The sequence below is a fragment of the Phodopus roborovskii genome, unplaced genomic scaffold (assembly GCF_943737965.1).
Source record: "Phodopus roborovskii unplaced genomic scaffold, PHOROB, whole genome shotgun sequence".
Classification (NCBI taxonomy): Eukaryota; Metazoa; Chordata; class Mammalia; order Rodentia; family Cricetidae; genus Phodopus; species Phodopus roborovskii.
The window spans coordinates 27,813,915-27,885,184 of record NW_026126433.1 but is presented as its reverse complement, the minus strand read 5'-3'; the positions used below and the strand labels follow the sequence as shown (position 1 = coordinate 27,885,184).

The window sequence follows — 71,270 nt, the reverse complement described above, 5'->3', positions numbered from 1 at the left end:
CTCATCTCTGGATCCTACTAGAATGCCTTCCATATCCTACTCTTCAAGTCTTATTTTGGTGGATGCTGGTCAACTTTAAAATATATATGCATTTTTTTCAGGCAGTGCTAGAAAGATATTGGAATCACAGGCAGGAATGGGAGGAAGGGGCTGATGTATGGCCAAACTACAGTAACAGGAACAGGGCTCAGACACAAACCCAGGGATGTTGGTTATGAAGCCAGTACACCAGTTCAGCCTGAACTGGCACGGGGAACAGAAGATCGAAGTACATCAAAAGAATTGAGATATTTCAGTCAGAGCACCTGGGCATATCCTATAATCTGACCAAAATAATCTGCCAGCAAATCACCCAAGAACTTATTAAAATGCAAACTGTTGCTCCTCGGGTCCTTTGTAGGCAGGAGAGACTTTGTAGCTAGCGCATGCCCACACTGCTGACCCACAGACCGGCCAGTAGCAGCAAGGCTTCTTCCTCTAAATGAAGTAGAAGTGGACTTTCTAGGAGTGCCTGGTGGGCAAGTGGTACCTTTGGGTGAAGGGATGGGTACCCTTCATCCAGGTGAGCACACAGGATGTGCATCCATCTGGAAAGCAAAATAATGCCTTCATCCTGTATATATCGAGCTTGAAATAGCAGTGGGACATCTAAGAATAATGTCCAGATGAAAATGGGTAGAGATTAGGTACCTTTTTTCGGGAGTAACATTCTTTTCCCAATATCTCTGTCCTTTTTGTTGTCTTACAGGTCATCGTTCCCTTCACTGAGTGTAAGTCCATGATGTCCTCCCTCCATCCTCCAGCTATCAAGCCCCCACTGTCCTGCAGGGGTGGGGATGAGGGCCCCATATGCCTAGGAGGCTCAGAAACCACCACATACTGGCCTGCCAAAGGCCTGGATGGCCTCACCCAGAATTTGTTTCATTTGGCCCAAGGACCAGGACCAGTGTCCCTAGTCTGACCACGGCCTTCTGGGAGCCAGGATGCTGCCTGCCAGCTCACTCCAGGCTCATGTCTCCAAAAGTTCAGAAGCCATTGATATTTGTGCCCAAGAGAGAAGTGATAGGCAGCTTGACTTTTAAGGGGAGCCAGGCTAGGTGGAATTCCAGGCTTCAGTTCAGTGCCTCGTGTGAGGGCATGGATAATGAGTAGCTGTCTCAAAAAATTAAAATTAAAGTGAGGATTCCTGAGCCATTTCAGGGTAGGGAGAAAACTTAGCATAATGCCTCACAGATAAAGCCCTGCTAGTATTCCCTATTGGTGCCATAAGAACAGGAGGCAAGAGGAATTGTTCAGTCAGCACAGGGCTTGTCTTGCAAGCATGAGGACTCAAGTTCAGTCCCCAAAGAGAACCTGAGTTTGATCCTTAGGACCCACATTTTAAGTCAGGTGTGATGGCGGTCATTTGTAAGCCAAGTGAGTCAGAAATGGGTAAGTTCCTGGACTCCATGGCCTAACCTACTCTACTAGACAAGTTCCAGGCCAGTGAGAGACTGTCTCAAAAAGAATGGCACCTGAGGAACAATACCTAATGTCCTCTGGGCTCTACAAGCACAGGCACACACACACACACTCACACACACTCACAGACCACACACAGACATGCATATATAAATAATAATAATAATAGGAGTAGGGAAAGAGAAAGACAAAAAGACTAAAGGAGAAACAGAGCAGCCAGCATTGTGCCTGCCTTTTTCTCCAGCAGCCGCGGCCCCCACCCCACCCACTCTGGGTTAACCATAGCAAGTCCTCTGCCTTCAGGAAGTGCATGTGGGTCCAGGTCCACTCAGTTCCTGTCCTCCTACCTACTTCTGTGCAGAGAATGTGGATCAAATATTCCTTACTTACCAGCATGCGTCTTTGCAGAGTTTGATGGGGCGCCGGGCGGATGACAGCGGGAACAGTTGTGATCACTGGCGGAATCCTAGCTACAGTGATCCTCCTCTGCATCATTGCTGTCCTGTGCTACTGTAGGCTCCAGGTTAGTCCCATTCCCATGGGCCTATAGTCAGAGGCTGAGAAGCCACCAGCAAACCACTTCTCCATGATTGGTGGCAGGAACTGGAGGTCCACTTTGGAGGCAATAAAACCCAAAGCCATAAAATATAAGAAGCACAAGACAAAGACACTGAAAATCGAGCGTCTTCAGAAGAGAGCTGTGTACCTAACCTCCCCCGCGCCCAAACACACACACACACATACACACACACTCGTTCCTGCACTCTACAGAGGAACCAGAGTGTCCTAGAAAGATGCAGGGCTCTCACATTCACCTCTCTGGTTAATAGGGATTGGTGGGAAAGTCACCGTCCTGGGAAACTCTGGAAGCTACTACAGCAGCCTCCAGCCTTGCCTTTGCATTCGTGTATGTGCCTCCCTCTCTGCTTCCTTGCCCACCAGGATACACTGAGAAAAAGGGAGAAGTATTGGCCTGATAGAGATGGGAGTAAATGGGATGTGAGCCTCTAGTGCCAGAGTATATTTCCCTTCACCAACCAAGTGACTGGTACAAGGTATTCAGTGGAAGGCGGAGGGAGGATTATTCTCACTAGTGATGGAAGGCCGGAGCTAGACTGCTTCTCAAGCATCCCTCTCTCTTCTCCCCAGTATTACTGCTGCAAGAAGAACACAGATGACGAGGATGCTGAGGAGGAGGAGGAAGAGGAGGAACACAACCTTCCCATCCATCCCCGAGCCCCCACCTGCAATGCCTGCAGTTCCCAAGTCCTGGACGGCAGAGGCAGCCTGGTACCTCTCACCAGCGAGCCCTGCAGCCAGCCGTGTGGGGTGGCCAGCCACTGCACCACTTGCTCCCCATATGGCTCCCCCTTTTACATACGGACAGCTGACATGGTGCCCAATGGGGGTGGAGGTGAGAGGCTCTCCTTTGCCCCTACACATTACAAAGAGGGGGGAACCCCTTCCCTCAAACTGGCAGCACCCCAGAGTTACCCGGTGACCTGGCCAAGTTCTGGGCATGAGGCCTTCACTAATCCAAGGGCTATTAGTACAGATGTGTAATCCTTTCACCCCAATTCGCACATACCCAACACTGTCCCAGCAGGAGCAATGGAGTGGAGGGGACCCTCCAGTAGCTCCACAGGGAACCATATCAGATTCTCTGGCTTCCATAGCAGAGGGGTCAATAGTGTGTGAGCTATAAAATGCATCGAGGACCAGGGCAGGAACTATGGCCCAGAAGTGATGCCTGATAAGTCTGCAGTGTCACCATGTTCTTTCTGGAGATTACCCTGTAACAGTTGAGCTCTACCACAACCCCTTCCAATCAGCCCAAACCCTTTGCTTTGCTGGGCTGTGCAAAGGAACACCAAGGAAGGCTAAGCAAGACTCTGGAGGGTTCCAGAGACCTTGGGAAATGAAGTGGGCATGCCTTGAAGAAATGGACACAAAGGAAAAGGTGATAATTTGACATTCCAGAATTTGAGAGGAGAGAGAAAAAAAACATGTTAAAGGAACGCTCTCAGCTCTGCTTGTTGGAATGCACCCATGGGCTAATGTATATTTTATTTTTCTAACTTTGTTTGCCTGCTCTGACAGATACATGAATTCTGGAAACACTATATCTGCTTTCTCGACCCTCCCCACGAAAGAAACACATCAAACTGACACTAAGTGCCATGGCACACAGCTGTTTATGGGGACCATAGCAAGAGTCTATACAACCTTGCCTCTCCTTCAAGTCCTTTCTTTTGCCTGCTGCTAGAGAGCCTTCCTCAGATTTTAATCACTGCAGTTCTAGAAGCCTGGTGAGGGGATCTCACTGATTACCTCCATGCTTAGCCACTGATGTAGATTCAGCCGTGTGAGGGTGTGTGTATGCCTGTTCCTGATAGAGGGGTACCCTCTCATTTACTCATCACCAGCAGCACCTCCTTTAAGAGCTGCAGCAGAAAGGTCCAGGGTTCCAATAAGAAAGGAAATTCTGGCCCCCTAGCAGCTGGACCAAAAGGCAATGAAAGTGGCCAGTCTCCATGGCAATCAGGAGGAGGGACCTGAGCCAGGTGCTGCAGCAGCATGCACCTGCACAAGTTCTACTAGAGGCTGGTGTACCCCCTGACTATCCATCTGTGATGTGATTTTATGAACAGGACCATTTTATCCAATCAATGGATATAGCCTTCTCTTCCCTGAGTTCTGGAGCGGGTCCTCCTGAAGGTTGGCTATGTCTTAGTAATTAGACTTCATGCTTACAGACCTTCCCTTGGCCCCCTAACTCTCCAGTCTCATGATGATGAGCTGTTTTTCCATCTTTCTCTAGTCCCAAATCCCCATACCTCCCACACCTAGCAGTGGCCTTACAGGTTTTTGTTTTGTTTGTTTTGCTTAGATATTTTTGTTTTGTTTTAGTAAGTATGCCTGATAAGTTCTCCAGTTATCTCTGTGGCTCAAGGGTCACTGTCCTCACTTCTAAGGGTGTAGTTAATGCCTGTGCATTCCTGACTCATAGAACTCTGGGAGGGTGGGCCAGGAGAAGGCCTGGTCTTTCTCTTGAACTCTTGGTTGGTTGGTTGTTTGGTTTGACAAAGAGTAGGCTACACCTCACATCTCCAACTGTAAATAATTAACACTTGGTTAAGAAGCAGAAGACAATCTCTGGCCATAATTTGTTCACTCCTTAGGCCTGTGACCAGTCAGGTATTTTCACTGAGACTTCCATTTCTCTTCAGGTAAAAAATGCCTAGATGGACTTGCCTAGAATTGCCTAGACGAACTCTAAAATGTCCCTTAATGTGCCACATATCCAAGACATCTTAAAAAAGATCTGCTAGTCATCTCTTTCCTTTCGCCCTCACCCTAGCAGGGGCTGGATGGACACTTCAGCTGTCTGTTCCTGGATACAGGGTTATTTGTTGTGGGCTGGAAACCACAAAAGGGATGGGAGAAAGCCCACAGGGTTAGAAGGGAGCATTATTTCAATTGCTGGTGAAAGGCAAACAAGTCAGGCTGTAGCTCAGCTGGTTGAGTTCTTGACCAGTCTGCACAAAGCCCAGGTCCCCAGCTCCAGTGCCATAGAAACCCAGCACGGTGGGGCATGCCTCTAAGTCCATCAATCAGGAGGTAGAGGAAGGAAGGTGGTTGTTGTTCAAGTTCAACCTGTCTCAAAAACAACAAAATGTTTGTTCAACCCCTTACCAAACCTCAGCTAGCAAGCACTGCTGCAGGAAGGCACAGCAGGAATGTTGATGAAAATTGTCTCCGGGTGCAAAGGGGTGGCTCCAAAGCTCCAGTGCAATCGATCCTGACATCGCCAGCCTGGGCCATGTGCAACCCCAGGCCTAGCAGCTTCCCTGCTTCCTCACCACCAGCCCAGTGCCCTGGTCTCCTGTGGTTCACAGCTATCATTTCCTTCACCCCAAGTCACAATGCCATCATCGTACCGATGCCTGTGGGTAAAGCAGGACAACACAGCCAACTGTGACCCACTTTTGTACTCAGGGTCTCTGGGTACAAAGCACCCGTTGCCTTTGTGTCTGCGGTAGCTTTCTCAGCTTTACCCACAAGTCAAAAGGGGAGGAGAAACACACCCTTTCCTTCAGGTCACATCATTCAAAGCACAGGCTCCACTGTGGGCTGCGGGTCACCTGCCCACCTGTCTCTTCAGGTTGCATCCTGGGATCCATCCTGGGGCACCCAACTCAGCTGTGCTGCCCTTTTAGCTGTGGAGTCTGTCCCATGAGACACAATTTGTACACTCCAAACAGAACCCTAAACAGGAAGAGAAGGAGGAGGGGCCGGGGAATAGCCAGTCTTCCCCAACCTTCTCCACATCACTCCACTACTACTCCTGCTGCAGATTTCTTGTCTTGCATCTTTGATAACTTGGAACACAACCAAGTGAATGTCAAAATAAAGGACACATTTTAAATAGAAAAATCCCAGAGGGTCTTCCATTCTTCACCTGTGGAGGGCCAGCTTATTTGAACACCCAAATGAATACTCAGATGAAACCCAAAAAAGATCCATTTTCAACACTTCAATCTACTGGCTTCCTCTCTTCAGCTCACACATTAGCAAAGCACACACTTTCTTTCGAGGTAACCTTCTGCTGAGTCAGCATCCACAACCAGCAAGGATTTCCTGTTTCTTGGAGAAGGGGCCTTAAATGAGTTAGAGATAAGTTGTGGATTGCAAAGAAAAAGACCGCAGTTTCAGCTGAAGTGCCAGGACATGGCAACCTTTATTACTGATCAAAACTTTACTACACCTGTTGTACCTACCTGGAATCTTCTCAACCTCCAAGGAAGTGACTCCAGACTGCAAAAGCAAAAGGTTTTTATTGCCAAAAATCAAACCAGGTGGGACCTTTACAATTGCGAAGCATTTTTAAAGGGAGGCTTGAGACTGCTAGTGTCAGCTCACAAGATTTCCAAGGTTATAGAGATTTCATAGAGTAAAAGGTTTTTACAAGGCAGGATTGTTTAGCACACTTGTAGGGTGGGGTTTTTTGTTTGTTTGTTTGTTTTGTTTTTTGCTGGCTTTTGGTTTTGTTTTTGTTTTTCTCTAGGACTGGCAGGCTCAGTGGCCTTGCCTCAAGATAATGGGGTAAAGGAGGTTGTTTGCACAGTTGGTGGTGAGCTCCTGCTTTCTTCTTTATCTCCTGAGAACAGCGTGTGGGCTCTGTACTCTGCAGTCAGGAAGTTATCTACTGTCAGAAATTCTTGTTCTCTCTAGTTTTCCCTTCCTGCCAAATGCCCTAATTTTATATCTTTTAATTATTAATTTTTCCATCATAACCGAAGAGCGAACACACATGGACGGGAAGTGTTTGTTTTCATCCTCACTCTTTTCCCCATTGCCTGGGGTCCTCACAGACGAATTAACGCTCAGTTCCTGAGCGAGGAAGGGGAGGGCCATTGATCCAAGGTGTCAGGGGTCACTGTTCCAGGCCATCAAGTTCCCATACACAGCAGGGCCTCTATGTAAACAAATATTTTACTGGGTGGAAAGATTATTAAAATGTTTGCATAAAAGTCTTGCTTGGTGGGGGAGGTAAAAAGTTGTGAATTTCTTGTCCTGAAAACAAGTTTTACAGTATTTATTTGACAGTTCTTACAGGTGCCTTAGCCAGGATGACGAATTCACTAGGGGGCAGTACAGACTCCTGCCCCCCTCACTTTCCAGGCCTGCAGCTTCCCCACCTTTTGGGTCAAATCGTTTCTCAAAAGACTTAACAGTGTTATGCCCTGTGCGGTATGGGAAGGGAGAGATGGGAGAGAGACAGATGTACAGCGACTGCAAAAACAAGAGAAACGGAATGGAGGTTAGAGACAACCATGTATGTGAAGGGGAAAGACCAAGGATGAAGCTGGGAGAGGTACGTGTCTTTAGTCCCAGCACAGGGAACCAGATCTCTGAGTTCAAAGGTAGCTTGGTCTACAGAACGACTTCTACACAGGAAAAACAAACAAAAAAACCCCAGCAACAACAAAAGGTGAGGGATGAAGTCAGTGTGTCTGTATTTGTGTTACGCAGGAGAATAAGAGAGTAGCTCCTCCCCCCACCACCTCAAAGGCCATGACTATAGCTGGATGGGCTGCAGCTGGGTGGCCAAGACAATCCTGTGCTAAGACCTCTGGCCCAGGCAAGGCTGAAGTGCAGCTTCGCCTCAGGGAGCAGCTGGCCGATGTTCTGCTAACGTGGTTCACTTCTGAGAGCCAAAGAGCCTGAAGCACATTTCTATGGCGCCTTACCACCCCTTCACACCCCGCCCCCCATCATCCTGGGATGCCCTGAAAGGCAGAACTGCCTTTAGTTTATCAATTTGGCCTCAGGCTTATGGTAAAGCCACCATCTGGGTTCAGCCCTTTTCCATGATAGCCTTTGACCTTTGGAAGAGTCAGGCCACTGCTCAATCCAGACCCAGGTGGGAGGACAGTGTGGGAGGGCAGGGAGCCTCTGAGAACAGATACCCACAGTAAATGCTAGATTTCTGAGGCAGCTTAGAGACAGGAGGAAAAGAGAGGCCTGTCTGACCTGAGGGAGAGGGGGTGTTTGCCAAAGGGGAAGGAGAAACTTGAGGTTTATATAGAAAGTTTGGGAAATGGGAAGTTAAATGCAATTTACAGGACTACGTGCAGCCTGCAGTTTCTCCCTCCTGGAGTTGTTTATCCAGACGCAGCTGTTTTATCTTTAGAATCTCACTTTTCCACTTTTCCAGCCTATCAGGATGCGGGTGATACTGGGAGACAGTTTGCAGTGAGGGGGTAAAGGGCTGGAGTTTCAACACAGGGGCAGGGGATTTAAACAAGTGCCGCACCTGGGTGACCAGAGTACCAAGCTTGGCGGAGGGTGTTGGGATTGAAACACATAACAGACCACCACGATAAGTTAAGAAGCTGCTGTTGTTTATTACAGAGAGTAATGGGCTTATGTACCCAAGCCAGGGGATGGGCTAAGCATAGGAGAAAAGTCATGCACCACCCACACCTGGGGTCAAGGTATAGGCACTGCATACCAGAAAGTTCTGAAAACAACCTTGTTTGCTCAACCTTGAGAGCACGGAAGTTCTACAGCTGTGTGGGGAGAAGAGCTCTGTGAGGGACAAGTACTTACATTTCCCAACAAACAAGCTTTAGGCCCTAAGGCTTAGGGGAACTGAGAGTTACTTGGTTAGAGTCTGGCAATTTGTTCCAGGTTTATTCCAACCCTGCAGAGTGCCCTTGCCTCTGTAGATCTGTGGCATCATTGTTCAGGAAGCATCTTGATGTATTTAGGACCAAAAAAAAAAAAAAAAAAAAATCTGATGATTAAGGAGGATAGTTTCTCACGAACTCTTCTTTTTAGTAGCCCTGAGCTGTTCCAGAAATGTAAGCAATGAATATATCCTGCTAGGATCCTTGCCCCAACCAACGAGGAAGTCACATCTCCTTCCTTAAGACTCCACCCCACAATCCCAGGTGTACCAGCTCCCAAAAGGGCCCTTACCAAACACAAGCAGTCCCAGAGGGATACTTGATCCAGGCCTCGGAAACATTTGGCCACCACACTCCTCTCTGCCTTATCACTGTCCCACATACCAGCCACATCAAAGTGGGAAATGAAGAGCACCATCTTGGAAAGTCCAAATAGGTGTGATAGTTCCCATCCCCACAGGGATGGACATCAGATGCTTGGTGGCTGAGTTCCCTTTTGGGTTTGATCATAAAGTGACACATGCCTGAGTAGGGGGGAATCTTACACTCCTGCTGAGGCCCTTTGGCATAAACTACACCTGTGTCCACTCCTGCCCATCCACATAGGGGCAACTCAGGGCTTCTGCCTTGACCCGAGGTTCTTTGATCTATTGAGAATTGTATTCTTGCTCCTAAAACCAACAAAAGACCTCTCCCCTTGAGACAGTCAAATAAACATTTTAAAACTAAACTAGAACACACACCTTCTCTTAAGGTCCTCCAAACTCCATCCCCAAACCAAAAGAGCGATTAATAAGACCCAAGTCTCAGCCCACTGGCTACTGAGACTCTCAATGCCCTATTCCTTGCCCTGAATCGCTCTTTCTGTCCTCTCTGCCCTACCCCTAAGGAGAAGGAGTCAAGGACTGGGAACAGTGGGGGAGGAGCCTAAAAGGAAAACAATTAAAAAATTTTAAAATATATGAAATTTATAACATAAAACATGCCTGAGATAAAATTCCAAGGTTGCACACTCCAATACAAACACAGTCTCCTGTTGTGGACTGCAGAGATATTCAGGGGTTAAGATGGCTGTTGCAGAGAACCCACATTCAATTTTCAGCACACATATGGGGGTTCACCATTGTCTATAACTTCAGTTCTAGGGGATCTAATGATCTCTTCTGACCTTTGTAGACGCTGTACAAACATGGTACAAAGATATATTCAAAGGCACAATGTTCACACTCAAAAATAAAATAAAAATAAACCATTTTATAGAGTCTTCTGTGGGGGCCTGGAGAAATGGCTCAGCAGGTAAGAATGCTTGTTGTGCAAGCATGAGGACCTGAGTTCAAATTCCCAACAACCATGTAAAAAGCGTCATGTGGCTGTACATGCACTTGTAACCTTAGCACTCAAGGGGCAGAGTTAGAAGTTGCTGAGGGAGAGTGATAAAGCAATATAACCAACATCCTCCTCCATAAAACAGAGAGAGGAGGGAAAGAGAAAGAGAGGGAGAGAGAGATTGAGAAAGAATAAGGAATGACAAGGGGACAGAAATGAAACTTTTCCAATTTATTCCTTAGTATGTCATTTTGATTTTGGTGCTGATGTTTTGAGACAGGGTCAAATGTAGCCCAGGTGGCCAGGCTGGATGGTACACACCTTTAATCTCAGCACTTGGGAGGCAAAGGCAGGTGGATCTCTGTGAGTTCAAAGCCAGTCTGGTCTACATATCTAAGTTTCAGGACAGCCAGGACTACATAGAAAGACTGTCCCCCAAACAAACAAAGACAACCCTTGTAACTAAACATAACCTTTGAACTCCTGACCCCTTGCCAAGTGCTAGAATTGCAGAAATACACATTCATGTTCTGCTGTTTGGGTTTTGTTTTTGTTGTTGTCAATTTACATTCCAAAAGATTTTTCCAAGTAAACTTATATGGAACCCATCCCTGAAAAGTGGGAGTGTGTGCTGGGTCATCTGACACAGACCCATGTGGGAAAGTCTGGTGTGTAGAGTGAGCCAAGTATGGCCACGTGGGCACATTAGTGGTGTCTGAGAAACTGCTTCACCGCTTCAAATCCAGAGCAGGAGCTTGGCTGATACTAAGACTCTGTGTCACCTCTAAACAAGGAAAGGTAATTTTCTCACCCACAGGGCTAAGAGCAGAAGACAAGGCTGAAAAAAAAAAAAAAAAAAAATGGGGTCAAACAGCACAGGTCTGTACTGTATGAATTTGAAAGTATTTCTTGTAGCAGCAAAAGAAAATCACACAAAACATGGATACTGAGCCATTTTGAAGTGTACATAGGATTCCACACCATGGATTTACTCAAATATTGAGTGGCCATCACCACTACCCTTCCAAAGCTACTTACGACTCCCAAACCTCTCAAGCCATTCGTGTTAGAATTACCTTACTTATGGGTTGCAGAGATGGCTCAGAGGTTAAGAGAATTGGCTGCTCTTCCAGAGGCCCTGCGTTCAATTTCCAGCAACCACATGGTGGCTCATAACCATCTACAGTGAGATCTGAGATCTGATGCTCTCTTCTGGTGGGAAGAAATACATGTAAACAGAAGACTGCATACATATAAATAAGTATACCTTTTTTTAAAAAAAAGGAATTACCTTATTTAGATCTACTTTCCTAGTTTACAAAAGTTTTAAGCTTGGCTCATTCTGCCTGTCGTGGCAGAATGGGACTCTACTGGGCATTTATCTCTACTACCCAATGAAATCTGGTTTCAAGTACAGAAGGAAGGGCTCGGAAGAGTTCTACAGCCTACCTAGAGGGACATAGTGGGGAGACCCTGAGCAGGCAGCATTTTGAAGATGAAACAGGAGGGGGGGGGTTAAAAATGGAAAGACTCAGCTATAGATAGAGGATGGAGAAGTGCCCAGAAGACAAGCTGGAGTGCAAGGCTCAGTTTGCCAGGCAGTGGTGGGATGTGACCTTCCTCCTAGCTTGTGGGTACCTGAGGTCCTGGGCTGTGGGGTGGATGACAAGAGGACTCAGGCAGGACAGAACTTATGGATCCCCAGGAAAAGCCACCCATTAATGTCCATATACCACCACTTCCCACTACCTCCACAGCCTTCTCTCCAGAAATCTGTCCCAGACCCCCTCCTTATAGTTCCTAGATTGACAGTGGACAGCTAACCACATGTGTGCTGGGAAGCAAACCTAGGTCCTCTGCAAGATCAGCAAGTGCTCCTAGGCCCCGAGCTTTTTGTTGTTGCAGATTTGGTATCAACCCAAATGAGAACCTGAAATTACATTTCAGGAAATAATCTCATAGTATTATTATATTGACAGTTCATCTGTGTTTCCAAAATTATTGGTGTGTGTGTGTGTGTGTGTGTGTGTGTGTGTGTGTGTGTGTGTACGTGCACGCACATGAGGTTATCAGGTCCCCTGCAGCTAGAGTTAAGATGGCTGTGAGATACCAGATGCAGTTGCTAGGAATTGAACTCCCATCCTCTATAAGAGCAGAAAGTGGTCTTAACCACTGCAACCTTGACAGTTCACGCCTCCACCAGGGCTGTCTGAATAGGGCTTAGTTTTGCTTTGTTTTAAAAGTTTTCAATCCTCTCAGTTTTGAATATATTGCCTAGGAACTCGACTACTACCCAGTTTGTTTGGGGTAGATATGTAATTTTCTAGCCTTCTAACCTGAACACTTAAAAATAAAACCACCATCATGCTACACATTCACTGGACCACGTTTAAGAAGCCCCATTCTCAGAGGCAGGAGGATTTCTGGGAGTTTGGGGCCAGGCTGGTTTACACAGTGGGTTCCAGGACAGGCTCTAAAGTTACAGAGACTAAAAAAAGAAGGCCCATTCTCTTCAAGCAAGCTCATCTGTACTCTGATTAGCCAAACATTCTTAAGATAGGCTAGCTCCTGGGAAAACATATTTTCCTAAACTGCAAGAATCAAATAAGAAATTAGTCAAGAAATGCCTTGGTCTGAGCTGAGGGTAGATAGCAGGGTCCAGCACCAGCAGGGAGGGGCCAGAAGCATGGAACCCGGGGCTTCTAGTCATTAATTCTGGTTTGGCAACATTCTCAGAATGAATTTTTCTTTTTTTCTGGTGTGTGTGTGTCCTTCCTCAGGCTCAGTCCATCTTGTTATCTGAGACAGGCCTGGAGAGTGACAAGTAGACTAGACTGGCTGCCTCTCGAGCCCCAGGGATTTGGGCCTGTTGCTTCTCCAAGCCTGTGCCACTACATCCAGCCTTTCCTTTCTTTTCTTTTAAACAGGTGTTGTTTTAAACCGGAGGTCATTGTGTTTCCAAGGCAAGCATTTTACCAACTGAGCTACCATTCCAGCCCCTAGGTTGGAGTGTGTATGTTTGTATCAGAGATGGATGTTGAATGTCTTCCTCATTTGCACTCCCTTTTTTGAGAAGGTCTCTCATTTAATCTAGAATTTACAGATTCAGCTGGGCTGGTTGGTCAGGGAGTCCCAGAAGTTTCTACCTTCCCAAGAGCTAGATCTACAGATATGTGCTGCCACGCAGGTTTTTGCTTTAGATTTACATGTGTGTATGTTAGTGTATGCCTGTGTCCAAGCATACTGCAGATGCCAGGTGTCAGATCCCATGGTGTCAAGAATCAGTCATCTGCAGGAAGCCCAATTTGTCACGTGTGCTGGGATCCAAACTCTGGGCCTCATGTTTGCACAGCAAGCACTTTTACTCAACCATCTTCCCCTGGCCTCTAAGTTTGAATTTTTGACATAACCCACCTTCCTACTTCCAACATATAATATGTTTCACGTGCACGTACACACACACACTTACTACATCCCCAGTTGGCACACCCCACATTTGGAACACCTCCCAAGGCTGTGTTTACTATTTCACTCTTCCCCAGGTCAAGAGAGTGCCAGGTACAGAGGGAATGAAATGCAATATAAGCACTGCTAAGTGTTTCAGGCATGCTGCCTGCACTGTACCTTGTCACTGACAGCCACCAACACCACTTGATGTTTCCAGAATACTTTTGACCCTTCCCACCACTGATGACCACATGTCCATTTCTGTAACTCTTTTGGAAATTTTAGTAAAAAATAAGTCAAGTAAGAAAAATTAAGGTTTATTTGTATATTAATCAGCAATTGATCTGAATAAGGCACATTCAATGTCATCAATATGGAAACAAATGCAAATAGCAGTCATGGTGACATGAGCAAGTCAGATATCAATACTGTCAAAGCCATTAAATTTGTAAATACATAAAGGAAAATTGGTGGTTACGGAATTTTGATTAAATAGAAAAGGAAGGTGTTGGTGAAAACCATCTGGCTACATTTGTCTGTCACATACTAACAGTGGCGCTCACAGTGCTCCTGTCTTCTAACAAGGACAAGCCAAAGGCTAAGAGAAAATGCTCTATCACCAGCCAGCTGTCAGAGTAGGCCACAGGCTGAGCTCACTACCCTAAGCCTGATGGCTTCCAGGTGAAATTTACTAGAGTTATTTCAGTGTTAAAATATCTCTAGAACTCCTTTGCTGATCTTCTGAAAGTTAATTTAAAAATCTGAATTTTACCTAAAATTCTGAATTTTACCTCGAAGGGAAAAACCTAAGTCCAAAGACAGTTTCTAATTCCCTTGCTTTCTTCTTGGTATTACTCAAAAAACTATATATATATATATATATATATATATATATATATATATATATCTGTTCTCTGGTATTAATTAAACTGTGATGTTCAAATATGATGTTCGTTATCATGTAGCCACAAATAACTTTTCTAAGTCAAGAAAATTATCACAAATAAAGAATTACTATACACATAAAAGGCTGAAAAACTGCCGGGTGGTGGTGGTGCACACCTTTAATCCCAGCACTCGGGAGGCAGAAGCAGGCAAATCTCTGTGAGTTTGAGGCCAGCCTGGTCTACAGAGCAAGTTCCAGGTCAGGCTCCAAAGCTACAGAAAAAGCCTGTCTTGAAAAATCTGAAAAATGTGAAAAATAATGGACAACACATCAGATAATTTTAATTATGTGTACATTTTAAAATATATTTTTGTTTAAAAAGTAATTGCATTAAGCTGGTGTAGTAATAATCCTATAATCCCACTACATAGAAGTTGAAGGCCTGAGAATCACTAGTTTGGGTTATGTGACTCTGCATCAAAAACAGAAAATAATTTGTTCTGACCCCAAACTGATATATGCTTCTTTTCACAATGATTTTTAAGAAGTCTGGGGATGTAGCTTAGTGGTAGGGCACTTTCCTAAAGTGTCAAGGCCCAGCATTCGATCCCCAGTACTAAAAACCAAAATTAAATTAAAAAAAGGTTTTTGAAATAGTGGATAGAAAACTATTCTCAGTTGACTACACTTATGTATAGAAGGAAAAGTGTATTTTAACAAAATCAACAGTAAAAAAAAAATGAAAGTTAATTTTAGAAATGTATTATACCCTAAATTTATGTGATAGCAATTATGTAAAATTATATTCAACTGAATGAAGAAACTTGTTTCACCCATGATCTGAGCCTCTGACATAGACTGTGTTCAATTACTTCAGGCCAGTTCCTCTGCAGTATGAGGTAGCACAGGCTGAAGGCCAACCCAACAGCTCTGCAAGGCACCTTTGGTTTTATGTGATGTGATGCTAGTAGCTAAGAAAGCTGGGTGTGATGGTATATACCTAAACCCCCCGCACTCCAGGAACTGAAGCAGGAGAAACTACTGTAAGTTCAAAGCCAGCCTTGGCTACAGAGTGAGGACCAGGGCTATGTGACAAGCCACTAACATTCAAAACAAATGAATAGAAGTCTAGAAAAAAAATAAAATAAAAAATCAAATATGGCATACAGATTTTTCTTCAGTATCTCTGTTTTACATTGAGTTGACACTCAAATGCCATTCACTATGCTTAAACTTTGTGTTTAGGGTCTTCTCTCAAATCTGTTGCAGGATTCCCTCAAAATCCCAAATGCAGACTGCTTCTTCCTGTGTACTTCCGTAACTGAGCACATCACAGGCTCTGGCCAAAGACAACCTGTGTCCTTTCTGTGGCAAATGTTTTCAGATCACTCCCCACCCCAGGACTTTGTGACCCCTCTTAACTACCAATAGAGATCTTCTTAGTGTTCCCTAAAATCCCTACAGACTCATATAACTTACCTTCTTAATTATATACATGATCTCATTTATATACATGATCTCATAGCAGCAGACCCTGCAAACCCAAGTGCAAAAGTCTAGGGCTATTCCCATCCATCCACTCAACGGAAGATACCTTTTGTGGGTCAGGGTCATTTAACTAGAGTTTTATGTTAGAGTTCATGTGCTATTGGCTCCAGTCTAACAAGCACAGGTTGTAGCTTAACTGATGTTGGCCATGATTCCTCTTTCTCTTTCCTATGTAGAAAGAACATCCTCTTGCGTTTCTCCAATTCCTTTCCTAATGGCATTGCTAACTAGCTGTCAAGAAACAAATGTAATGTCCCATATTGCACAGCAAATCCCATTTGGTAAAGTTATGCCGGCTGCTAATACCGGGTCTTGTCTGAAATGGCATTCTCACCACAGATTATGACATGCCAGCCAGCAAGGTCAGAAGTGATTAACAAAAAATGAGCAAAAGTCAGAGGCCATGCCCAGCCCATCTGCAGGCCACTATCACCCTGTCCAACAGACCTCACTTCACCTCCTAAGCTTTAACACTTTCATCTCTTCCTACCTGAGTTCGCACCTTCTAGAATGTGCTTTCACTTCATCAATGACTTTCAAACTTCCTTCTCAGTTAAACTTTGTTCTACTGAAATCTTAACAGAGAATCCCAAACACAGCAGGCAAGAGCACAGATATCCTCACATGAGGAGGGGCTACTGGTAGGCACAAAGAAATAATACAGCCAGTTGGGATTTCTTCATTTCCAGTGATTACTAATAATTTCTACATTGATTCCAATACTTGGGAACATTTTTTAAAAAATGATTTATCTGTATTTTTATGTGCATTGGTATTTTGCCTGCACCACACACCTGTGTGAGGGTGTCAGATCTTGGAGTTAGACAGTTGTTATCTACCATGTAGGTGCTGGGAATTAGACCCTGATCCTTTGGAAAAGCAGCCAGTGCTCTTAACCACTGAGCCATTTCTCTAGTCACCAACATTTTTTTTTTTTTTTTTAAATGAAGCAGTTTTTACCTCAACTCATTAGTGGAATAAAAGCATACATGCACCAAGTTCTTAGGTAGGATTTGCAGGAATGAATTCTAGTTTCCTGTTTTCATCTGCTCAAAGTGCAAATCCATGTAAGACACAACCCCACAACTGCATTATTAAAGTAAGTCTTAAAACACTCAGTATGGCTGGGCGTTGGTGGTGCATGCCTTTAATCCCAGCACTTGGGAGGCAGAGGCAGAGGCAGGCGGATCTCTGTGAGTTCAAGACCAGCCTGGTCTACTGTGTGAGTTCCAGAACAGCCTCCAAAGCCACAGAGAAACCCTGTCTTGAAAAAACCAAAACTAAACCAAACAAAGCAACAAAAAACCCACTTAGAATGGTAGAAGAGTTCCCTGAAATCACTAGAATTATTAGTCTGAGCCCAAACACTGCCCACGAGGCCCTGTGGGGTCCTGGAAAGGCAGCATTTCCTCTGAAATCAGATCTTCCTGTGCAATGATTCTGCCCATGTACTGGAGATTTAAACAATCCCTCAGTTTTATGTATCATGCTGTATTTTAAAAACCTGATCTCCTTAAAAAGACAAAGAAAACCATCCCATCAGGCCAATTGCTAGCTTCATCGACGTTTAGACTAGAAAGGTTTTACAAAAAAAAAAAAAAAAAAAAAGAAAGCAAGCAAGCTTCTTTTCTAAAATAAGACCCTGTGCCTTTCAGCTGTTTCCTCCCGCCTGCTAACTAACCACCTTCTCCCGGGGGCATGGAGCCCTCAGACCTGGCTTTAACATCACCTCTGTGCCTGGCTTCACAAAAGGCAGCCTCGCTCTTCTATGTTCTTGACAGGCTGGACGGGCAGCACCAGGTGTGAAATGCGGCTCCACAGCCCACTCAGTTTGTCTGAGTCCATGTGGCTGAAGGAGCTGGGAGCCTTAGAGTTGGTGAATTTAGCCCAGAGTAAATCCCTCACTTTTTCTTCTGTCTCCCTGGGGCCTACGTTTGCTTCTAGCGATTTTTCCTCCAGCAGGACAGTCAGGAAGAAGGCCACATCTTTAAAGGCAGCATTCTCGTGATCACAATACTTGTAGAAGATCAGGGTGGAACCTGCAGGAAGGGATTCGAAGTGGTGGACTACAGCAGCCTTACTGCCATTCTCGAATCCACTGCTGAGCTCCAAGTCAACCCACAGCTTGACCGTGTCACTGTCCTGCAGGGATCTTTTGGCTCCGTCTATGGAGACGGCCGACACTTTCTGGGAAGAGGTGTAGGCATTGGCTACATGGTGGCTCAAGCACTTGAGGGTCTCCTTTCCCTCTCGGGCAGCTGTAAAGATGATGGTGGCAGGCTCGGTGGGGTTTGAGACATTAAGGTGCTTCTGGAGAAACTTACGACCTCGCTGCCACAGAAAGGAACTCTGACCTGGAAATTTATCCTTCAGTTGGCTAAACTGAGCCAGGAAAGCCTCCAAAGCTGGGTTCTGTGGCACTTGCTGGGCTGGGGAGGAATAGTAGCTATTGACGGAAGTTAGCACAAGAGCTACAATCAGGCAGCCAAGGAGCACAGGACCTGCCAAAAGAGAAGATAACAGAAGATGAGAAGGGCAAGAGTCAAACACAAAGCTTGTGAGAAACATAGGAAACACAGGTTTCTATTAAGTCTTCTGCTTGACTCTCCTATATGTTCACACTTGGTGTCTAACAGAAACTGAGGCAGGAGGATCACCATGAATTTGAGACCAGTGTAGTTCACACAGAGAGAAATAAAACAAAAAGTCTGACAGAAATACCTTCTTTAATCTCTTGAAGCTATTTGAAGATATACTATCTATGTCAACGTTGTTCATATTCTTTGTTACAGTCAGTGATGCTTTTGAAAGGTAGTCATGACAACTCTCTTCCATTTTCCAAAAGTACACACTGGCTAAAGCAGACCACCCTGCAATCAAAACTTAAAAATGATCCAGACTGGGTGGCACAGCTTGTATATCTCAGCACGTGGGAGGACTGTGGTTCCTGTGCTATACATCCTCAAAGGGGAGCGCAAACAATTCAGGGTGCAATCTGAGATGTTAGCAGCCTCTGACTGAAGAGGCAGCTTCTGGAGGCTGAGGCAGAATACTGCCATGTGTCTGAGGCTAGCCCAGGCTGCACATTTGTCCCAGGCAGGACTACATGGCAAAGCCCTTCCTCAATAAAACAAAAGAAAAGAAAAGGAAGTTTTAGTTTCTTGTATTCTATACAGTGTTTTCTGTCTCTAGCAGGTAGCTCAGTGGTAGGGCATTCGCCAAGCATACACAAGACCCTAATTCAGTCCTCCACTGGGGATCAGGGGTAGGGGTGCGGGAGGAGCAGCAGATGCTCTGACTGTGAGGATTTCTATTTGTTAAAGGAGGAAAAAAACTTTACGTTATTGCTCTGTTTTATTGAATTTATCAATAACTAAAGTTAACATTGCTAAGTACAATGTTTTCTAGGCTTTTTCCCTGAGGACCTGTGAATGTAAACCAACTGTAGCAAAATCAGGTTTGTTCTCACCATAGCTCCAGAGATTCTTTGTATCAACCTTTCTCAGTGACTCCTGTGCAGTTGCTTCCTTTCCCTTCACTAACTTCGTCTCTTCCTCAGGACTTCCAGCCCCTAGGGTTACAAGGAACATTGTTTGTAGACAGCATACCCTAAGAGTGGGTAGTATCTTTTACCTCTTACCCAGTTACATGACAGAATTCTTACACTTTGCAAATTTTCCTTTTATGCAAGCCCAAATTGCCATTTAGTTCATTTTACTGCATTAGGTTCTCATCCCCCCACACACACACACTACATTCAAAACACTATTTTATTTTTCTACTCATGGTGAAGCTCTACATGGTAAAATTGTAACTGTAGATAATGGTCTATTCAATAGCATTCATCATTCATTCATTCATTTTCTCACTCAAAAACTACTCATAAAGTTGTACCTATGTATTGGATGTCAGAGAAATACAATGAAAGAAGTAAGGGAGGATATTCTGATGGAAATGCATGAGACATGTTAGGTATCAGGGATTGTAGTGGGCCAGTCTAGTCCTTGATGAACGCCACACATTGGTACTAGAACATGGGCATTTCAATGAGCTCTCCAGAGGACTCCTGAAAGTACTAGACACGGTGTTGCATGTCTGCAATCCTGGATCACAGAAGTGAGTGAGGCCAGTGTGGGCTACAGAGCGAGATACTATCTCAAACAAAGAGTAACAAAAACCAACCAAACGTCTACATGTGTGTTTTTGTGTTGATTTATACACATTCACCTGATGATTCAAACAATATTTTCTTTTTCAAAGGACAAGAAAACTGAAAGTTTAAAATTAAATATCCTCGTAAGAAATAAAGTAAGAATTTTTAAAAATTGTGTTCCTTTTTGTCATACTGCATGAATATAAACAGTAAATAAAAACAATATTTAAAGATGTAGTTTATGGGGCTGGAGAGATGGCTCAGTTGTTAAGAGCACTTGCTGCTCTTCCTTCCAGAGGACCAGGTTCAATTCCTACATGGTGACTCACAACTGTCTGTAATTGCAGTTTCAGGGGAATGGACATCCTCTTCTGACACCTTGAATACATGGCATGCACATGGTATACAAACATACTTGCAGGTCAAACAGCTATATCCATTAAAAAAAAAAAAAAGCAATTTTGCACCATCAAGATAGCTCAGTGGGTAATGATGACAAGGCTGGTGATCTGAGTTCAATTTCTAGGACCCACATGGTAAAAGAACTGAAATGATTCATGCAAGTTGTCCTAGAAACTAGAGAAGATATAAATGTATAGGTAGCAAGTAAATACAGTGACTAAGCTAGTCTGGGAGACTAGAAACCTCACTCCAGCACCCTACTGGTTTGAATGACTCCCATCACATTCCCAGGGAAACCCAAGGCAGGCTGATGGCAGTTCAGAGGGGGTCTCTCACCTGATGCAGGCGCAGGCAGTCGTCTCCTCAGTAAATCCTGGCTTCCTTGCGCTGCACTGGAATGACTGGGACTTGGGGCATCGGTGGAGTCTGCAACAAGTGGCTCCTGAGCAGCCTCACATCTGTCACCTGCTCCCTCTGAGGGATCTGCAGAACTGCTCCCCAGAGGCTCCTGAGCAACCTCACATCTGTCACCTGCTCCCTCTGGGGGATCTGTGGAACTGCTCCCCAGATGCACAACTGCTTCTCCTCCCTTGCTGCTTTGAGAGCAGTTAGGATCCAGATGCAGAGTCTCTCCACCCACATGTTCCAAGGGAAGGAGATGCCCCTGCTCTGTGTCCTGAGAAATGGGGCTGCTCTGGTGTTCAGCTTTATCCACGAGATGCTTCCCTAAAGCCGTTTCCTCAGAACTTTCTGGCTTGTCACCTGTGTCTGCATGCTCTTGATCTTTGGCCCCTACCTCATGATGGTCATCCTTGAGATCTGACGCAGGAGGTGGGGTCTGGACTTCTTCAGTGTGACTAGGGGTGACCGTGGTGCCCTGTGCTTGAGAGTTGACTGAGGAATCATTTTCTAAATCCTTTTGAGAGTCTAGTGAGATAAAAATGTTTTATTTTAAATGTTTCACCCATAGTTTTGTACTCTAACAAGGCCTGCAATTACATACATACATACATACAAACATACTTACATACAAACAACTCAGGTTTGATCCCTGAGGCCTACATGGTAGAAGCTAATCAACCTGCAAACCGTCCTCTGACCTTCACATGCACTCACACACAGACATAAATGAGATATAAAAAAACAAAACAAAACTGATGTCCTTTTTCTCTTCTGAAAAAGCTATTTCACACTTGCCACACACACACACACACACACACACGCGCGCAGCAGAAGCAGGATAAAGACTTCATTTTATGCACGTTCCCCTCTAAATCACAGGTTGTTTTCATTAAATAAACAGAATTCTAAAGATGAATCTACCATCTTCTTAAAAGATGTATAGCATTTTGCCAAAATGACCATCCTCTATTACTGGAATCTAAAACATTTAACTTTCTTATAATCAGATTTGATATTATGTAAACATCAGTAAATATGAAAAAAGTAAAAATAATAAATTAACCCACTGAATTATAAGCTTTTACTTCAGAACTGGATGTTTTGGTTATCGGAGGTTCTTTAACACAGCTCATTTCCTACAGCACACACTCAGTGCTGTGAGGACTAGTCTCACCTCCTACGGGGTCACTGCTGCCACTGTCCATCATGTTCATGTCCTGGCTCTCCAGAATCTGGGACATCTTTTTAGTATCTGGGTTTTGTTGTAGAGATATCTTGTTTTCTTCTTGTCCCAAGTTCCAATAGACTCATGCTTCCCATGGAAGGGAGAAGCAAGGAATATATATAGTGACTAAAATAAAACAAAAAACAAACAAATGACTTCATTCAGGGGCAAAACATTAATTTCAGCTCTGAATAAAATCTCTTTCTTAAACCCTTAAGAAAGGCTGCTTTCTGGCTTTCAGAAGCATCATACCCCAAGCCCAGCCTGGGCTACATAGCAAGTTCTAGACTGGACGTGACCTTGCAGCAGTCCTCAGCTGAGAGCTGAGATCACAGGCGTGTGCTACCATGCCCAGCCTCCTAGTAATAAATACAATGGCATAATTACAAACTTCAGAGAAGACAATCATCTAGTATATTAATTATAACTGAAAAACCAAAAAGAGTATTTGTTAAGGCTATAGGTGTAGCTCAGTGGTAGACTTCTTTAGCATGTGCACGACCCTGGTTTGTTTAATCATCAGTACATTACAAAATTATAACAAAAATATGTCAAATGACTCCATTTACAGGAAATTTCAGACTAGGCAAATGATTAAAATCGACAGTGAAAGAAAAACAAGTTAGTGGTTGCTAAAGGGTATGGACTAGCAAACAGCCTTTGGAAAACAGGGGTAATGGACATGCTCCATTCGTAGTCAAATTTAAAGCCTGAGTGTTTACTGAATGTCTTTTATTCTTAACACTATGACAAATAGGATGCCCTAAAATGTGTCATCTAGCCACAGTGCAGTAAAAAGCAGTGGCAAAGGAACTCCAAACACTCAACATACACTTCCCTCATGTACACGTCAGCCCGGCAGCTACTCTCTAACCCTGTGTAAGCCCTCACCTCTGTACAGGGTTCAAACAGCATTCCCTCAAAAAAAACAAGTGGGACAAACATGTTTTTACCTTAACTCACAAAGTCACATGGTCTGGTATCTGAGCCATCTGGAGGCTGCTGTTTTATCAGGCAAATGTTTTGAGCAGTGACTAGTCCATATTAGGAAGCGATGTCATTTGGAACCTCACAAAGAAAGTGCAGCAGAAGCTGTGTATTGTGGTGAGCCTGCAATCCCAGCACTTGGGAGGCGGGGCAGGAAGATCATGAGTTTAATGTCATCTAGGCTACATGGCAAGTTCCAGATCAGTCTAAGCTACATAAAAAAAGAAAAAAGTGAGGCCATGCCTCATAGTGATTTAAAAAAAAAAAAAAAAAAAAAAAAATACAACAAAAAAACAAGTACTGTTGGAGACTTTCTGTAACCAGAAAAACTGATCCTTAGCTGTTTAAAAAAGGTATTTGATGGTTAACTTCCCCACAAGGCATAGAAATGTGTCTCAAATGACACAAACACATTTTCTTTCAGTCAATCTCTTCCAAATTCAACTGTGAAATGTTGGTTTTCAGTGTCCCATAGTAACTCATTTTCTACTTAAATAAAACAGCTTAATTCTCCCTGGCTCATATCCTCTTTAACCCTAACCCTGTAACCCTGAAACCTGTAGCAAACCTTGACCATTCTGCTCTATCTTTTTCAAGGGCTTGGAACTGGTTGTTAAAGTTCTAAGATTTAGTCTTCATCATGGAGACTACACTAAATGGTAGCTTACATTTTTCTGACAAATGTGCTAAATGTCTTTTAGATCAGGTGAAAATGTTTGTTACGTCTTGCAGTTTTCTCCCTGTTTAAGATGATTAGTAACTTTTTAAAAATGATTAACGAGCCAGGTGTGGTGGCTCATGCCTTTAATCCCAACACTTAGTAGGCAGAGGCAGGTGGATCTGAGTTTGAGACCAGCCTGGATTATGGAGTGAGTTTTGGGACAGTCAGGGCTACATAGCAAAACTGTCTTGAAAAAAACAAAACAAACAAACAAAAACAAAACAAAATAATAAGATGCTGTAAGGGGCAAGAACATCTGATTTACAAACATCAAGACCTGAGTTTGACTCTTTAAGGTTGAGTGGCAGAGATAGGTGAACCTTGGAAGAATGCTGGTTAGCCAGTTTAGCCAAAATAGTAGGAATAGAGTTGAAGACCGATAGAGGAAAACTGTTATGTCCTCTGCTGGCTTCTATATATGCATGTTTGGGTACAAACACATACAAACTCACATGCAATGGCCACACACCCACACATACCACAAGAAGAAAAACAAAAACAAAAAACAAAAAGAGTAACAAAATATATTTGCCTTTGTACAGAAAGTACAAAGGACCTATAATGACAACCAGGAGTGCACATGAAACTTCAACCACAGCCTCCTACACGTTTTATATCAATCTGGAAAGACAGGACAAGGAAAAGCTGCGCACGCATGGAGAAAACTCAGGGCTGGCAGGGCAGCAGGACCTTGCTTATCCTTCTTGTCCTGAAAGCCTCAAGTGTGGTCAAAGGGACACATGGGAAACAAGGAAACACAGCAATCTGGGTAAGACAAAAACGAAAGGCTAGGTATCGGGAAGCAAAGGGGAGGAGCAAGTGGGATAAAGTTCAGTACAAACAGAGCAAAGGACCATCAGTGTCTCCAGGGCAGAAGTCTAGACACAAAGGACGTCATGACAGTAGGGTCTGATATGTTTAAGCATACCTTTTTAAGTAAACTATGCCATTTTAGGCTCTCAGAACAAAAAGAACAGGTATCTTAGACATAAGCAATTTTCCATCCTTCTCTGGCACCCAAGACCACAGCATACCTAATATGATTAACACTTATTAAATGCTGTTCTCCATCATTTATAGAGTGCCTTCAAGGTGCCAGGCAGCCAAACGTATTAGCTCAATCTTTGCAACACTGCACAAAGTAGAAACTAATATTCTTACTACTTTCCAAACCAAGATATGGGTTAAGAACCTTACTCAAGAATACATAACTCAAGGAAAAGTCAGGATCCAAACTGACCCCCAGTGTTTTAACTGAGACCCTAAAAAAAGGCTTAAACACTGCACACATCTTTGATTCTGCCACAGTTGAATGAGGTTTGATCTAGTATACACAGCTTGAGTTAATCTGCAGATTCTTCAATACTCCATTCCCAAGGTGACTGGCTGGCCTGGAGCTCACTATGTAGGTCAGGCTGGCCTTGAAGGCACAGAGATCTGCCTGCCTCCCTGGTGCCAGGATTAAAGGCCTTCACCACCATGCCCAACTCAGATCCATAACATTTTTTCAAAATGTTTATTTCAATGCTGTAGAAAGTCTCTAGTAACACCAATTTATATCACATTGATATCAACTAGTTAAGATACAAAACACATTACATCCATCTTAGGTCATTGGTCCCTCATGGCCTCACAACCTTCATACCTGAGACCACGTGACTCCCAACTTCCGCTCACATCCCAATTATGTCCTCCCATCAGATTTAAGTTTTTGATCAAGTTCTAACTGGCTCTACTTGTTACTACGATTTTGTCCTTTTCCCTAATTCTAGTTTCTGCTTCATTGTCCCTTAAACATTTCTGTTTGGTAAAGTGCGTAACAGTCTAAGGCAGGTACTATCACAGCCTCCCACAGGAAGAAACTAGTTAGTGTCCAAGGCCCTTTAATAGAATTAGAATATAAACCCAGAAGCTGTAAAGCTATTATTTTTCTCTCATAAAAAGCAGTTTTTACTTGGCTTGGTGGTACACACCTGTAATCCCAGCAGAGGCGGGCAGATCTCTATGAGTTTGAGACCAGACTGGTCTTGAATAAGACTTTGTCTCAAAACAAAATAAAAAAGGCAGTTTTCAAGCTGTCATCAAAAGTTCAAGGAGACTCAAGGGTGAACTGGGGGACCAGACTCAAAAGAGGTGGATGACCTCACTTTTTCAGACTGTCACATTCTTTGGATGCCATAGCCTTGGACATGATTTGGCTGAGGCTTTCCCTGTAACTTGGGAGACTACAACCTGTCACCACATTCCATAAAAGCAGTCTCTCTGGTGACTATTTTTCTTCCAGTCTACCCCAATGTTTCTAGTCCCAAACCTTACAGAAAAAAAATGGGAAGTCATGATGATCATATTAAAAATATTATTATATATATTATCAACTCTTCCACACTATGAAAAGACTGTAGCATACACAAAACTATCTCAGGTCATTTTGATTTTAATCATTAGAATTTAACCAAATCATATATTGGTAAAATCCACTATTCATATATTTTTCGCCAAGTAGTGGTAGTGTAAGCCTTTTATCCTAGAACTTGGTAGGCAGAGGCAGGTGTGTCTGAGTTTGAGGCCAGCAGGGACTATAGAGCAAGTTCCAGGACAGGCCCCAAAGCTACAGAGAAACTGTCTTGAAGCACAAAAACCTAAGCTAAAAAAGGCTTCTCTGCTCAATTTTAGTTCTGACTTCTGGAAGCTTCTTTTATCTGGGCACTTTTTGTTCCATGTGAAGGCAGTGACTATAGTCCTTTCTCTGGACCTTATGGATACTGATGTTGTTTTACAATGTCATCCCCAGAGCTGCTGGTGAAGTGCAGAACAGTTCTGATTAACTGCTCAACTTGTACTTGCAGTGTTGAAAGCTCACCAACTTTCCCTTTTAAGCCAAGTACATACTATGGAGGTATCAGTGCAGTTTGCAATGTGTGATTGGTCCACAGACCTCACAATAGTTTACAGACTAAGAAATTTTTAGTTTAAAAGCTCTCTCAGTTACTGCTCGTTTAAGAAAATTCAATGGTATAAATTCTCTGTATGTTGATAGTACTAATTAAAAAAAAGTTGGTTCAAACAAAATATTTGTATCTTTCCAATGTTTAAATCTGACATGTAGAATATGTCCTTGGGGTACAGGCACTCTTAACTAAAGAAATGAAGAGGCAATAATAGCCTCTAAAACTGCTGTCATGAGAAGAGCTTTAGAGTAAATAGTGAGGGGGTGAGTGCCTCATTGCACTACTAAGTCTTCAAGTTAGCAGTCCACAGTTTCATTCAGCGGTGTATCAGGAGAGAGCCTCCACCATGATGATGGACATAGGCAGACACAGCAGTGGCTCACTAAAATAGTCTTTATAGAAACAAAAAAAAACCAGGTTTTATAACACATGGAAAGCAAGATTTGTTGCATATCAATAGCTATTCATTCTTCCACTTCCACACTTTAAAAGATCAGCTTTATCAGCAGAGGCAGTGTGCCATATCTGGGCAGGGCCAATCTTCTCCTTTGCCAAGTTTGCCTCAAGACTACTGTGTGAACCAGTACCTGCTAATGAGATATATTAAAAAAAAAAATCTGCCGGAGACAGTTCAGAAAGATTTTATTTCCAAATTAAGACTTGTAAAAAGGAAAGCCATGTGCCCCCTGCCGTCTGGCACAATAAACCATACTGAAGTCATTTAACAACTATGAGAACAAAAGGCAACCATAAGGATGGAAGATGGGGGAACCTGGGTCTCTGACAACATTCCCTCAGCTACATAAGCTCTGGATCACCTAGAATCTCAAGCGAGATTTTAAGAATTATTCAGTAGCTTTTCAGATATTCCTGGGAGCTTTTTCTAAGTTGCTTAACTCCAAATCCGATTCCATGATTTCCATGAACTGGAGAACCCCAGAATGTGGCCAACGCTCAGTAACACATTCTTATGTCTATTAGACCAGCCTTAAAAATTTTATGGAGCCAAGTATTATCATTTGTTATAAATTTTACAGTGTGCAGGTACTTTTCCACTTCCATGGGAGGACATTAAATTCAGTCACCACAAGACAGAAAGTCTTTGGTTGCGTAGAAGACAATTAAGTAAGTGTAAACTGGCAGCATTCTCAACCCTTTTGTGTTAACCTATGTAGGTATTGACAATTAGAATGTGAAAATGTGAAAAGACCAGTTATCAACACTGTAGCTGAGGATAAAGTGTCAAAAATGGTTATATATATATATATATATATATATGTGAAAAAAATTTTGTATATATATATACACCTCACTATTGATCTGTATATAAGGAAAAATTTAGAACGATCACTATTGATCTGTATATAAGGAAAAATTTAGAACAATGTAGTGTATTAAAATTTACTATAATAATCTAGAATCCAGCTACAAGAATGTGTCCTCATAAAAGTTACTGTTAGAAAAGTTAATGGGGAATACAGCATGGGGCATCCCTCCAGATTGCATTATCAATACTTAGGAGGGGCAATCTAGTTCTAAAGCATTTGTAGGTTAGTCTGGTTTTAGGTAAATAGTCTGCAATACTGACTAAGTTTATGCTTAAAAAAAAAAAATAATAATAAAATGCATAGATCACAGAAGCAGGCCCAACAAGTTAAGCAGTTGGCAAAGTAATGACAGTGAGTCAGATTTAGAAAGGAGGGCCTTGGGTCAAACTCAGTGGAAGAGCACTTGCCTAGCATGCACAAGGGCACCCAGATTCAATCCCTAGCACCTTAAAAAAAAAGAGGAGAAAAAAAAAAAAAAAAGAGAGAGAGAGGAAGAAAACAGAAACAAGTTACTATTCATCTCCCCCAGGCTATGAACACAGCCCTACAGAGTCTTCATGATTCTGTTACAGAAGTCATTTGCTTTGACCAAGCTTTTTGTTTAAGGTTTTATCTGTTCTGGTCAAGATTAATTGTAATGCAGGATTAAAACCAGCTACTCTGGAGTCATGTATCCTTTTTCTAACCAGTGGAGGACCCAGAAGAAATGGATGACAAGCTTTCTCAAAGGTCCACCTGGTGAGATTTTGAGGTGCCCACTCAAGTGGGAAAGACCAAGGCAGAACAAGGCTTCTATTAGCAGGATTGTCAGGATAACATTCAGGGCAATAGTCAGCTCTGTTAATTCGGTCTAAGAACACTTGGTAACATTCATTTTCAACAAGTTCAGTTTGGTATAACCAATGCCCTAGCTCTAAACTAGGGAACCACTGCTGCCCACAATCAGGGCAGTGTGAATTATCGGAGAACATCTGGGCTGAGAAAGACAACACAAGCAATGTAACAGCAAAAGGCAACAATGACAGAGAGAGGGAGAGAGAAAGGCAGTAAGCAACAAGCAATCCTATTACAGGCTTCCTTTAGCAACTTCTCAGTTCAACCACACTTGAGTGGTAACTCTGGCTTGCACCTCAATGCAGTTCTTCAAGATCTTGTAGTCTACTTTTCACTTAATTGCAACTCAGTCTCTGTACTCAGGGACCAGTCCAGTCTAGAATACTATCAGTCACTTACTAGCAGCACAGATCATAGAATAGCGCCTTCAAATCCCAGCGTCTCAAGGAAAGCCAGACCTCTAGTCTGAACTGTTTCAGCAGTATCAGCTGGTGATGGTATCACACAGAGTACTCTGCTCTGCTGATAAGATTATAATGCTTAGTGAAACAGGCGCTGATAGATCCAGTGAGTCTTCTGTTGGTTGATGCTGGCACTCTTGCCTGATGGCTCTTTACGGTGCTGTAGTAGGATCAGGAAAACCTGGTGGAGTCCCCTTCAGTGGATCCAATGAAGTCAGTCTTGAAAGGACCTTTATCTGATCCAGTCACAGAGGAGTAGCTGATGTTGATCGTGCAGGATGGTCTGGGAATGCGTCACACACCTGCAAATGATAAAACTTCAGACGACTCATATGGGCTTTGCAGTTGCTCACAATACTAGAAACATGCATCTGAGAATTATTTGCATCAGTCAAGGGAGATGACAACAGTCTCGTGGGTTACCCCACAATTTAATTTCTGTCAAACCAACCCAACCATTTGGGAGCTACTTTTCTGGGCACAGGGATGGGTTTTGAATCACTTAGGATTTATACACGGATTGGATTGGTGTGGTTCCCCCCCCCCCTCTTTTGGCTACATTTGTTGTTTTTTCTTCTTCTACTTCTTTTGTATTTTAAAACCAAAGATCCCTATACCAAGTCTGCGAAACAGATACCATCTGGCATTCCCTTAACATGTGGGTACCAATAACTAAAACAACCTTTTCAAAATAGGCTTCAATCTAATCATGAAAAATCTTAAACTATTGACTTTTTTTTTTTTTTTTGAGACAGGATTTCTTTGTGTAACAGCCCTGGATGTCCTGGAATTCACTCTGTAGGCCAGGCTGGCCTTGAACTTACAGATATCCGCCTGCCTCTGTCTCCCTAGTGTTGGGATTAAAGAAAGACGTGCACCACACCACCCAACTAGACAATATTCTTAAGCAGCTAACCATAAAGTTAAAAACTCTTTTTGAAAGCTGAAAAACGATAAAGTGGAGAGCGTCTCACTGTCTTGTTTTTCTGTACAGGTTGACACATACTGTCTGTCAGTTTGAGATTACATGTAGAATACTGCCATGAGCAACAACCAAGCTACTCTCATGACCCTGAATGTAACACACACAAGGTAGGGAAGCAGGACACATAGCTCAAGACAGCTGCGTAGAAAGCAGCAGTTTATCAGATTACAGTGTGTGCCCTGCCATCCTCCAGTAGTTTTCATAAATCCCGGGGCTCAATCATGTGAGAACAGGGACACTGAAAAACAATATAACAGAAGTCTCAAAGGGAGGAGAACTACAGGGCTGGCCTGTAGGGCCCTGCATGGACCTGGAGGCACCTTGAGCAAGCCTGAAGCTGTTGGCTGGAACATCTTGACCCCCCCCTCCCCCGCCCAAGAGTTGTTATTGGTACTTTTCCTGTTTTCTTGCCCCAGAGTTGTTGTTGGTACTCTTGCTGTTTTGCTAACACACATCTGCTGGGGAGGAGCTAAGCCTGAAAACTTGTTCTCTTGACCCTGTTGTTTTCCACTGTGCTGTGAGTCAGTATATAAGCCCACTCCGACCCTCAATAAGAGGCTCGATTCTGGCCCTACTCAGAGAAGCTCTTGAATGATTTTACGATGACAAAGGGAAAGGCAAGCGAGCCCCTGACAGTATAAAAGCAGGGCCACATTCTGGTTTTTGTTTTTTTTTTTGCTTTTTTTATTTTTCAAGACAGGATTTCTCTGTATTGCTTTGGAGCCTGTCCTGGAACTAACTCTGTAGATCAGACTGGCCAAGAACTCAAGCGATCCACCTGCCTCTGCCTCCCCAAGTGCTGGAATTAAAGGCCTGTGCCACCACTGCCTGGCTAGGGCCACATTTTGATAGGAGACAGAGGCAGCACATAGGTAGTCATGTGCTTTTTGAGGTTAGGTTACTGGGTACCAGGCTACCAATTCTGGTCCTCAGTTTCTGGAAATATTCCTAAGGAAATATGTGAAAGTCAAACCAGGAATAGATTTCATTGACCTGCTGATAACAGCCCTCTGACAAAACTTTGCTGCTAGATTAGTCTTGGGTGTCTAGTTATGATACAGATAATAAACAAGCCTTCCATAATCTTGAAGCTCATTTAAACATAGAGTAATGAAAGTGAAGTTATGTATGTCTGGCATTTAAAAGATAGAGAACTTTGGATTTTTAGAGCAAAACACAGTTAAGATTATAATAAAATAACTACTTCTTATCCATGGAACTGGCCAAAAACAGGGAGACTAATGAGCCTGTGGGGGCTCCAAATAATCTAAGCAAAACCACTTCTCCATGCTCACAATCAAGAAGCAGGCCCGAAGTCTCTAGTGCTCAGAATAGCTCTAGCCTTCCCTCAACATACACTCCATCCCTCCAACTTCACTGTCAAACAAGTCATACCTCAAGTACTCATGAGCAAGACCATGCATGGCTGTTGCTTGTTCAGACAAGCCACCCTGGTCCTTCAAACTATTATAGCAAGAATCCAAAAGGGGTTCCAGTCTCCAACCACCACGTACCACCAGCCTCTTCACTCATTCTTTATACTTAACAAATTATAGAGTAGGAAGGAACAGGGAGCCAAGAAATGCTCATGGAAAGACCCAACCCTAATATTAACAACTTCACTACCACTGTTTGCTTAAAAGCCTCAGGACCAACTCCATACCATTCATGCTATTCCCAAGAATCTCGGGCCTTCCTCGTGCTTCAGGCTTTAATCGTTATATAGCTGAAAGGGTATGAGAAAATACCCAATACCTGGTTTTATGTGCAACTTTGCTTTTGATGTTTTGTCACTAAAGCATAAACAGCCTGAGAGCTGGGATTTGTGTGCTTTCACTCTGTATTACAAGGATCTCATTCCCTATCACATGTATCTCTTTAAAACACTTTTATTTTTCCATTTGTTTCATGTATGTGTATGAGTATGGACATGCCATAGCATACACATGGAGGTCCAGGGACTAGGGTGTGAATCCTAAGTAGGTTGTCTGAGGATTGGTAAGTGAAAATAAAGGATAGCTTGAATCCTGACATTAATGATAAAGAGTGTAAATTAATACAACCACTTTGGAAATTAATTTGATAGTATCCAATAAGTTAACAAACAAAAATCCACCAAAATACAAAACAATAACAAAATGGGGCCAAACCCAAAGCTTAAAAGCATTCATATAACCCAAACACTGTACAAAACACAAATCAGCTTTATTTTTGTTTGAGAACATGAGCACTTACGAGGCAGAAGCTCTAGGACTGCAAGTTCCAGACAGCCAGGAATAAGTATAGATGTCCTCCCTGGCAAACAAAAAATTGAATTCTATTTAAATCTACTGAAACCTATACATCAATTAACAGTAATGGCTTTACATGGATTAGATTAACTATTCTGATCCCTTTTCATTCTCCTTAACAAATGTTAATATGAATCCCAAATCTACCTGTTTATATTTTATGTATATGGGTGTTTCCTTTCTTCTATGTATATATGTGTATGATATGTACTCTTGGTGCCCACAACGGAGGCCAGAAAAGGGTATCACATCCCATGGAACTGTGTATTGACATTTGTGAGCTGCCACAAGTGTTGGGACTCAAAACTGGGTCCTCTAGAACAACAGCCAATGTTCTTAACCACTAAGTTATCTCTCCAGCACCACACAACCTGATCTGTTTGTTTTGTTTTTAGACATGATCTCATATAGTCCAAGCTGGCCTCAAACTCAGTAACTGACCTGACCCTCCTATCTTGGCATTCAGGAGTGGTGGGATTACAGGCATATCCATCACTTCTGGTTTATGTAGCACTACAGATAGAATCCGTAGCCTGTTCATGCTAGGTAACCATGAACTCTACCAACTGAGCTATTTTTCTAATACCAAACCTGCCTTACTTGTCTGCTTGCTTGCTTGTTTGAGACAGGGTCTCACTGTGTAGCCTGATTGACCTAGAGTTCCCCATGTAGACCAGGATGGCCTCAAATTAACATCCCAGTCCAAATCTGCCATTGACACTATTGATCTATATATTATGTATAAAATTTAAAAATCTTGGGGGGGGCTAGAGAGACGGCTCAGTGCTTATGAGCACTTGCTGGTTTTGTAGGGCTGGGTTCCACTCCCAGCACCCACAAGGTGCCCTCTTCTGACCTCCATAGGCACCAAGCATGAATGCAGTGCAGGCAAAACACTCATACATAAACATAGTTAAAAAACAAGAAGTAAATGGGATTATCATTTTAAGTATTTTTCCCCTGGGAGATTCTCAAGTTAATAACTGTCTACACCTTTTATAGAATAGTTTCACCAGGTTTTTGGAGATAGGCTGTGTAGTCCTGGCTGTCTTGGAACTAGCTATATTGACCAAGCTGGCCTTGAACTCAGATCGGCCTTCCTCTGCCTCCGATCCAAGGCATGTGCCACTACCACCTACGTAAGTTTCACTAAATTTATACATATCCCACACCTAGTTCTGAATCTAGATGGGATAGTGAGGATTTATTATATTTACTACTGAGCACACACATTTCTCTTCACAACAGAGGACAAGTGAAAAGTATGCTGTGCTAGAAAACAGCTGCAAATGTTTTCTCTTACTCCAAGAACTGACAAGTCTAACAGGTGTGGGCATGCATGTGTCCAAGCCAGCGTGCATGTGCACATACACATTGCATGAATACTTATGGGGGGGGAGTGGAGGGGAGAATAAAGAACTATTTTAGACTTTTACTGGCACAGCTCCATCTACTCTGCCCTGCCTGATTTAACTCCATGGCTCATATTCTGTCTGCAGGTTAGGCTTAAAACACCAACAGCCAAACCTTTAAAGCTAAAGTGCAGCTTGACCTGATACCGAACTTTTATTTCTTTTTTTGTACTGGGTATTTGCACCTAAGTCTGTTATTATCTGCTTATTATTACAATATCCTGGGTATATTACCTTCACTAACTGGCAACAAGTGTTTAAACAAGTATGAAAGGGGGAGTTTAGACTAGGGGAAAATACTCCTTAGAGAAGTTTTTAACATAGAAACTAGAAGCCTGGAGTAGTTCAAATACTATTCATAGTGTGTTTTTCTAACATACTTTGTTTTTTGTGAGTGTAAAAATAAATCTTTTCCTACTTCCCACTTCCTTCCCAGTTATTCTGATGACTATTACACTCTAGTTTAGGATAATCAAATATTGGGAAACAGCAGTGCACAAGGGATCCACGACTTTGCTAAGAAATCTAATCCTGGGAGGCATAAATGACTTTTTGTTTTAATGACAGGCTTCCCCTCCCTTGTAGCCCAACTTGGCCTCAATTGTTTCTCTCATCTCAGCCTCCTGAGTGCCTAAAATACACAATGAGATTTGATTATGACCCCCAATTTTACCTCAACTTCTGAAAGTACTTTTTCTGGAGTCTCGTTATGTAGCCCAAGCTTGAACTCACAGTCCTCCAGTCTCAGCCCTCTTACTACCATGATTATAGATGCTCTCTCCACACCTTATTATTTACTCACTTGTTTCATAGTTGCTTTTTGGTTTGGTTTTTCCAGACAAGGTTTCTGTGCAGCCCTAGCTGTCCTGGAACTCTCTCTGTATGTAGACCAGGCTGGCCTGGAAACTCTGTGATCAGCCTGCCTTGGCCTCCCCAATGCTGGGATTAAAGGTGTGTGCCACCAAACCTAGCTTTTTTTACTCTTATCTACTCTTTTAAAAACTTTATCCTTATGTATCTTTACATAACTTAGTTGAACCTCAACCTCAGATCTGCTTGGACTGCCTCTGCCTCCCAATGCTGGGGCTAAAGGTGTGCACTACAGAGCCTGCTATCCCATGCCTCCTACTCATAAGGGCTGGGGTTATGGACAGGACAGCGTTGGCTCTCCTTTAACTAGCTATGTAGACCAAGCTGCCTTGAACACATACTACCGTACCTGTTACTACCAACATACAGAAAAGTTTCAGAAACGATGCAGTCTCCTCACATGCTTCATTCAGTATCTTATGAGGTGAAATTATTAAAACCAACAAATTTAGCACGTCTATTAATGAAGTCACATTACAATTTCACCAGTTTTCCCATTCATGTTATTTTTCTGTTCTATGTTTCAAAGCTAAGAGGCTATCCTTGAAGAGGGAATCACTCACACCTCATATTCTATCTTCCCTAAACTGCTAAGCAGCTCCTACATGTAATACCCACAAGGCATGATGAAAAATAGTGTTAACTTCCTAAATCAAGGCCTCACATCCTATCTAGCACCTTCTCTAAGCTGCTAACTCTATAAATGTTAGGGTTTGCGGTGCTCTATAGCTTGCTTCCCCCAACATCCAGCAATCAGTTTTATGTTAAAGGGCCTGATTATCTGAATGAAGTCTATATCAGCAAATCTCTCCAAGAACTTGGCAAAAAATCTTCACAGTTAAAACAAATCCCACATTTCCTTTTTTATTTCTCCTGTCTCTACTATGTAAGTTTCTCAGTTTTACCTTGTCCTTTGTGACAAAGTCTGTCAGTTTAAGTTTGTGTATTATTTTATTGTTAAAAGACAGAAAGTTTATAGGATAACCAAAGTGGAAGAAGCAATGTGTCCTTAGCCATTATATTACTTACGTTCACGCTATGCCTGTGTCTTACAGAATATAAACCTTGACCACTAGGTTTGCACACTATCTCCACTGTCAGGTTACTGTTTTCTTTCGAAGTTAATAATTATCTTGGGAGAGATACTTTAAGACTATGCAGTTAGCCTGATTCTCCTTTAACTTTCACCCACCAACATTACAGGCAGATGTTACATGACATAATCACTACAGTACTGCCTATTTTTTAAGGGTGACGTCTTATTTCCTTTTTTTTTTTTTTTTTTTTTTTTTTTTTGAGACAAGGTTTCTCTGTAGTCTTGGAGCCTGTCCTGGAACTCACTCTGTAGACCAGGCTGGCTTCAAACTCTGAGGTCCACCTGCCTCTGCCCCTGAGTGCTGGGATTAAAGGCGAGCATTAGCTCCACCAGGCCATTTCTTTCTTTACTATATTCAATATATTGTTTGAGAATCATTAGCATTTCATGGAGTTCAACTACAAATTCATAGAAACCCAGGGAACTCATGTCAAAATTTAATAGGTTTGCCAGATGATCCTTTTAGACAAGAGTATCCCACTGTTAGGGGAGTTAACTGGAGTTCGGGTGAGGTTACAGGCCAGCACTGGCCACACCTAACTTTTTACTTGCATACTGGGATAGTAACTGGGGTCCTATAAAGCTTAACATTTAAGGAACACCTCTCTAAAGAAAAAAGTTAACTTCCTTTATTATAAAATCCTGTTTATCACTCATTTTCAAAAGATAATTGAAATATGAATTGTGTTTTCTCAGCCACCACTAATAAAACCACAGGTGACTGGCTTCTCTTCTAAGGCCCTAGTGACATTACTATTCTCAATATTTCCCTATAAAACAGTGGGCCTTAGTTATAAAGCATACACACTGCAACTTTTATGCAAACAAGTGGCAAGTCGATTGCTAGGCTAACTCCTGTCTACAGACATGGCCCACATCCACAAACACAAAACCTACCAGCAATTCCCCTCTGGGCCTGGGCCTGAAAGACTGCCCCTGTGCTGACTTGAGTCCCCTCCTTATGCTGCTGGTTCTTAACCACAGTGGGATACCACCACCCAGGTAGATGAGGCAGAGACAGCAGCATGTACACTACTAAGATACAGAAAGGTCTCAGAAGCTGCAGCCATTAAATAGAAACTGCACTAAATAAAATGCTGCTGCTATTCTCCAGTAAATTAGAGTAAAGCAAATCTAGGTGACTCTATTAGAGCTATCTACACCTTCAGAAGGCAAATCTAGTATTTTAAGTTTGGTTTTGTCAAGTACTGAAGCAAAGCAACCAAAAAGCAATACATGGGGGGGGGGGGGGCTAAGAGGAGAGGAAGTAGGGGGAACTGTGATCAGGATGTAAAATTTAAAAAGCAATACAATTTGATCTGTAGAAATAATGAAATTAGAGGTGAACTTTCATTTCTATTTGGATTACCAAAATCATGTAATATAATCTCTCTAACATTAGTATACTTAAAAGAAACCCAATTAGTAATATTAGTAACCTAAACAGCCCTACAGCTCCCCACTTTGCTAATAAGGAATTAGACTCAGAAGTAGAGTTGTCTGCCAAGTCCTAAGATCCTCAGGCCAGCAATGGGAGCCGGACAGACCAGGAAGAACCATCAGCTATGACTCCAAAGTCCGTTTGTATAACCACACTGTTCAGGACACCCTATTGACAGATGCTTGTCTTACTGCACAAAGTTCATGATAAAGGCACAATGGAAACACAGCCAAGCATGGTGCCACAACTCTTTAATCCCAGCACTTGGGAGGCAGAGAGTGTGGTGGATCTCTGATTCAAGGCTAAAATGGTTTAATAGTGGGGTGATCCAGATAAGCCAGGGTAGCCTCAGAAAAATAAATTAAAACCCCACAAAACAAACAAAAACTCCTACTCTATTTCCCAAGTAACCATCTTAATTCTGGTTTCTTGTTTATTACAGAAGCTCTCAGTATGGTATCTCTACATTAGGAGGGAAACTTGATCTTTAAAAAAAAAAAAAAAAAAGCTTGAGTCAAGATCACATGATAACTGAAGCAAAACTGGTTATCTAGTTGTGGACTCTGCACCCAGATCAATCAACATTACTTAAGAGCCACAAAAGTCTCTGTAATGGCCCTCAGGCTGTTTGGTTGAAACTATCACAACCCAAAAGGCTTCCCAGAACTGACTCTGCTGCAGCCTTTAAAAACAAAATCTCTCATGTACTTAAAATACACAGGAACTTGGGGTGTGGTGGCCACACCTTTAATCCCAGCACTCCAGAGGCAAAGGCCGGTGGATCTCTTGAGTTCAAGGCCATCAAGGGTTACAAACAGAAACCCTGTTGTTGAGGAAAAAAGACATGAAACACAAACCGGTCATATTCAAGTAGAAAAGTTAACTCATCTCTGGATCTACGAAAACAAGAATAAAATCTGACAAGGCAGAGAGCACGGCAGATTTTGTTCAAAGAAAGAAAAAAGAGCAAACTTTAAAAAAAAAATGGGTACTAAACACAGCTGAGCACATAAATAGGTAAGCAAAATACTTATAGGTCTTATTAAAACTTCAAAGTTAGCCGGGCAGTAGTGGTGTACCCCTTTAATCCCAGCACTAGGGAAGCAGAGGCAAGAGGATCTGTGAGTTCGAGGCCAGGCTACAAGCGAGAAACCCTGTCTCTAAAAACAAGACAAAAAACTTCCAAGATTGTCTCTTTCAGCACTATTAGTACTGAAAAATGCAAAAGTTCTACCTTTTAGAGATTAGAATGACTAGTAGGACCCTGGTATGCAGAGATAAAAAGAGAAACGGACACCTACAGTTAAATATTCTTCTTTACATTTCAAAACTTAAATGTAATTCTACTTCTTATCAGAAGTTCCAACTAAAAATCTACTCTGACCTTATTTATTTTATGCTTGAAAGATTCCAGGTATATTTTCAGCACCCTCCCGGAAATTATACACCCATCCCAACCTACCTCGATTTCTGTTTGTGCCGCAGGGAGGTGGGGGTGGGGAGGGATCCTTTCTCAAAGACCTTTTGAGAGGAGAAAATAGCAGTTCAGACACTAAAACATGTTAAAGTTGCGTATTCGTTTTGCTTACTTACAAATTCCAGCCAAGTTTTAAATCATGGGACAGTCAGGATCAGCGGCGACAAGGCTGTTCCTCCGGCTCCACAGCGCTGGTCTGCTACCCCCAGCCGCCACGGCAGAATGTCGCCTGTCCCGCCCACGTGACGTGAGCTCCGCAGGGAGGAGTCCGCGGCATGCTGGGATAGGTAGTCCCTTGGCCCCACCTCCCCCAGTTCCTTCCGCTAGGCTTCCCGGAATCTCAGTGCTGGCCTCTGCCGTCCAGCCACAGCCTACTTAGCCTCTCAAGGCTGAAGTGACTGTAAACATGTTGCAAGACTCTGACCACCTAGGCCTTTAAAATAACCTGAAATTCACGGCCTAAAAAAACCTACGAGGCCAGTACAGTAAGAGATAGGACCTACACATAATGGCGAACCCCACTCTGGCGAACACCACTCAGACTTTGAACCCAGTTTATCCTAACTATAGGCTGTCCTCAAACTGATTGCTTAGTCGAAATCTCAGTTTGCTCGTGTGTCAATGGGGACAAGTCTTCATACCCACATGAGGTTGTGACCGAAGTAACTTGTCTGCTAATGGGTAGACTAGGAATCAAAACTAGCTATTATTTTGGGGCACAGTGGTAGACGCCTTTAATCCCAGCGTTCAGAAGACAGAGGTAGGCAGATCTCTGAGTTTTTACTTTAAGACAGGGCTGGAGTTGCCCAGACTTACCTGGAACTAAGTCTAAGGCTCAGACTTAAACTCAGGATCCTCCTTCCTGTATAGGGGTTAACAGGACCTGTGCAACCAGGCCAGGCTCCAGATACACTTTCATTTTTATAGTTTTTAATTTTTTTCAGTGAGAATGAGTGGAGCCAGCTACCATGTCTTCATTTTACTTACAGTATTTATCAACTTTTCCTTTTGTTTATTTAGACTTTAGCAAGTAACTCTGGCTGGCCTGGAGCTAATTATGTAGGCCAAGCTGGCCTAGAATTCAGAGTCTGTATCTATCTTCCAGGTGCTGGGACTCCAGGTGTACTATTAAGTCCGTCTTTTGTTATTTGTTTCTCTGTGTAGCCCTGGCTGTCCTGGAAGGTGCTTTGAACTCACTTACATAGATCTGCCTGCCCCTGCCTTCCCAGTTCAGACACTAAAGGCATGTACCACCATGCTCAGCACTTTTTTTTTTTTTTTTTCCCACAAACAACAGCAAAAATCCCAGCACTCAGGAGGTAATTTCTATGAGTTCAAGTCAGGCGTGGTCTACAGAGATTCATCTGCCTCTGTCTCCCAAGTGCTTCAATTAAAGGTGTGGCCACCACTACCTGTCCTCTATGGCTAACTAGTAGCTTAGGTGTGTGGCTAACTAGTTGGCTTAGCCCTTAACTAGGTGTGTTGTTAACTGGTGGCTTAGCTCCACATTCTGATCTTCAGGCAAGCTTTATTAGGTCATAAACAAAATATCACCACAACTCAGCTTTATAGTGAGTTCTAGGCCAGACTAGGCTACATCATACCCTGTTCCAAAAAGCCCTCCTCAATAAAATACTTTCATTTAAAACAGTTGAAGAACACTGCTTGCTTTTCCAGAAGATGGAGATTTGATTTTCAGCAACCCTGTGGTGGCTATCAACTGTCTGCTAACTCTTAACTTCAGGAGGTCAAATGCCCTCCTCTGGCCTCCATAGGCACCAGGAACACACCTGGTACACAGGAATACATGCAGGCAAAATACCAAAGTGTGTGTGTGTGTGTGTGTGTGTGTGTATTTTTTTTTCCTTAAAAGTTGCTTAAATTAAAAAGTCAACATGCCAGGTGGGGGTGGTGCATGCCTTTAATCCCAGCACTCGGGAGGAGGCAAGTTATCTTTTTGAGTTTGCGCCTAGCTTGATCTACAGAGTGAGTTCCAGGACAGCCAGGACTGTTTCACAGAGAAACCCTTCTCAAAAAACAAAACAACAAAAAACAAAAGCCAACATGAAGATCACATGATTTCTAGGAAAAGCTCTATTAGCTAGCTATGAGTTAATGCCAGTTATTAATTCATTTTTTGTGTATCTGCCTTCTCTAACATATGACAAATTCTCTCAGTAAAATTCTTCATTATTTGACATTTTTCAAATACCTGAAGGAATGTTTAAAGTTCAAAGCTCAAACTGCTACACTGATGGCCCAGAAAATTTTTTTTAATACTGGAAATGAGTCTATTGTCTATAATGTTACATCTTATAGTATGAAAGAGTGGCCCAAAAGAGATTGGAAAACATCTACAGTAGAATATCTGGTTTGACAAGAAGTTGGCTTTAACTCACAGTATTCAAAGTTTGGTTTTTGAAAGGTTGCCAGAGTTAATATGATGCATTCCTATAACCTAGACAAGAGGGAAAAGTCTAAGCAAATATATGTTAAAGTTACTTGCCTCTAAACTTTAACATTCTTATCATTTTTTTGAAAAAGCCATTTATTCCCTTGTCACAGCTTTAAAAAAAAACATTCATAAGCCTTTTATAAGCAGTTTTTATTACAAAACATACATGCCAATTATCCAATAATCTCTGTAACCTCTCATTTTTCTCTGACTGACCAATCATGTATAGAACCTCTTCACTTTCTTTTTTAATGCATCCTCCAAACCAGAGTTTTACAAGCCAGCACCCAGGTTTCTTTAGTCATCTGTTGTAGTAAATGTTTTAAAGAGGCTCTTTACACACACAGCATAATATTAGAATATTAACACAATAAAATTTACATCATTCAATGCTGTAACTCTATTAAGGAAATTTTATGATTGTTAATTGTGTAAATAGCCATTTTACAAAGAAAGCATTACTGAAAAACACACAAGCCAGATATTAGGGGAAAAAAATCTCACAAAATTTCCAGGCTGCCATAAATGAGTATCACTTTCTTTTTCCTTAAACAGATTTTAAAAAGAGCAGTGGAGCCAAGTATGGTGTCCACATCTTTAATCCTAGCACTGGGGGGGGGGGGGGGGGGGGAGAGAAAGGCAAAGGCAAGTGGATCTCTGTGAGTTTGGGGCCAGTCTGGTCTACACAGTGAGTTCCAGGACAGGCAGAGATACATAATGGGACACACACCGTCTCAAAAAAAAAAAAAAAAAAAAAAAAAAAAAAGGCAAAAGTGTGTTGTACAATTCTCTAGTTTCTCTGGCTATTTCTTTGTATATAATAAACAGAACTAAGGGACACTCCAAATAGGATATATCCTGCTTGACTCTAAATCATCCAGTTCTTTGTGTTGGTGAACAAATTTATGGAGTATTCGTGAAAATTTCAGGAATTGAGAATTTGTGTTAAGTTTGAGCAACAACTTAAAGTCATTAGTTACAATACAGTAAAACGCAGTATTTTTCAAAACCATTGTTAACTGGCTTCCATATAAAAAATTGATTCTTTTAGGGCTAGGGGTATAGCTTATTGGTAAATCACTTGCCTAGTAAGCTTGAGACCCTCGGTTCAGTCCCTAGTATTTGTGGGAGTGGTGGTCTATTCATTTATATCATAGAAAGTTCTCCGAGGCGACATGCCAACATGCTATGCACTTGAATGTAGCAGGTTTTTCTCTCTATGGTAACTCAGACTTTACAACTGACCTTCCTTCAGTTTGTCTAAACGTATACACTTCAACACGATTTTAAGGGGCCCATGGGTAAATTAAAACTTTAAACTGGGTAAGCGCCTTCAGGAGGAGATTAAAACTATAATTTTCGCTATAAGATGACGTGCAAAAAAAATATCTCTGATCATTCGAAAAGGAGGGGCCAAAGTATCAGGAAAACTACGCCAACAGCTTGGAATCAAGAACTCAAACTCGCCCTTTGCCAGAGCCTCTGGGACCCGGTCTCAGCGAGCGCCTCCTGTGGTGGGCAACTGGACACCAGCAGCTGGCACAGGCCATCTGTTCTACCACCTTTGCCTCCCTCAAGGCCAAGGACAGCGACGTCCTCCTCCCCCTTCTCCTCCTCTTTGGTGCCTCCAGCCAGGAGGCGGGGGTGACCCATAGCAGCTGACCCAGCTCGGGCACTGCCTCTTCCACAGCCCTCCGGACACACCATGGGCCCAGAGGCTGGCTATTGGCACACTAGCGACGACGCAGGCGGCGGCCCCGGCGACTCTCAACTGCCTCCCTGGACCACGACAACTTCCCGGAAGCCATCGCCGCCACCTGCAGAGGAATCTGACCGCGGCAAAGCCATCTCCACTTCGGACTAACAGCTACGTAAACAACTATGGAGGGAGAGAGGCGGCGGACCCAGGCGCTGGGAGAAGGACGGGCCATCGACGTCACGCCCAGAGCCCCCATCCGGGAACCGAGGCAGAGACTCGCCCCTCAAAATGGCGACAGCAGTGACGTGTCTGCGTACGGAACTCATCAGTCGCGCCACGGACGACGGGAAGTGAGGTTTTCAGAAGAGCCGCCAGAAGTGTACGGCGACTTCGAGCCCCGGGTGACCAAAGAAAGGTCCCCGGGGGGAAGACGAACCCCGCCAGAAAAGTTCCGGCCGGATTCTGCGAAAGAGGAAGTGAGAGAAAGCGCTTACAACCTTCGTTCTCGACCACGGAGGCGGCGGGGACCCCAGGAAGCCGAGGAGATGAAGACGCGAAGGTCTGCCCGGATTGAGCAGACCTCACAGCAGCCTCAGCCCCAGCTGTCTCCAGCTACGAGCAGGCGAGGATTACGGGACTCTCAGTCCTCAGGTGAGGACGGCGGAGATAACAGTCTCAGCTGCCCGCTCCCGGGCGCGCGTAGTGGCGGGCACGGGCTCAGGTGGCGGGAGGAGCGTCCCTGTGGAGTCCGGCCACGCTTCCGCGGCCCTTTGGGTGCGCACTCCCGACCTGAGTCCACCCGGACCCTCAGGAGGGAAGGACGCACCGGCCCGCGGAAAGATGGTGGTGCCAAGTGACCCGAGCGGACGCGGGGAGCTCTGCCTATCCCTGGGCATCAGTTTGGGGCAGTCTAGGTCTCCTCTTTTACAGGGTTTTGCTAGCGTCGACGGTTCAGCCACTGTCGGGACTCCAAAATTACTCTAAGCTCGGTTTTATTTCCGTCCCCTTTGCGAAGGCTTCTACTGAAGCCACTTTCATTTCCTTTTTGTTTGTTTTTTAAAATCTCGGGGACACCAAGTCCCCAGCTGAGAATCATGGTTTTGGGTTAATTTTCCAGGCCATTTCTCTTCCCACCAAAACTGGGGGAAAAATGTTTTCTAGACGGATGCTACCAAGAATAGCAGACTTTATTGAACTGGCTTGTGACCTTACTCCAAATGCATAAAGTGTGGTTGTCTATGCCCAACTTTTCCCCTGGTTGAAGGCCGTCCCTGTAACCTCAAGTACCTATACAAATCAAGGCTGACAAAATACCAAAATAAAACAAGGGTCTGTTCATTAGGAAAGCTTCTAAAAGAATCCCCAACTGCCGACAGTGTGTGTACTATAGTTTTAATTAAGTGACAAATCTCTTTAAAGACATCCTCCCACAACCTGATCTCAGATGTAACTGAGTCGCAAATGGTTTCCTAGTAAGCCCCATTGTAAATCACCTGTGAGGTAAAATTTGGAGGGTTTGGGTCACAATGGAATGACATCGCTAATGGTAGATGGATGTTCAGCTTGGAGCACAATAAAAAGCTTTCAGGTTTACTTGCTTGCCCCTAAAATCCTGAGACCTGTTGATTTTGGAAACTCTACTAGGGATGCGCATCTTCTTTTGAATACAACAAAACAGTTTGTTCTGTATATGTGTTAGTAGTATTTCTTGTAAGATGATAAACTTTTTGAAAAACAGGAGCCTGTCATATATGTCTGGTAGTAATTTAGATACTTTGTTTAGTTCTATCTCAGAATCTGAGACAGTGCTTTGCACATGGGAGACATTGTAACGGTGTTACTTTTTACTGTCTCCCACAGAGCCTCCTGCACTTAAAAAAAAAATCTTACCTTTTGGAACTTTTTTTTAAAGGATTCTCAGCACTCATGAGGCAGAGGCAGGCGGATCTCTGTGAGTTCGAAGCCTACAGAGCTAGTTCCAGGACAGGCTCCAAAGCAATACAGAGGAACCCTGTCTCGAAAACCAAAAAAAAAAAAAAAAAAAAAAAAAGAGGATTTAAACATTTCTTCTACCTACTTAATCTGAATCAATTTTGGATCTGGAACCCATCTTTTTTTTTGTTTTCCCCTAAAGTGACATTTTTTTTTGTTGTAAAGCAACAATTCATAGTTTATATTTTATTTTACTTGTATGTATGTCTGTGCAGTTGCATATATCTGTGTGAGCATATGCACATATGTGAAGCCAGATGATACCAGGTTCTCTGGAGCTGAAGTTACAAGCTCCTTACTGTGAGCCACTTGGACGGATGTGCTGGGATCCCCCAGTGTTCTGAAAGAGCAGCAGATGCTCTTAATCACTGAACCCTCTCTCCAGACTTCATTATACTGTGTCTTAATAAGAATTCTGACTAGTTTAATTCCCGAATTTTGAGCCTAGAGAAATTGAGTACTTGCATCTCTGTTTATAGATTATTGTTGAATATTCATACTCTGTGCCTTAATTTCTCCCAGATCATCTAACTTAAGTTTTATCTCTAATCCCTTCAGTAGAGGATGAACCTTCTTCCCAAACTGTTACAAGCCAAACAGCCTCAAAGAAAACTGTCAGAACACCAGAGACTTCAAGTAAGAATATTTTGGGTTTTTGTTTGTTTTGCTTTTCTCTGTACCTGGGCTCATCAAGAATCACAATTCAGAGTCTTGTGAGTCTTCTTTATCAGGTCACTAAATTAAGCCACGTGGGTACTTGCAAGAACATGCAAGGGTGAACTATCTAGTGAGTTCAGCTATCAGCTACTATGTATTTGTTAATCTTCATAATCTTTCAGGGAAGCAAGTACTCTGCCCCCCTTAATAGATGAGAAAATGGAGCTCAGAGTACCTAGGATTCTTCTCTAAGATCACATGATACATGACTAAACATAAATTCAGACTCATGTTTGTCTCTCTAAAACCTCTTCATTTCCCCCAAACCTTCACTTTCAGTCTCAGGTAATCATAAAGTGTCAAATGGTTATGTCACAGTGCCTTCTACTTAGTTGTTTCTGCATACTAAAACCCTGTCACAGTGAGTTTCAAATCTCTCATCTTAGTAAGATGTTTCATTAAATCCAAGGTATCATTAGATGCCTCATGTACCACCTAGAAGAAAAAAAATACTGCCAAATTCCTGGTAATGTGCCATAATTACATAATAGATGATTTCAGAGGTGTTTAAAATGTAATAAAGAAAAATTGTCCTATAATCACTATAAAAGGGAAATGGATTACATGTAATAGTTCACTGAAGTGTTTTCTTTTTTAATTCTTGTGTGCCACTGTACATTTGTGGAAGTCAGAGGAAACCCTTGTGAAGTAGATTCTCTTCTACCTTTATGTGGATTATAGGTACTGAACTCAGTTTGTTAGATTTAGCAGGAAGTGCCTTTACCATGGAGCCATCACACTGGCCTGAGAAAATAACAACATCTTTATACATAATTTTCTTGACTAAAAGCCAGTGTGTTTTAAATGGCTTTATTACAAACCCTATACCTTTGAACTTGGATCATTTGAAATGAAACATGGCTAGCATTAATATTTTGCTTAAAATTAGTCTTTCCATTTCCTGGACATATATATGATTAAATAGTTGAAGAGTATGTTAGCTCTAAAAGTATATCGCAAGTACATATCACAAAATGTGATACCACATATCTATGGCCTCAGCACTTGAAAGGCTGAGGCAGGAGAATTCCTTCAGTGTAAGGTCTGCCTATGCTATGAAGTGAAACCTTTCTCAAAAATAAGCAAAGGCCAATTTCACACTTAGAATAGACAGTGAGGTTGATGATACAGTGCATATTTTGGTCCCTACCCCACCCTGCTTTGGCATACTGAGGATTAAACCAAGGATCTAGTGCTGGCTGGAGAAACATCATCTCTGGTCCCAGAATTTGGTTACTAATAGTTTTCAGGTTTCGGGGCCAGGGTCTCATGTAGCTGGTACTCAGACCCACTGGGTGGCAGAGGGTAACCTTGCGTCAAACTCCTGATCCTCCTACCTCTGTCTCCCATATATTAGAATTGTAGGCATATACATACACCATCATGCCTTGCTTGAATAATTTAGAAGAGTTTTATTAACTAATCCTCTTTGAACAATATGGTCTACTGAGAAAAATTTCAGGTTTCTTCAAGACTATACATTCTGTAGAGCAGGTAAGTTCACTCTAGTTTACTGTTGTTAGCAATTTGCAAGAGGCCATCCCCTAGAGAAATTTGCCTTTGGTTCTCAATCCTAATCAGAGTTTGGGAAACTTTCTTGACCAAATGAAGATGATTGCATACTAAATCTTGTGTTTCACTTATTCTTCTCTTCCTGTACCAGTGATGAGTGAAGACCCTATAAGTAACTTACGCAGACCCCCACTAAGAAGTCCAAGATCTGGTAAGAGATTGCTCTGTTAATTTAACACTTTCTTATAAATACAGTGTTACTTCTGGAGGAGACATGTATTCATATGGTTCAAAACTTACCCCAGCATGGTGGTGTACAATTTAATCCTAGAACTTTGAAGACAGAGGGGGATCAGGAGACCAGGGTCATCTTGGCTACAGAGAGTTTAAGGCCATCCTGAGCTACGTAAGACTAATGAAGTCTTTCTGCATCCATTGTCTTCTGTCCATCCTGCCTTAACATCAGGAGTGACCAGTGTCGGCTTATTTTTCTAGAGATACTTATTTTCCACCTGCATCTTTTTGACAGTGCTGAGGCTTGACCCACAGCCCTGCACATACTTGGCAAGCTTTCTACCAGAGTCATATCTGCTGTTGCTCTCTCTTTTTAAACGAAGCTTGGCTCAGTGAATATTCTTCACCTCCTTGTTTGTTTCCACTTCATTTCATCTGTATTAAGAGATCTTTCCCTATTGGTGAATACAAAAGGCTTCTGCATTGTTCTTAAAAGATTATTCCTTACATGGTGCTGTGGTTATTTTGTGCTTGAGTGGTGCTTTCTAATTAAGGTTGGGAACTTTTTAGTCTTCTCAGTAAGGCTTTGTGACATGGAGCTATAAAATGTTGCTGCCTCAACTAATTTCCTTTTGACTAAAACTTTGGAAGTCCTTAAATTAGTTTGACTACTATGAAAGAAAACTCGTAAGGTTACTCCATACAATCTACTTGCACTTTTTTTTTCTGCTTATTATTGGTCCTTTCTATTAGGTCTCTTGCATCTCAGCCACTCCCTTTCAGATGATAAAACCTTTGTAAGTATCTGAGCAAATGGTTAAAGGACTGTATGCTGTATCCTTTTCAGTTCTAATCATTTTCTTGCTGTCTCTCTTACAGATTCAACATACAAAACAAATGGAAATACTAAAATGAATGAAATAGGTTTGTTTTTCTCTAATTCTTGGATGTTCTTATTGAGGATCCTTAGCAGCAAAATATCTCAGTGTGTGTTTTGTGGTTGGTTTGAGACTATTGCTTTGTTCATTGTCTCAGCTTATGGGGTGGTGTCCCTGGAATTCCTGAGGTTTTATTCTGTTTTAAATTGTCTTATTTGTTGCTTGAATTCATGCGAAAATACACAGTAATAAAGTCCATTTTGTGTGGTTCTCAGGGTTGAACCGTGGTCTCACACATGCTTGTCAAGCATCCTACCGTTGAGCCTCATCCTCTCAACCTTCCTTGTTGTCTTATTCTGGTTTTGTTGTATTGTTTTTGATTTGTTTGTGCAACGAGGTTTCATGTATTGTGATAGTCTCAGCTATGAAGCTGAGGATGACCATGAACTCTTGATCCTCTCGCCTCTACCTCCCAAGTGTGAGGATTACAGATTTGTGCCACCAAATCTGACAAAGGAAGGTACTTTTTAATTAGCTTTTGTTCAATATATGCCATGAGGAGAAAGAAAATACCAACTAGGATGTATTTTTCCCTAGATTCAGAAACTCGGTTTGTTTTTGTTTCATAAAAGCCATGCCCTTTGCCTCTTTGTTGTTGTTTCACTAATTTAACTTCTTTTTAGTGTTTGTCTTGACATAGAACATGAGATTTCAACATCTGGCTTTAGGGATCTAGGGTCATGGTTTGGGGGTAAGCATGATTGCTTTGCATGTATAAAATGTGGGGGTCAAACTCCCAGCACCTCTGTAAAAGACAGGCATGGCTTCAGTGCCTGTAACCCTAACTGCTGAGTATTGGAGACAGGTGGATCCTAGGTGCTCCATGGCTAGTTATGGTAGCTGAAATGACAAATTCAGGTTCAGGAAGAGACCGTCTGATGGGAGTAAGGCAGAGGACAACAGAGGAACACAGCATTGTTTTCCTCCGGTTTTCACACACCTGTACACACATACACAAACAAGGAAGATGTATATATAAAACAATAAAATCTGTAGCTCTAACTGGGCCTGTTGTCTCATGCCTTAACCTCAATACTTGGAAAGGGAAGGCAATAGGACCAGGTGTTCAAAGCCATCTTAGCTTTACTGCGTTGGATGTGTTTGGAACTGATTTAAAATTTTAAGAGAAATTTTGAAAAAAAAATTTTTTTTTTAAGTTCATAGTTACAAATTCCTCTATTAAACATAGTTTTACCTAGGCCTGGGCTAAGTTTTACAAAGGCGTCAGGATCTATAGTTTCTGGATACTAAGATGAACTTTGCAATATATTCCTTATCCTTTTTGTTTTGTTTGTTTGTTTTGTTTTGTTTTGTAGAGTTTGAGCCTCATTTAGCCCAGGCTAACCTCAAATTCACTATGTAGCTGAGAATGATTTTGAACTTCTGATCCTCTTAACTCCATTCTCCACGTCTAGGTTTACAGACTTTTGTCACCATGCCCAGCTTTCATAAGAGTTTCTCAAATTCTCTTTTTAACTGGGCATGATCTATTTAACATGGGCATCTATTTAACATGGGGACTGTAACCCTAGCACCCGGGGGGAGGTGGTGAAACAGGATTGTTGCAAGTTCATGGCTAATCTGGACTACATTAGAGTTCTAGGCCAGCATGGACTACAGAGTAAGATTGTCTTAAAAAATAAAATAAAATAAAATAAATAAGGAAGCTGAATAAGAGGGAAATTAAATCAAAGCAGGAAGTCATAGATGCTACTGATTCATCATCAGTTTGTATCTGATTAGTCTATATAGTCTTTGAAGATTTATTTGCTTTTATGCATAAATGTTTGCCAGCATGTATATGTATGTGTCTGGTTCCTGTGGAGGTCAGAAATAGGCATCAGATCTCCTGGAATGTGGGGGCTAGGAATTGAACCCAGGTCCTCTAGAAGTGTCCACTGAGAAATCTCTGTAATTCAGGCTGTATATCCTTGTAGCTTCCATTAAAAGAGGAAAACAAGCCACACACACACACACACACACACACACACACACACACACACACACACGAGTCTTAGCACTTCAGAGGCATAATAGAGGAGGATCAGAAGTGGGAGGACAGCAAGACCCTATAATCCTGTCTCAAAAAAAAAAAAAAGTGTTTAAAACCTTATATGAACCCTTAATTAGTGAGAACTAGTCTCAGACTGTTTTTCTTATGTTGCTATGTATAAACAAACTTCTTTTTAACCACTTCCTATGTTAGTGACTGACCTAAATGCTAGGACCATAAAGTGCTATAAGTTGGTTTGTGTGTGTGTGTGTGTGTGTGTGTGTGTGTGTGTGTGTGTGTGTGTGTGTGTTTTCTTCTGGATCTCAGAAGTATGTTAGGTAATGAAAAGAAAACAAGATTAAAAAAGAAAAACACAATTAAAAATCAGGAAGTTGGTCAGGGTTTGAGTATGAGGCCAGCCTGGGCTACTAACCCAAATGGAAAATAATTGTAACTTTATAAGTTGTTGTGACAGTTTGTGTAGAATATGGAAGAAAAGTGCCCTAATGGAGAGGCTCAGCTTTTTAAATCAGAAAGGCATTTGATTGAAATTTGAAATACAAATAGCAGGCAAGGCAGGGAAGAAGACTTGCAAATACTACAATCTGCCTTGGGACAATTGTCATTTCTCACTTTAGAGAAGGAGCTACAACTACTCAATATTGGTGACAGCACGATGTTAGTGGTCTTTTTAATTGAAAAATGTGTAAAATGATGTTCTCAGTCACAACATAAGGATTGCTGTGTGTGTGAGAGAGAGGGGTGGGGGGGGAGGAGACCAGAAGACAACTTGTGAGAGTCTTTTTTTTTTTTTTTTTTTTTTCCCTTTTTTTCCCCATCATATATGTTACAGGAAAGGAATTCAGGTCCTGGTGCTTTGGTTTTTGGTTTTCTGAAACAGGGTTTCTCTGTGTAGTCCTGACTGTCCTGGAATTCTCTCTGTAGACCAGGCTGCCCTTGATCTAACTGAGATCCCCCTGCCTCTGCCTCCCAAGTGCTGGGATTAAAGGGGTGCGCAACCAGTGCCTGGCCACCAGTACTGGATTTCTTCAAGTGATGAGATCAAAATAACCTTGTATAGCCAGTTATCAATTGTTTCTTGAATGCTGTTGATAAATATTTAAGGATGTTAATAATGTTAATAGAATTCTAAAGAAAAGCTCTTTACACAGACAGTAGGTAAACAATTCTCAACCTTTTTTTTTTTTTTAAAAAGAAGAAACCTGGGTTGGTGACTCCTGCCTATAATCAAGAAAGAGACAAGATAATAAGGAGTTTGAAGGCACTGTGGGATGTATAGCCAGAATCTGTCATAAAATAACTGAAAAGAAAAATAAGACTAAATATTCAATACATTTTTTAAATCAAATATATAAAAGATCAGTCTAGTTTTCTGTTTTTGTTTTTTGTTTTATTTTGTGACACAGTCTCCATCACCCAGATTGACTTAGAAATTGTAATACTCCTGCCTCTGGCACCAAGTCATGGGATTACAGGCATGTATTACCATACCTGGTTTCAATTCAATCTTTTATAAACATTTTTATATAATAAATAGTTTATAAGGAGTAAGCTAGGCATGGAGGCTCATGTGTGCTATGGGAATAATTATGTAAATTAAAACTGCTATACAAAGAATAAAATACTGTAATAGTCTAGTAATTTGAAAACAAAATTTGTAAGCTGAGCATGCTAGTATATCCCTTTAATCCTAGCACTCAGGAGTCAGAAGCAGGAAGATCTTTACGAGTTGACTCAAAGAGAAAAAGATTGGGAAGGGGGCAGTGAAAAGGCTCAGGGGTTTGATGCCAGCACTAACAACCTGAGTCCAGTTGCTGGGTCCCAGACGATGGGTTCTTCTGCAGCTTGTCCTCCAATCACAGCACAAACACTCAACAAATAAGATGTCATTTTAAATTTTGAACAGCAACAACAACAACAAAAAAAAAGCTTAAAGGATAAAAGACTTCCTGTAATTCAAAATGTAAAATTTTAATGGTTTTCCCAACATGTGCGTGCGTGTGTGTGTGTGTGTGTGTGTGTGTGTGTGTGTGTGTGTGTGTGTGTGAGAGAGAGAGAGAGAGAGAGAGGAGAGAGAGAGGGTGGGGGAGAAAGAGGGAAGAAGGAAGGAAGGAAGGGAGAGGAAGATTATTTTGAGCTAGGCTGTGTAGCCTAGTCTACGTCAACCTCACTGGTGATTCTTCTGCCTTAGCCACCCCTGAATGCTGGAATCATAGTTGTACAGCACCACACCCAGTAAATTTGCATTTTACTTCTTTAAAAACAAAGGAGCAATAATGGGGTACCTGGTCCACAGCGTGTGCTGTGACAGCTTTTAGCTCTCTGAGAGAACTAAGATGTTATTGGCAAGTTTCTCAAAGTGATTGATTGTCTGTTTTCTAGCAAAAATGTTGATACATTTTAGACACTGATTTATACCTGCCACTGTTTTCAGTAGAACTCACTTTGACTAATATTATATTAACCTAATAAATTTATGTGAAAAAATTCCAAATTCATAATGTAATGTTTAGAATCACATTCCAGCCAGGCAGTGGTGGTGTACACCTTTGATCCCAGCACTCAGGAGGCAGAGGCAGGCAGATCTCTGTGAGTTCGAGGCCAGTCTGGTCTACAGAGTAAGTTCCAGAACAGTTAGAGCTGTTACACAGAGAAACCCTGTCTTGAAAAAACAAAACAAAACCACTCTCTGAAATCATATTTCCACCTGTAAGCCTAAAATGAGTAATATGAAAACCAACTCTCCAAAACTGTTCAATGCAATTCAAGAGCCATACATCATGGTAAGTTCATATATCCAAGGTAAAAAGCAAAAAAAGCAAATTAAAGAAAGGCAAGTTCGCTTAAGCTGTTTTGAAATAAACCACACTGACTACAGGAAGTATTGCAGGAGTCAGTGGTTACTTTATAGAAAGTATCTAGTTGAGAGCTTGAGGCAGGAGTGCAGGTATGCATTATATGTAGAGTGCTTTGCCTAGCCATGTACTAGACCTTAGCTTCAATCTGCAGCACCACACAAAAGGAAGGAAAAAGTGACTAATCTGAACATTTGTGTCTTCAGACACATTGCTATGGTATTAATCATAACCACAAATTTGAGGAGCCTTCTCGTGGCTATCAGTCTACTTTGGTTACGTTTGGCATAAATGACTGTTGTGATGCTGAAAGCTTTTTAAAAAGCAGATGGAGGTAAAAGCTGAAAAGATATTCTCCCAGCTTTGTTAAAGTTGAAGTCATCCTAATCCTGTACAGTTTTACTCAGTATTTTCACCCAGTTATGCTGATATTTGGGTGTCACTTCCTGTATTGAAAAAGACAAACTGTCTCAAAGGAAAAAGAAACAACTTAAAACAAAAGTCTTTCATAATAGGCCACGTGCAAATCCTGAGTTTTAAGTTTGGTTGATAATGTTTGGTTGTTTATCTTTCAATTCCCCGTTTCTGAACAACAGTAGGGTGATGCCTGTTCATACTTCCTTCTTTGTCACACTAGTGTACCAAGGACTTCTTTGTTTGTTCCTTCAGCTTGTTATGAAGAAAGCAGAGAAGCCTGGCAAATAGAATTAAAATGTAAACCTGTGGGACCTGTAGGAACTTAGAATATTTGTCAATGTACAATTTAATGTTTTCTGTACACATTACATTTAGAGTACAAACAGGCCTATGACAGGTGTAATAGCAGCATTCAAGAGATACATATAATAGACTGAGAAGTTCAACCTAGTAAATTTGAGTTTATCCTGGGCTATCTTAAATTCTGTCACAAAAACAACAAAAATTAAAGCCTTGGGACTGGAGAGATCGGCTCTGAACTTGAGTGCTTGTTCTTCCAGTAGACCTGAGTTCACTAGCATCCATGTCAGGCAGCTTACAGTCTCAACTCTGGGGGCTGTGGTACCCTTTTCTGGCCTCTCAGGCACTTACTTATACACATACACATCAGTAAAAAGAAATCTTTTTAAAAGTACATGTTTTATAAAGCTAAACATCTACCAGGCATGGTGGTATACATCGTGAATCCTAGCACTTCAGAGATGAGGCAAGTGGATCATTTGTGAGTTCAAGCCTAGCCTGGACTACATAGTAAGTCCTGGGCTAGTTAGCACTGTACAGTAAAACCCTGTCTCAAAAACATAAAATGAATGCCCTTTATTTGGGGCTGGTTAGGAACGATTACTGCTCTTGCAGGTCTCAGTTCACTTCCCAGCACTCATGTCAGGTGGCTTACAGATACCAGCTCCATGGGAACCAACTCACTAGATTTTTGCACATATGTGACACAAATACATATGATTTGGTATTAATAAAAGCATTTGTTTCTAACATGAGTTTATGTCAGATTTTTTTTCTGCAACAGTCAAAAGGGAATGATAGATCCTTAGTCATTTTACAGGAAAAAAGGTTTTTTGTATTTTGTTGATTTTTCCTTAGTCATGTGCTCTTATTATTCCTAAGCTTTAGTTTCTGATGGTACATTGTGTCTTTCTCTTCTAGAAGCTGCCAGTAACCAACCAGTCCATTTCTCTGAAGAAGGTAATTTCTTTTTAACTATCATGTAATATTTTGCTGTTCTGTATATTAGAAGCAGTTTTGATAGGTATTTAAGAGGAAGAGCAGAAAACGGTTGTTTTGAACAACAACATAAATAAATAACCCACCAGTGAACTATCAAGATAAACCAGGATAGGTAGTTTGGATAGAATGAGTAAGGAAAGTCCTTACATACTTTTAAGCATCTTTATCTATTCAATTTTAAGGAAGGCTAGTATTTTCCACTTCTAGCTTATGTTTGTTTTTGATTGTGATAGTAAATCACTTTCTAAATTTTTCTGACTAGTTTATAAAAAATATAAACAAATTTTTTCTTGTTTTTTTCTTTTTTTGAGACAGGATTTCTCTGTATAACAGTTTATGGTGTTCTGGAACTCACTCTGTAGATCAGGCTGGTCTTGAACTCATGGAGATTCATCTGCCTCTACCTCCCAAGTGCTGGGACCCATCTAATTTAGTTCATTTTTATGCCAATATAATGTGAAATTAGTAGTTGGGATAACAAAATGTTTGTGAGTGTAGGAACATTACCCATGGGGAAAAAATAAAAAACCACTGATGGGCAGGCCCACACTAGTCAGTCAGTCATGTCTTTGCACAGCCAGTTTACTGTGTAGTTTCTTCTCATAAGCTAAAAATCTCTTGATTATTTCCTGATCACCTATTCATTTTGGACTCTTCATTAAAGCTTCAGTGTATAATTTTCAGACATTTGTTTAAGAAATTTGGTGCTGAATACATGAGCTCAACTGTGGCTCATTTAGAACTTTGTTATTTTAAATGGGAAGTGCAGTAAACAGACAGCATCTATGTACTGGAAACTCAGATGCTTTACCTGTAACCTGTGTTTAATGCAGATCTTTTGAACATTAGCATAAGACTGTACTATTGCATTGTCCATTTCCTTCTAGGAGAAACTGAAGATGATCTAGAGAGCTCTTACAGTGATACCACTATCAAGGTCAGATCCAGGGATTCTGTTGAGTCTAGAGGTAACGTTTCCTTATATACATGTAACTCTTCTCTCAGGGCCATCTTAATTCAAGCCTAGTTTTAAAGCCTTTGAAATTTTTTTAAAAATCATTTTTTAAAGTTACAATTTTTAAAGTACATTGTAATTAATTCCTTACATTAATTGCATACATGTTATTAGTAATGTGTCATGTAACATGTAGCTGAATAGAGCACTTTTTAGCCTGCTTGAATATTTGGGGAAAGATGTTTATTCTCAAGAACTACTGCCATTTTTGAATTTTGAAAATTGATCACATTGGTATTCAACAGCTTGAAAAGTATTGTTCAGTTTCAGGAACTTCTGGTATTCTTAGATAATTACTTTGTCTTTAGGTCAGATTCTTAACCATGTTAGACATCACAGGGGCTTTAGTTGTTTAAATACGACAGTCTTTAATTGTTCATGTGACTTGCCTTTAAGTATACTTTATCAAAGAGTTGGTTGGCTAGAGAAAAGTAGTAACTTAAGATGCTAGACTAATTTGTAAACTCTAAATGGGTAACTTTTTTAGTCCTACAGAAATACTGTCTCATGGAAATCTGTACAATTCTCATTATTTGCATCATCTTTTTTTTTTTTTTTTTTTTTTTTTTTTTTTTCCATTGAAGATAAGCTCTCAGGACTGAGTGTAGTGGCATACACTTTTAATCCCAGCACTCACTTGAGGCAGAGGCAAGTAGATCTCTGAGTTCCAGGCAAGCCTGGTCTAGATAGCAAGTTCCAGGCCAGTCAAGAATTCTATGGGGTCTATATAGTAAGACCCTATCTCAAAAATTAAAATAAGATAAGGTCACGGGACTGAGGACAGCCTTGGTGGTAGAGTGCTTGCCTAGCATTTGGGTGAGAATCCCTGATTTAAAGCTCAAAAGCTGGTTTATAAGCATTTGTTATGTTGTATATCACCTCCCCTTATTTTCCCTCCAGTCTTTTTTTTTTTTTTTTTTTAATCCTGTTTTTACTTAGAGAGATTTATTTTTACTTTATTAGATAGGAGGTACTGTATAACACAGTTGTTCTTAAATTATTGATCCTCCTGCTTCAGTCCTACCCTTGTCCACAGTAGTGATGGCATTAAAAAGATGTACATACCACAGTGCCCAGTTTCTATCATCATTATTACTATTTTTGTTTTTATATGCTAGCATACAAACTAATAGATTTCTTTTTTTGATATTTTCACACATACATATCTTTACAGTTTTTTTGTTCTTCCCTTTAGCCCTTATCTTCTTAAAACATTTAATATTTTTATTCTTTCACAATTTCATACATATGTGATGTTCTTTAACAATTTCATACATATGTGATGTTCTTTAATTGTACACCCCTCAGTATCCTCTTTCATCTCCCTCTGCCTCCTGTTTAACTTCTGCTTTTCCCAACAAGTCCCCTTCATACCTTTTTTGTATGTGAGTGTAGGGTTGCCTTCGTGAGCAGGGGTGGATGAGAGGTTATTTATTTGGGCAAGAGTAACTTACCAGAGGCTACACCACTGAGGAATATGACTTTCCTTTCCCAGCAACTGTTAACTGCCTACTAGGTCCTTCTTCAGGGTGGTGTCAGGACCCCTCCCCCGTCTGTGATGGAATGTTGATGGCCCAGTCCTTTGCAGGTTCTGTGCACCTCCACTTTACCTTGATCCTTTCCTCCTTGCAAATAGTCCTTCCTTCTGCTTTCATGTTACAGAAAAGAAGGGATGTATAGTGATACACTCTTCAGGCCGAGAACTTTTTATAAACAAAGTAATTTATCTGTTTTGTTCTTTTGATTTAAATGCTCATTGTTCTCCTGCAGAATGAACACTTAAAAAACGATGCATCAGGGCTGGAGAGATGGCTCAGCCGTTAAAGGCTAGGCTCACAACCAAAAATATAAAAATGATGCATCAGACACTTTTTGTTTTTTAGATGAAGCCACCAGATCCTCTAGTTACCATCAAGAATCATCTTGGAGGTTACCACAGAGTGAGTAGTCCACAAGTTTAACAATCTCTGTGGGAAGACAAACCTTCTGCTTTCTGTAGTTTGTCATGTGTTTTTGCCTACATTATAACATCAGTTGCTTTTAGTTTGTTCGTTGATTGAGAAGTGTGAGTCTTAGAACTTTGAAACTTTTCACATTTGAGATGATAGGATATAAAATATTGGAAGCAGTATTTTAGGGTTCAGGTAACTGTGGTCATTAATGACATTTGACTTTGATCCTTTTAGGGGTACTGAGGGTAAAACCAGGTTTTTTAGTGCTTTAGGCAAGCATTGTATCACTTTGCTATACCCCAGCTCAATAATTTTCTTAGTTGTTACTATTTTCTATTGTAGATAATCTATAATGAATATATTTCTTATGTTAAGCAAAATAATAGTATTTTTCTTTGTTTATTTTTAAATAAAATCCCAGTATTTAAATTGATCAACTCATGATATACTTGTATGTAAATAGTCAAGAACTTCTTTTCCCTTCTACATTTTCTTATTGAAAATATGCATTGAATCTAAGTTTCCATTTTTTAACATATCAATAAAATGAAAACCATCCATTTAAACTGTATTATTAAATATGGCCTTAAGTACATTTTTCTAAAAAATGCTTCTTAGTATTTGATTAAAGAAAGTGTATGTATGTCCTTTATTTTCACACATGCACAGACCTACTTTTACTTTGTTTTGAGACATGGTCTCACTGAGTTTCCTAAGCAAACCTTAAACCTGCAATGGTCTTGTATCAGTTTCCTAGGTAGTTGGGATTATAGATCTGTGTCACCAGTTCCAGTGGGGAATAGCTCAGAGCTCACATCTCAGACTTCAAGCAGGAGGCCATGAGAGCACATACAAAATGTCACACAGTTTTTTTGTAACCTCAAAACCTGCCCCAATGGCACATCTTCTCCAACAAAGCCATACCTCCTAAGCCTCCTTAGCTAGGGCTACCAACTGAGGACTGAGCATTAAATGTCACCTGAGGCTTATGGGGGACAGAGATTTCAGACCACCACAGCCTGCTCAGTTGGTTGATTGGCTTTTTTTTTTTCCCCCCTGTGCTGGGAATGAAACCCTCACACACACTACTGAATTATCATTATCTAGTTCTGAGTACTTTTAAGTTTAGAAAAAGGGGAAAATGCTGGGAGGCAGAGGCAGTTGGATCTCTGTGAGTTCGAGACCAGCCAGCCTGGTCTACAGAGCGAGTTCTCTGACAGGTTCCAAAGCTACAGAGAAACTCTTAACTGTGCTTGCTACTCTTGCAGAGGACCAGACTGCAGTCCCCAGCACCACAATGCACAGCTCACAACCATCTGTAACTCTGCCTTCAGACATCTAACATCGTGGGTTCTTTAGGAACTAGCACACTTACACACACACACACACACACACACACACACACACACACACAATATTTTAAAGGGAAAAGCATTTTGTATATTTGACTGGTCTAAGGGTAGGATTGGTTTCTTTATAGCATTCCTGATAGATAAGTGAAACGCCTTTATAACATCTTTTTATTTTTGTTTCCCAGTGTTCTCTGATCTTACTCTTATTTTCTGTTTTAGGCCAGGACTTCACAGCTCATGAGAACCAGCCTTCAGTGCTGAGTAAGTGATTGATAATATAGTATTTATTTTAGTCAGCCCTGCTCCTTATCCAACTAATAAAAAGTTCTTACACGGCCAGGTATGGTGATACATGCCTTTAATCCTAGCAGAAGCAGGTGGATCTCTGAGTTCAAGGTTAGTCTGATCTACAGAGCAAGTTCTAAGATAGCCAGGGCTACATAAAGAAACATTGTCTCAAGAACCCAAATAAATAAATAAATAAAGTTGTAATATGATTTTAAATCATTTAACCTCAGCTTTAAATTCATCACACAGTAGTACTCTGTAATAATTACTCTGTGATATGACATTCTGTTCAGGACTGTTTTAGCCTCAGTGGTTTACTTATAGGGGAAATGCCCAACTTTTTGTCTTAAATGTAATTAGAATCCAATAGAGTAGTTTTGAACTCAGTCGTAGAGACCAGAGTAAAGACATACAACATAGTTTGGTCTGGTGAGTAATTATTTTTTTGTTACGGGAAAGCTTTTGTCTTTACTGATCTGACCCTATGAATTACTTAATACTTTTGATGTTTTCCTCCCTACCCTCCCCGCTCTTGTTACATTTATTATATAATGTGGGACTATGGTGTAAACTTAGAAAGTATATGAAATGATGTTTTTATATATGTGTTTGTTTCAGGTTCAAGATGTCAAAAAAACGCCCAGGAGTGGGTTGAACAAGTCATAAGAATGAGGAATCGACTGCCACGTAAGTAGATACCTCTCTTTTCTGCTGTGCTTTTGTGTGCTGTGCTCCTAGATTGCTATCTGCAGTGCCAGTGCAGTATAGAAAGTGGCTTGGGAAAACCAATGGGTAGTACTCTCAGGCCTCACAGGAGCAGCAGTTTGTGCATGGTAATGAAGGTGTACTCTTCTAATGACTCTGTGTGTGTGTGTGTGTGTGTGTGTGTGTGTGTGTGTGTGTGTGTGTGTGTTTTAGCAGATTTCATGTAGATAAACACTCTACTGCAGCCTTATTTGCCCATTATTTCATGTCCTAAAGGCTGAAATTCACTAATATAGCAAACTCCTTAGTCCCAGCATTTGGGAGGCTGGGGCAGGAAGACTGAGAGGTCATGGTCAGTCTGGGCTTTAGAGCAAAACCTGTGGTCACAAACAAAACAAAAAGCATTGGCTATATAAAAATGTCGGTTCTGTTTTCTGCCTTGAATGATACTTAGCTCTTATTCCTTTCCACACCACACCATTTGTTTTTTGGTGGTTTGAGACAGCATTTCACTATATGGCCCACATTGCCTGGAACTCCATCATCCAGCCTCAGCTATTCAAGTGTCAGGATTATAGGCATGTTGACACTACACTGGGATTCTGTCCCATTTTTTTTCCATCCAACCACAGTTCCTCTTGTCCCCGTTTTTTTAGATTATATAAAAATCTCTGTTTGCCTTTTGCTCATAGAATGACCGGCAATAATTGCTCAAAGTAATCTCTAACGATTCCAATTCACTTTAGCTTACCAGAAAGCTGTATTCCACACTTAAATGAGTTATTTAGCTACTTAAAACAGAAATGCCCTCTTCTCTTGCCTTATTGTTGGCTGTTACTTTTTAATATTGTATATGTATGATATTAGGAGACATTTCCTGTTGTAATTTGTTCTTCGTTGCCTGTTATACTTAGGAAACCAAGTACTAATTATTCAGCTTATTAGAATTATGTGTAACTACAATAAAAAATGAAAAAAATTTTTTTCCTTTCAAATTTGAGAGACAGCATCTCTGTGCCACTCACCCTGGCTGTCCTGGAAATCTGTAGGCCAGGCTGACCTCGAACTCAGATCCCCCTGCCTCTGCCCCCTCGGATTAATGGTGTATACTATCACACTTGATTCAAAATTTAAATTTTAAGAAATAACTCTTGAAAGTAAAAATGCAATAATTTCAGTCTGTATTCCACAAAAAAACATTTCTCAGATTATTTCTTAATTCTTAATATTGTATTCAAGGAACTAAATAGCAAAGAAAAGACATTTGTACACATTGGTAGCAGAAAATATTTTTACACCTTTTTTAGATTAAAATTTGTTTTAAACATTTTATTTGTGTATATGTGTGTACCTGCTTATCCATATGACCCAGGAGAAGATTGGGTTCTCTTGGAACTGGAGTTATTGGCAGTGGGTCCTAGGAACCAAATTCTGGTTCTTTTTTTTTTTTTTTTTCCTCCTCCAAATTCAGGTTCTTTGCAAAAGTACCAAGTGCTCCTAACATCCTAACAGCTAAATCATCACTCTAGCTCTAGAATTATTTTTAAAATTGTGTATGTGCTATATTTCCACACATTAGTACAGTACCTCCAGAGGTTAGGCTAGGGTGATAGAACCCTTGGAGCTAGAGTTACAGGTGATTATGAGCCAGCCACTGGATGTGGAATTTGAACTCTGGTCCTCTAGAAGAGCAGTACATGCTATCTTAACTTCAGTGTCACCTCTCCAAGCTCTTTTAAGGTTTTATTTTCTCTGTGACATTGCTCATTGCAAAAGGAAAAATAATTGAACATCAGTTTGAAATGCAGATGTAGTGCTGCTGTGTTTGTTCTTTGTGGATAGCCCTGGGTGGCCTGGATTTGGATTATAGAGCATGTTGGCCTGCAACTCACAGAGATCCACATGCTTTTGCCTCCCAAATACTGCAGTAAAAAGTAACCGTGACTGGCTTAGCATTTTTTTGTCACCAAATTTTTAACTTTTAGCATTTTATGTTTACACTCCTATTTCATCTAATGTTAGTGTATTTATTATGACTTAAGTACTTGTAACTACCATATCTGGGTATTGTATTGAACTTTGAGAGTATTGTAGAAAGATGGCATACAAGAAACTTGCATACATTAAGCTGAGCTTAGTGATACTTATCTATAATCAGGCTCCTGAAGTTGGAGGTCTGAAGATAGGCTAGGCTCTACATACCTAGACCGATTGGAGAAGGAAGATTATTAATCCTTTAACAATTAAAAGGATGAAAATATTTCTAACAGTGAAAGAAGTCTATAATGATTTTGCAACAGCCTTTATATGGATAACTCTTCAGGCCAAGATAATTGTTTAAACTTTTTTCTTGGTGTTTTTTTTTTTTTTTTTTTTTTTTTTGGCTGCTACTTTTTGCTTTTTGGGCAGGGTCTCACGTGGCCAACACTATTCTTCTTTTCCTCTTGCCACCTCTTGAGTGCTGGGATCATAAGTGTGTACTATCATGCTTGGCTGATTCTCTTTCATATTTCTCTTAGCATTCTAAATGTCATATCCTTCTGTTGGTTATGCATTCCTGTCTGCTGTGGTGGGCTATTTTTAAACACAAGTGTTTTAGAACCTGGAACTTTGATTTCCTTTTGTCATCTCATGTTAGCACCAGTTCCTTGGTTGTAATTGGTCCCAGTTGAGGTTCGAACTGCATCACTGTCTATACTTCTTTCTGCTTACCTTGTGATAAAGTAGTTTAAAGGTTGTCTAGAGAGAGAAGATCTTTGAAACATGTTTTGAGGCCTCTCAAAAATGGGACTGCAGACACAGAGCTTATCATTAGAGCTCTTTGTTCTAATTCCCACTTCCTGCACTTTACTTTTTTACTTTTACAGAGAGTTGTGCTCAGTTTACTGTGATGAGTCTTCTACATTAAACACAAGTTTTAAGTCTGATCACATAACTGTTAATGTTTATTTGTGTTATGTACAAATCAATAACTGGTGGATTTGTGCCTTCTACTCTTTATGGAATGAGTGATTGCTGCTGTAATCTTCAGGATTGAGAATGTCTATAGATCTTCAAGATTTTACTGCCTCTAGTGATTTACTCAGCTCTAGTGATTACTGTGTATAGTAAGAGAGATAAAATTGAACTTTTAGGCTGTGTCCTAACTCAGCAGTTTATACATAGCAGGCCTAAAAGTATATATGTGATCTATGGACTACATACACAGTGTATATGATATATATTTAATACTTATTTGTTGTATCCATCATAAAATAGACCATCACACCACTGCCATGTATCCCATTTGATCTTTGCAACCATGTAATGAGGTATTTAAGATGAACATGCTGTATTTGGGACTTTTTTATTGCTTGGTTTTTAGTAATGCAATTGTAACTTCATGGCATAATCTAGAAGTTTCTAATAGTTTCTTCAGCAGAATTAGTAATTGAAAAACAGTATGGTTCTTGTGGTTAGCATGATGTCATTTTGTCTTACTTGGTTGTTGAGTGTTTCAGATTTGTTTCTGGTTTTGGTCATATGACTCAATTTCTATATCTTAGCAGTGCTAACTTTATTCCTTGGTCTAATCCAATGTTTCTCAAGTAGAAGCTTGAGAATAAACACAAGGAAGACCATTCAAAAGTTGTCCATGCAAAAGTTACTTCAGGCAAGTGTTAGATGGGTAAATGGCAAATGGAGGTCATTTCAGTGAGGTTGCTGGGCCTCTCTGTCTCCTGCAACAAGCTTGTTTTGTTTCATTTTATAAGATTTTAAAACATTACTAAAGACTTAAACAGTCAGAATCCCCAGAGGAGATAGATATTCAGTCATTCTAAGAGAAAATAATGTGGATTTAAGATTTATATGGAAATAACTTATTCCAGGCACTCTAGGTAATCCACAATCTACATTTTCTTCCTCTTTATAGCATCTTCACCAGGCAACAGTTAGTAAATGCTCATTTTCCAGTGATTTTGTGCTGTTGTTATGGTGTGGTGCCCCCCCCCCCCGGTCTTTTTACCTTTGTCCCAGAGGTTACCATTCCTATTAAATAAGCTGCAAGGCTTTCTTTCAACACTGAGTTGAATGTTCATTCTGTGCTAGGTCTGTGCTGCTGGGATTAACTGCGAAAGGGCCTTCAGTGTAACAGGCGCTTGGATATTTTGCCTCACCTACTACTGATGCTGCCTTTTGGTGGAATTTGCATTTTCTTTCTCTAATGGAAATAAGTGGACAAATAAAACATAAAATTGATGGTCTTTTGAAATTATTTTTTATCTTAGATAACAACATTCAGGAATCAGAGTTTGGAAGCCAATCTCCCTCGACCTCCAGCCAATGTAAGCTTATCTATTTGTTAAGTGAATCCAAACTTGGTGGCCATACTTGTTTTAAAACATTTTTTTGACAGTTGTGTGACCTAATGATATTTAAAAGGCATCATATAAGCACTTCTATGGAAAAAGTACATTTTATCAGCAGTGAAATTCTATGTAGGCAAACTATAAGAAATGCGTAGTTTCCTCTTGAATTTTATTGTTGTTCAAAGTTGATAAGTTGGGCTGGAGAGATTGTTTAGTGGATAAAAGCATACTGTACCAGCCTCACCACCTGATTTCAGTCTCCAGAATCCACAACAAGGTAGAGAAGAAAAGTGACTCCACAGAGTTATATTTGCACCTACATGCTACACCCACTCATCATGGCATGTGCACACACATGATACTAATAACTACAAACTGTTTGTTACTAAGTAAGCAACTATTACCATTAGCAGACCGAACTCTACTGGATTAGCAGAAAGGCGGCTCATAGGTGATGGAAGCAAGTGCTGTAGGTTTCAGAGTCCACAAACCAGTATTTGAACTACATTGGAACAATTACTTTGTATATAGCTTTGAGGAAGATTTTTTATTCCTTAAGCCTGTTACCCTGAATAGTGAGTACTAAGAAATTTCTAGTGAGTCTCAATTTTTAAAAAATATTTCTACATTGATAAAGTACCTCCAAAGGGTTTTAATTAATTTGAAAATGACAGGATTCTTTTATGGATGATTTTCCTTATCCACTCATGAGTTGATGGACATTTAGGTTGTCTTATTGCTTTAGTGAACCTGGGATACAGATGTCTCTTTCACATATTGAATACATCTCTTTAGATGCATAACCAGCAATGACATTGCTGCACCATGTAGTTTATTTTTAACTTCCTGAGGTGCATTAAGAAGAAAAAGACAGTGGGATAAACCTATTCATATTTACCTAGAAATTAATCTTTGGTTTTAGTTGGATTCTCACATCTGCTTCAATATTTAGATAGCCAAGAATATTGTTCAGATATGAAAAATTTTTTAAGCCTTTTCATGGAATTGTGGACTTTCCTTGCAACTTCATCATCGAACAGCTGACAGTAAATACTACTGAGGATGTGGAAGAGAAGAGACCTTATTCACTGCTGGTGGCAGTACAGTCTAACGCAGCCATTATGAAGATCAGTATGGAGGTTTCCCAATAATTAAAGAGCTGCTGTATGACCCAGTTATACCACCTAGGCAGATCCCCAAAGAACTCTGTCCTGCCACAGAGACAGTTGTACATCCATCCATGTCCATTGCTTTTCTATTCATGACAGCAAGGAAGTGGAACTAGCTAGTATGGCTAATGAAAATATGGTATATATACACAACGGAATTTTATTCAGATGTAAAGAAAGGTGAAATTAGGGAATTGTCAAGGAAATGGATGCATCTGGAAAGTATAACATTAAGGAAGGTGGTCCAAACTCAGACAGAAACTACCTGTTCTCTTACATGCAGATTCCAGTCTGTAATGTATAAGTGTGTATATGTATAAGTTATAATATACTTAGGTGTATATTATATTTACATATAAATAGATGTAAATGTGGATAAAGCATAAAACACTAGAAAGGGGATATGAAAATAAGTGCTTAGGAAGGATGGAGGAGGTGGAAGTGAGTGGTAAAAAGGACATGACACACAAGAGGGAAGTGGTAGTTTCTTATGTGTAGATGTGTAGTCTGAAATGTGAAATCAGAGAATGTTAATGAATTTTTTTATGTTCTTAGATTAAAAATCTCAGAATTGTTTTGCTTCTTCCTTTTTTTTTTTTTTTTTTTTTTTTTTCCTCTTGTGTTTTTGAGGCAAGCTTTTATATAGCCTGTGTTGGCTTTGAACTCATTTTGTAGCTGAAAGTATCCTTGAACTCTTGATACTATTGTCCCCACCTTCCAAGTGCCAAGGTTAACAGGCATGTGCTACCACAACTTGCTTAATTTCTTAGAATTTGAATGGAATACCATGCAGTGGTCATTAGAAAATATTGATATACTAAGCTATGCAGAATTTTACTAGGCATGGTGGGAAGCTGAAGCAGGAGAACCACATCTAGACTACAGACTAGGTGACTACTGTCAACTTGCATGCCACAAAGATAAGTATCAGTACAGTTAATTTACATGGATAAGTAGCTGTTGTAGCATATGGAATGCATTCATTTATATCTAATTCTTTTATTTATATACTTAAGAAATATTGTACTCTAGATAGCCAGCCATGTTAACTACTGAGTCTCTAAATTAGTTTTATAAAACACCTATTTACTTCCCAACTATTAGAAAATGCTTATAAGTCTTGCTTTATAAACAGTTTTAGTTCTGAAATTATGAAAATTTATTCTGAAACTTACTTCTGAATTATGAAATTTTTATTTAAATATATTTAAATTATTTTTCTTTAGAAACTTATCTTTCTGACATTATATATAAGCATATATATGTGTGTGTGTGTATATATATATGTATGTATGTATGTGTATATATATATATACATATATATATATATCCATAACATACCTTTATGAGCTTTTCCTGAAGAGATATATTCTTTAAAAAAAAAAAAAAAAAAAAAACCTAATACCAGCTCCCTTCTTTAAAGTACTCCCTGGGTAATTGTGGCATATGCCTTTAGTCCCAGCACTTGGGAGGTGGGGGTAGGCAGATCATTATGAGTTCAAAGCCAGCCTGGTCTACAGAATGTGTTCCAGGATAGGTTTCAAAGCTACACAGAGAAACTCGGTCTTAAAAAGTCAGACATGGTGGCACACACCTTTTATCCCAGCACTCAAGAGGCAGAGGCAAGGAGTTTCAGGCTAACCTGATCTTCACACCAAGTTCTAGACAGAGTCATGCATGGGGCTAGAGATACAGCTGAGTAGTTAAAAGCATGTATTGCTCATGCAGAGGACCCAAATTTAATGCACCTACCGGGCATTTGTAGTCACCTGTAACTCTAACTCCAGGGGGACCCATTACATTTGACCTCTGCAGAGTGAGCACCTGCACCCACATGCACATTCACAGAATAAAAAGAAATCACTCACCCTTGAATCTAAGAAAATGGAATATATATTTTCTCTCCCCCAAGCAGACACTGCTGAACAACCCCACAGTGAATCTTCTGTCAACAGAAAATGGTGGCTGTTCGGTCTGTTTGGTGTCCTTGCTGTTGGATTGCTTTGGTTCTTTCATACTCCTGCCATAGAAACCACAGCCATCCAAGAATTCCAGAACCAGATGAAACAACTTCAGTCTAAGTACCGGAGTCAAGACGAGAAGCTGTGGAAAAGAGGCACAACATTCCTAGAAAGACATCTGAATAGCTCCCTCCCTCGACACCAGCCTGCCATCCTTTTGCTCACTGCAGCCCAAGATGCTGAAGAAGTACTCAAGTGTCTGAGTGAACAAATTGCCGATGCCTATTCTTCCTTCCGGAGTGTCCGTGCCATCCGGATTGATGGGGCAGGGAAAGCTGCTCAAGACAGTGACCTCGTCAAACAAGAAGTAGATCTACAACTGAGCAATGGATTTAGAAATGGCCAGAATGCAGCTGTGGTACACCGCTTTGAGTCTCTGCCCGCAGGCTCAACCTTGATCTTCTATAAGTACTGTGACCATGAAAACGCAGCCTTCAAAGATGTAGCCCTAGTCCTGACTGTACTGTTGGAGGAGAAGACACTGAAAGCCAGTCTAGGCCTAAAGGAAATTGAAGAGAAAGTGAGAGATTTCCTCAAAGTCAAGTTCACCAACGCTAACATGGCCAGCTCCTACAACCACATGGATCCAGACAAGCTGAGTGGGCTCTGGAGCCGCATTTCTCACCTAGTGCTGCCCGTGCAGCCAGAGAATGCCCTGAAAGGGGGCAGCTGCTTATGAGGGGGAAAGCGGAAATCTCGTCTCGAGTTCTGAACATTTTTCAGACTTTAACCAGAGACGGAGTATGGAGCAGTTTTTGAAAACTGGTTTCTTTTTAAAGGAAGTTAAATTCATACATAAACGTGGAATACCGAAATCATTTATGCAGCCTGATTATCTGTGATTTGAGAGAACCATTTCTCTGTTTCCACTGAGAACTAACTGTTAGGAGTGTTTAGCATGATCTAAAGTATATGCAATTCCCCGAGGATTTGCGTTAATTCTGGCTGAATCATTCTTGCTGTGCTGTGACCAGTGAGAAGGACTAGGTGCCTTTCTCAAAGAATCAGCTTTATTTTTTAACTTCGGATATTTTTGTTGGTTTGTTTGTGACCTTATTAGTCTGATAGCTCTCCAATTGTAGCTATGGTTTCCCCATTATTTTTCCTTTTATGCCATTTAAATATGTGATCCTTAGCTTCCACTTGCAAAGACAAAAGTCATGAAAGGTCATCTGGATGTGCAGTTTAGCCTCCCTTCCCCCATTGGCTTTAGGGATGGGAGAAGAGGGTTCGGGAGGTGAAAAGGGAAGAGAAATTGTTGAGTGTAGAAGGAAAAGGAAGGGGAAAAAAATAGCTGCAAGCTGGGCATGGTAAGACATGCCTGTAATCTCACACTTTCTCTGGGTAGAGTCAGGAGGATCAGAAGTTCAAGGCCAGCCTCATCTATATAGTGAGTTTTCTGCCACCCTGGGTTACATGATACACAAAAAAGAGGGGGGCGCGGGGAGAAAAGGAAAAGGGGGTTTTCAAAATGAATGTTACTTTAAAAGAGAAGCATGAAAATGACAAAAAGCCTCTGAGATGTGGGTTACTCTAATATGTCTAGGCTGTTACCTCGGTGAGTTATTACAGTTTGCTTTTTATACTCTTTCCCCACTTAGAGAAGATCTTGGTGTGAGTCTAAGGTTAGTGGTAGAGCAATTGCCCAGCTTGATTGTTTTCCCGGGTTCAATAACCAGCATTCCACACACCTATAACCTCAGCACTCAACAAATTGAGGTGGCAGCATCTTGAAGGCAAGGCCAGCCTGGTGTGTACATATCATATCAGACCCAGTCTCAGTCCGACTCCCCAGTAAGGGCAATTGCATGGCCACCCTCCCAAGAAAGCCTGAATGTGATAGTTTATTCTTATTTGACACTTAACCAATTTTAAAAGCAGTCTCTTTGGTTATAGCCTGACAGTTTTTATCTTAAAGAATTTTCCAGTACATCCTCAACCTGATGGTTCAGTTTTTTTTTTTTTGTTTTTTTTTGTTTTTTTTTTTTAATTTTTTTGCTTTTTGCCAATACCAGGGATTGAACTGAGACCCACCCATGCTGGTCAAAGTGCTTTGCCACTGAACTACATTCCCCAGCAGTAGAAATACATTTTGCCGTCAGGTGGCTCATGTCTGTCATTCTAGCACTTGGGAAGCTGAAGCAGGAGGTGAATTCATGGCCAGCCTGCATGGGCTGCAGAATGAAATACTGTCTTACCCACCCCACCCCACCCACACACACAAAGACAGCTTCAAAAACTGGTAAATAGTTCTCTGCTGGGCTATTGAAGACTCCATTTTGTGCTTGTACCTCTGTACTAAAAATCCTGGACTAGCACTCCATAACAAATACAAAATTAACGTATGCACTTGAACAGTTTTATTGAGTGCCTCAAGCCAAAAAGAGTGACCCTTACCACACCTGATGAATGTTGGGCTTATGTCTCTACTGCGTAGTATTTTAGGGTTTTTTGCACTTACATCTTGGCTTTCTCATCTATCGTCTGCATTTTTGTCTTCAGCTCTTATAATTCTAGACCTGAGTTCCTTTGTCCATGGACATCTAAATGAAAATTATACTTTAGAGTACTAGCCAACCTTTCTTTACCCCTTGGGTGGTAGTAAATGGGGAAAAGTGGTCTAACTTCTTTCCAGGGAGATTACCAACATTTGTACCTTTATTATAACCCGTTCTTGTCAGAAGTCAGATGATCAGGTTTATTTTATAAAGAATTATAAAAAGTTTTGAAAAGTATTTTTTGCATACATATCGTATGGAAAAGGAAGTTTTATTAAATGTTCCACTGACTTAAATAATTTTGAAGTGATATGTTGCTTATGTCTTTCAGAAAAAATAAACAATTGTAATAGCTAATGTGTAAATAACTTACAAAGCTATTTTAGTAATTTAAATAAATTTACCTTTTGGGTTTGTACTCTGTGTGTTATCAACATAATCATTTATAAGCATTTTAAAAAATTAATCCAAATCTTTTTCTTGCAAATTTTAATGACCTTGGCTAAAAGAAGCTCAGGCCAAATGAGTACAGTGCTTGGAAACATGGTGACCATGATGTTTTTTATCAATGTGTTTTGACTTAGCATTAAGTACAGTTACTTTAATATCTTGACTTCTCAAGAGTCTCTGTAGCAGAGTTCTTAATGTGTTTAATTGCCTCCCTAAACAGCCTTTTTACATGTCCTAGTCACCCTCATTTTTATATCACATGTTTACTGAGTGTGTTTATAGACTATATTTTATGTTGCTTTATATAAAATAGATATTTTGACATACACGTACATCCATAAACCAGTTTTCACAGTCACTGAGGATGTATAATCAAGAATCTCCTTTTTTTGCATTTTATTTTATGTAAGTGTACACATGCCTTAGTACTCATGTACTG

At 41.1% G+C, this 71,270-nt stretch overlaps 3 protein-coding genes across 10 annotated transcripts in view; 2 read left to right on the top strand and 1 right to left on the bottom strand.

Annotated features, from left to right (window-relative positions):
* Fam163a (family with sequence similarity 163 member A) overlaps positions 1-3,135 on the top strand; it is a 7,069-nt gene extending 3,934 nt beyond the window's left edge. For 2 of the 5 annotated variants that reach the window (XM_051186040.1, XM_051186041.1), the window contains exons 2-4: positions 749-770; positions 1,870-1,984; positions 2,611-3,134. In XM_051186040.1, the coding sequence (XP_051041997.1) occupies positions 1,892-1,984; positions 2,611-3,024 (507 nt within the window). In that variant the 5' untranslated portion in view covers positions 749-770; positions 1,870-1,891 and the 3' untranslated portion in view covers positions 3,025-3,134. Of the gene's footprint in view, positions 1-745; positions 771-1,822; positions 1,985-2,610 lie in introns of all 5 variants that reach the window. The other 3 variants (XM_051186044.1, XM_051186043.1, XM_051186042.1) reach the window with 3 other exon arrangements.
* Positions 3,136-17,119: 13,984 nt separating this feature from the next.
* Positions 17,120-43,689, bottom strand: Tor1aip2 (torsin 1A interacting protein 2). 4 transcript variants are annotated; one of them, XM_051186033.1, is made up of 8 exons: positions 43,549-43,689; positions 38,883-38,941; positions 32,546-32,605; positions 29,264-29,627; positions 21,996-22,172; positions 20,756-21,346; positions 19,334-19,435; positions 17,120-18,365 (listed from the first exon to the last, which is right to left on the bottom strand). In XM_051186033.1, exons 5-8 carry the CDS (start codon positions 22,060-22,062, stop codon positions 17,608-17,610), a joined length of 1,518 nt encoding a protein of 505 aa, XP_051041990.1. In that variant the 5' UTR covers positions 22,063-22,172; positions 29,264-29,627; positions 32,546-32,605; positions 38,883-38,941; positions 43,549-43,689; the 3' UTR covers positions 17,120-17,607. The 4 variants fall into 4 exon arrangements, with proteins under 4 accessions (XP_051041990.1, XP_051041989.1, XP_051041987.1 ...); XM_051186032.1 differs by lacking the exon at positions 43,549-43,689 and adding an exon at positions 39,014-39,193; XM_051186030.1 differs by lacking the exons at positions 38,883-38,941; positions 43,549-43,689 and adding an exon at positions 39,014-39,187.
* Positions 42,815-70,799, top strand: Tor1aip1 (torsin 1A interacting protein 1). The gene is made up of 11 exons (XM_051186047.1): positions 42,815-43,702; positions 45,605-45,679; positions 47,424-47,483; positions 48,386-48,430; positions 54,952-54,990; positions 55,920-56,000; positions 57,931-57,987; positions 59,571-59,612; positions 60,258-60,326; positions 64,613-64,669; positions 67,775-70,799. Exons 1-11 carry the CDS (start codon positions 43,234-43,236, stop codon positions 68,560-68,562), a joined length of 1,782 nt encoding a protein of 593 aa, XP_051042004.1. The 5' UTR covers positions 42,815-43,233; the 3' UTR covers positions 68,563-70,799.
* The last annotated feature ends 471 nt before the right edge of the window (positions 70,800-71,270 follow it).

Excerpts from the sequence above, each read along its gene's own strand:
- Tor1aip2 (XM_051186033.1), bottom strand. The coding sequence starts at position 22,062 with ATGTCCCAGATTCTGGAGAGCCAGGACATGAACATGATGGACAGTGGC. Across the intron at positions 21,347-21,995 it reads CAGCAGTGACCCCGTAGGAG|ACTCTCAAAAGGATTTAGAA; the intron begins GTGAGACTAGTC and ends TTATCTCACTAG. Across the intron at positions 19,436-20,755 it reads ACTGCCTGCGCCTGCATCAG|GGGCTGGAAGTCCTGAGGAA; the intron begins GTGAGAGACCCC and ends TTGTAACCCTAG.
- Tor1aip1 (XM_051186047.1), top strand. The coding sequence starts at position 43,234 with ATGGAGGGAGAGAGGCGGCGGACCCAGGCGCTGGGAGAAGGACGGGCC. Across the intron at positions 48,431-54,951 it reads TACTAAAATGAATGAAATAG|AAGCTGCCAGTAACCAACCA; the intron begins GTTTGTTTTTCT and ends TTTCTCTTCTAG. Across the intron at positions 59,613-60,257 it reads GAACCAGCCTTCAGTGCTGA|GTTCAAGATGTCAAAAAAAC; the intron begins GTAAGTGATTGA and ends TGTTTGTTTCAG.